The sequence below is a fragment of the Scyliorhinus canicula genome, chromosome 4 (genome assembly GCF_902713615.1).
Source record: "Scyliorhinus canicula chromosome 4, sScyCan1.1, whole genome shotgun sequence".
Lineage (NCBI taxonomy): Eukaryota > Metazoa > Chordata > Chondrichthyes > Carcharhiniformes > Scyliorhinidae > Scyliorhinus > Scyliorhinus canicula.
Genome location: NC_052149.1, coordinates 22732375 through 22804463, shown reverse-complemented (window position 1 = coordinate 22804463; position 72089 = coordinate 22732375). Strand labels below are relative to the sequence as shown.

The 72089-nt window shown below is 46.7% G+C and overlaps 1 protein-coding gene across 1 annotated transcript; it reads right to left on the bottom strand.

The window, feature by feature from the left end:
• Positions 1 to 13889: 13889 nt before the first annotated feature.
• On the bottom strand, positions 13890 to 69453 carry LOC119964414 (adseverin-like). The gene is made up of 17 exons (XM_038793854.1): positions 69317 to 69453; positions 59857 to 60040; positions 59592 to 59746; positions 55009 to 55170; positions 52174 to 52323; positions 48254 to 48343; positions 47963 to 48095; positions 39301 to 39389; positions 34768 to 34983; positions 34533 to 34666; positions 34191 to 34281; positions 31076 to 31246; positions 26628 to 26802; positions 25386 to 25507; positions 25185 to 25262; positions 24516 to 24576; positions 13890 to 15194 (listed from the first exon to the last, which is right to left on the bottom strand). The coding sequence occupies exons 2-17, from the start codon at positions 60035 to 60037 to the stop codon at positions 15025 to 15027; spliced, it is 2178 nt and encodes a 725-aa protein (XP_038649782.1). The 5' UTR covers positions 60038 to 60040; positions 69317 to 69453; the 3' UTR covers positions 13890 to 15024.
• Positions 69454 to 72089: the final 2636 nt, after the last annotated feature.

Below are 72089 nucleotides of genomic sequence, written 5' to 3'. Positions count from 1 at the left end.
AATTTTGCCAAAAATTCCAGATGTCCTTTGAGACAGGGAATGCTAGAGACATCTCTGATGGAATCAAAAGGTTTCAATAATAATCTTTATTAGTGCCACAAGTAGGCTTACATTAACACTGCAATGAAGTTACTGTGAAAATCCCCTCGTTGCCACATTCCGGTGCCTGTTCGGGTACACTGGAGGAGAATTGAGAATGTCCAATTCACCTAACAATCATGTCTTTTGCGACTTGTGGGAGGAAACTGGAGCACCTGGAGGAAACCCACGCAGACACGGGGAGAATGTACAGACTCCGCACATGCAGTGACCCAAATCGGGAATCGAACCTGGGACCCTGGTGTTGTGAAGCAACAGTGTTTCAGGCCCAACAGCGAAGAAAACAACTCCATTGAAGGCGATAATCGACTGCAATATAAAGTTATAAAGCGAGGTGGAAAACTACTTTGAGTTGTACATGGGCAGAACACTGTCATCGAGAAAGCTCCAGGCACCATAGACACCTGTCATGGCAGAGCTAGATATTGAACCCACTTTGGAGGAGCCATTGCCTCATTTGCCATTGGCAAAGTTCAAGGTGATGATGCGATATTGCCTCAAGCATAGAAAACTGATGCTCCTGCAGCATCTGTATAAACTTCCCTCCCTCTGCTGGAGGTAAGGGGCAGGTTATGTGTGTGATACATAGATTGTGCCTCTGTACAAGAACAAGAATGACCAACAATGATTGCAGCAACAATCATAAATCCTCTGTGCTGAGAATTGTAAGAAAGGTATTTGTCAGTTTTACTCTTGTCAGCTGCAGGTTCTGGATAAACGTGTCTACCCCGAATCCCAATGTGGTTTCAGGACTGGAAAATCTATAATTGTCATGTTTTCTCAATCCAGCAGCTGTAAGAGAAATGCCCTGAACATAGGTTCATTATACTAACTATATATGGCCGCATCAAAGCATGTGAGCATTATCGGCCTATTTAAACTGCTGAAGAAGATTGGCTGCTACTGAAGCTGCTTTCTGTAATCTCCTCTCTTGTGACAACATAATGATAAGTTCAACAATGATGGACCCAACATCAGAACCCTTTGAAATCCGCACTGGAGTCAAACAGGGTTGCATTCTGGTGCTGACACACTTTTGCCTTTTCTTCTTTTTGCCTCTGTCACTTGGAACTCCCTCCCTAACAGCACTGTGGATGTACCTAAACCACGCGGACAGTGAGCCAGATGGTGATGGCTTGGTTGGCAATCTCCGTGCCCTGAATTTTCTTTAAAAATCTACAGAATGTGTATAATTACAAACCAGGACTGGCAGAAGGCTGTTCAGTTTTGCCTGCCTAAGATGCAAGATTCAAGTGAACCAAGTCATTATCAGAACGTTGCTCCACACTGATAATGCTGCATTAGTATTTCATACTGAGGAATACTATTAGCGACAAGTGGAGAGACTCTCTCATGCTTGACCAGGAATCAGCATCAGGAGGTTAAATGTCAAGGTCCAGGATATTGCCATAGCATTGACAGTGGCTTCACATATCTAGGCTCCACAACCACCAGCAATCTGCCGCGATGCTGAAATCAACACACACATAACAAAAGCTGCAGTTGTTACGCCCAAGCTGAGTGAGAGAGGTTGGAACAACATCAACCTGCCTGAGACCGCCAAATGCTGAATGGTCCAAGCTATGTCCTCAGTGCACACCTCAACAGTGTTGAGACCTGGACAACATGTACCAGAGCAGAAAAGGCTGAACAGTTTCCACCTTCGCTGTCTCATACTTATCCTCGGCATCTCTTGGCAGGACCAGGTCACCGATTCAGAGATCTTGGAGCATGCTAATTCTATCAGCATACATTAATTACTAAACCAACAACATCTACTCTGGCTTGGCCACATTCATCGCAAGGATGATGGCTATATCCCCAAAGACCTTCTGTATGGTAATTGAATGCTGGATTATGACTTGCTGGGCGTCCATACCTCCATGACACGGGAACCTGCAAGTGAGATATAAAGATGGTGAACATTGACGCTGCCAACTGGGAGACGCCCATGGCTGTGACTTCTAGAGGCTGATTGCTTGGACAGAAGTTGGAAGAGGCAAGCAGAAACAAAAAGCTCAGCTGGCCGAGAAGAGGGCCCAGAAAAAACTAAGAAAAAACTGTGCACCATTTCAGCCAGTGTCTTCCTCTACAGTAACCGCAGCAGAATCTGCCATGTCAAAGTGAGCTTCCTGTATACCAGGGTGGGTTTAAAATAGAGTTGACCACCAAACCGCAAACAATTGTCTCATGAGATGGAAGGTTGCCAAAGAATGAATAGCAACATTTTCCATTGCACACTCACATACTGTATTTACCAACATTTAAAAAGCAGGCACTGTCTAATATTCTGTTCAAGGAGACTTTTTCAAATGCCTAGGATTGAAAGATAAATGCTGTCCTTGTATACTCACTGTGGTTCATTTGCAGAATATTTTATTGAATTAAAAGCACAGAAATAAACCATTCAGCCCATGTTTCTGTCTAAATTCCTCACAAACCTCCTCCTGCATCTCTGCATCAAGCCCCATTAACATATCCTTCTTTCTCTCTCCTGAGCTTTAATCCTTCCTCTTCAACACATCGATTTTATTCACTTCGATAGCTTTATTCGCTTCCTTGTTCCTGATGGACCTGAGCCATGTGGATAATGAAGGCTAATTGACCAGGACGACACTGGGGCTTCTGTGAATGGCCTGAGTAGCCCAGCTCCAAGGGAAGGGGTGAGAATCACCCAGAGCTCAGGCAACTGATTATTTATTCAGGAACTCCAAATCGAAGATGCACATCAGTGGGTCGCACCTGAGTACAGGACATTTCTTGTGATTGTGTTCCCCTGATTGAATAGTTTGTTAGGGCCCACGGTTCAGGCTCAAATATGAAGAGTAGCCAATCTGGTGGGGTACTGGCAGCACGGTAGCACAGTGGTTAGCAATGTTGCTTCACAGCCCCAGGGTCCCAGGTTTCATTCCCGGCGTGGGTCACTGTCTGTGCGAAGTCTGCACTTTCTCCCTGTGTTTGCGTGGGTTTCCTCCGGGTGCTCCGGTTTCCTCCCATATGTCCCGAAAGACGCGCTGTTAGGTAATTTGGACATTCTGAATTCTCCCTCCTTGTACCCAAACAGGCGCCGGAATGTGGCGACTAGGGGATTTTCACAGTAACTTCATTGCTGTGTTAATGTAAGCCTACTTGTGACAATAAAGATTATTATTATACTGAAGGATGCCTGATCCCTGTGGAATGGTACCCATTGTCCATCAGTACCTTCACAGGGGTGGGGGTGCGAGAATAGGCAATTGCTTCCACCCCTCCTCTCCTTCCCTCCTGTAATCCTCAGACATCTAAATTCAAAAGCAGGGACCATTTCCTCCATCCAACTGGCACTTGAAGAATGGCCCAAATGGATTTCCAGGCCCTGGATTTTACAGATCATAGAATCATAGAATCCCTACAGTGCAGAAGGAGGCCATTCGGCCCCTCGGGTGCATACGACCCTCTGAAAGAGCACCCTACCTCGGCCCACTCCCCCTCCTTATCCCCGTATCCCGACCCAACCTGTGGGCACTAAGGGGCAACTTAGCATGTCCAATCTACCTAACCTGCACATCTTTGGAATGTGGGAGGAAACCAGAACACCCGGAGGAACCCACGCAGGTACAGGGAGAACGTGCAAACTCACACAGTCATCCGTGGCCGGAATTGACCCAGACCCCTGGCATTCTGAGGCAGCAGTGCTAACCATTCTGCCACTGTGCTGCCCCCTGGAAAGTAGCCCTATAGGATGCCAGCTGGGCTGGAATGAAAGCATTGTTCAAGAGCCAAAGGCAGAAGCTGTCAAAATGGAATTTTGTATCAGTAGGAAGAGGACCAGGGACCATGGAGAGAATGCAGGGAACCCTGGTGGGTACGTGACTGCTGAAGAAGAGTGTGAAATGGTTGGTGACTTTGTTGATCTTTGAAACATTGAAAATAGAGGCAGGAGGAAGCCATTCGGCCCTTCAAGTCTGCTCCACCATTCGTTATGATTATGGCTGATCATCAAGTTCAATACCCTGATTATGCTTTCCCCCAATATCCGTTGATCCCTGTAGCCCCAACAACTATATCTATTCCTTCTTGAAATTACACAACGTTTTGGCCTCAATTACTTTCTGTGGTAGCGAATTCCACAGATTCACCACTCTCTGGGTGAAGAAATATCTCCTCACCTCAGTCCCAAAAGGTTTACCCCTTACCCTCAAACTGTGACTCTTAGTTCTGGATTCCCCCACCATCGGGAACGTTCTTTCCGAATCTATCCTGTCTAATCCTGTTAGAATTTTGAAAGTTTCTATGAGATCCCCTCTTCTATCCTAACCGACTTAATCTCTCCTCATGTGACAGTCCAGCCATCCCAGGAATCAGCCTGGTAAACCTTCGCTGCACTCCCTCCACAGCAAGAATATCCTTCCTCAGATAAGGACACCAAAACTGCACACAATACTCAAGCTGCGGCCTCAGCAATGCCCTATTGCAATATAACATCCCTATTCCTGTACTCCAGTTTTCTCGATATGAAGGTCAACGTACCATTTACCTTCTTTACTGCCTGCTGTACCGGCACGCTTACTTTCAGCCACTGATGCTTGAGGACACCAAGATCTCGCTGAGTATCCACCTCTCTCAATTTGCACCCTTTCAAATAATAATCTGCCGTTCTACTTTTGTTACCTATTTTGAACAATCATGTATGTGAAAGGCTATCTCACTCGAGAAGTGAAGAAAAAATTGCCAATGACAGTGTGTCATTTTCTTGTTTGTCAAACATCTAGAAGAACATAGAACATAGAACGATACAGCGCAGTACAGGCCCTTCGGCCCACGATGTTGCACCGACATGGGAAGTCAAAAACTAAAGGCCATCTAACCTACACTATGCCATTATCATCCATATGCTTATCCAATAAGCTTTTAAATGCCCTCAATGTTGGCGAGTTCACTACTGTTGCAGGTAGGGCATTCCACGGCCTCACCACTCTTTGCGTAAAAAACCTACCTCTGACGTCTGTCCTGGTTTAGAAGGGGCTGGCGAGCTAAATCGCTGGCTTTTAAAGCAGACCAAGCAGGCCAGCAGCACGGTTTGATTCCCGTACCAGCCTCCCCGGACAGGCGCCGGAATGTGGCGACTAGGGGCTTTTCACAGTAACTTCATTGAAGCCTACTCGTGACAATAAGCGATTTTCATTTCATTTTCATTCATATCTATTACCCCTCAATTTAAGGCTATGTCCCCTCGTGCTAGCCACATCCATCCGCGGGAGAAGGCTCTCACTGTCCACCCTATCTAACCCTCTGATCATTTTGTATGCCTCTATTAAGTCACCTCTTAACCTTCTTCTCTCTAACGAAAACAACCTCAAGTCCATCAGCCTTTCCTCATAAGATTTTCCCTCCATACCAGGCAACATCCTGGTAAATCTCCTCTGCACCCGTTCCAAAGCTTCCACGTCCTTCCTATAATCAGATCGCCGAACGGTTGTCCTCCCCACACTAATGTATAATGTATGGAATATGTCAGATGGTTCTGTCTGAACAAGAGCCTGAAGGCATTTCAATAGCTTTGGTTAGATAAAATGTAAGAGTTCATTAGAGAGATTGTATAACTGATGAGGAAGTGTTAAACCATGAGCCAGCTGATGGGTTGGTTAAATCATCAGGTAGCCACATGGCGGAAGCACAGATTATGTCCTAGACTGCATTCCAACTGGAGGAGAGAGAAGGTGTGGAGGACACAGGAACATGAGAAATCGGAGCAGGAGTGGACCACACTGCCCATGGAGCCTGGTCCTCCTTTCAACATGATTATGGCTGATCTTGGCATTCAACTCCATTTTCCCACCACACCCCATATTCCTTGATTTCCTTAGAAACCAAAAATCTGTCTTTTTAAAAATTCATTTTTACAGGATGTAGGCTTTGCTGGCTAGGCCAGCATTTGTTGCCCATCCCATCTGCCCTTGAGAAGGTGATGATGAGCTGTCTTCTTGAACAGCTGCAGTCCATGTGGTGTAGGTACACCCACTGTGCGATTAGGGATGGAATTTTGACCCGGCAGCAGTGAAGAAGCATCACCAGTGGTGGTGTTCCCATATATCTGCTGGTTATGGGGTTGGAAGGTGCTGCCTAAGGAGCCTTGGGGAGTTCCTGCAGTCCATCTTGTAGATGTTATACACTGCTGCTACTGTGTGTGAGAGGTGGAGATAGCTAATGTTTGTGGAAGGAGTGTTATTCAAGAGAATTGCTTTGTACTGGATGGTGTCGAGCTTCTTGAGTATTGTTGGAGCTGCACTCATCCAGGCAAATGGGAAGTATTCCATCTCACTCCTGACTTGTGCCTTGTAGGTGTGGACAGGCTTTGCTGGGGGGGTGGGGGGCAGGAGGTGAGTTACTCACCACAGGATTCCTAGCCTCTGACCGGTTCTTATAGCCACAATATTTCCATGGCTATCCCAGTTCAGTTTCTGGTCAATAATAAGCCACAGGATGTTGATAGTGGGGGATTCAGTGATGGTAATGCCATTGAATGCAAGGTGCGATGGTTTGATTCTCTCTCAGCCTCCACTGCCCTCTGGGGTAGAGAATTTCTAAGATTCGCAACCCTTTGAGTGAAGTAATTTCCCCTCATCTCAGTCCTAGATGATCAGCCCCTTATCCTGAAACCATATTGCCCCAATCCACTCTGGGATAAGTAAAAAGGATGTCACCAGCAGGAAGAGTAGATATGATGGATGCGAATACATTGCTCTGGATAAACAACAGGGGAGGAAATGGCTTGCTTCACGTCCCATTGGACACATATAAACTTGTGATTGTGCCGCACTCTATCCCTCGCCTCACCCTAACAAACACAGCTTGACCAGTTCGCCATGGAAACAGATTTTCAGTCTCTTTAGCTAGAGAGCTGCAGTGGGATATCTGTTTACCGTAGCTCACTGGATTTACACTTGAATGTAGCTGGACCCCAATATGACATGGGCCAGTATGGTGGGCAGCACGGTGGCACAGTGGTTAGCACTATTGCTTCACACCTCCAGGGTTCGATTCCCGGCTTGAGTCACTGTCTGTGCGGAGTCAGCACGTTCTCCCCGTGTCTGCGTGGGTTTCCTCCGGGTGCTCTGGTTTACTCCCACAGTCCAAAGATGTGCGGGTTAGGTGGATTGGCCACGCTAAATTGCCCCTAGTGTCCAAAAAAGGTTAGGTGGAGTTATGGGGACGTATTGGGATAGGGTGGAGGTGCGGCCTTAGGTAGGATGCTCTTTCCAAGGTCTGGTGCAGACTTGATGGGCCAAATGGCCTCCTTCTGCACTGTAAATTCAATGATTCTGTGATGCGGACGGATAATGTGGCTGCTCTGACAACTTTGCTCTTGTTTCAGGTGGAAGTCAAACCCCCCCCCCAACGCCCATCCGCCAACCTCTCTGCCCCCATCGATGTATTTAACAAATGAATTAAATGGAGTTAAAGTTTCCTGCCATTGTTTCCCTGATGTTTCTGCCTCATTTGCACCCACATTATGGTGAAAAATCAGGAGAGCCCCTACACACATTCCAGGCAAATGTAAATGAACAAACCATGCTTAATAGGTTCCACGCTTCAGTCAGACAAAAGCCTCCCAATCACTGCAGTACCAGGTTTTTGATATTGTCACCTACATTTGGACAACCAAGTAATCAGTACCCCTTTACACTTAACAACAATTCACCATGACAGATGCATAATACAGAAAACTATGGGTTGGGACTCTTGTTTTACCTTCTAATAAGAGTCGATTGTCCGGTTGATTGGAGGTGTCGAAAATACAACTTTATTGCTAATTATCCACTTTAATACACTCACATAAGAATTGAATCCAAACTTAGAAATGAAATATCAAACAATATAGAAACGGGTCAAAAACATGGCAAAAAAAGCATTAAACATAAAAGCATAAAGGAATCACTTTAAAACAAACAAATGGATAGATGATTCAAAAATTCAGGAAGGCAGAAATTCAGGAACGTGACCTTGACCACGAGGTCCTCCTTTTAAGGGAATCCTCATCTACGGTCTAATCCCTCGTTTACTCTCATTGGTTTCTAATTCTCAGCTGACGCCTCTTGGTTTCTTCAAATGGATGTCTGTTACTTAGAGGATGGTTTATTCATCAAACATTGGCCATCACTTAAGATTGACTGGTGTCCAACAAAGCGTCTACGGGCACAGTCTCAGGAAAATAGGTTTCTCATGCCACCGCTGGCCGTAGAATTGCTGTGACTAATTAGTTGTTACATTCTTATTGCTGAATACACTGAAATTCATTATATGACACATTCACTAAAACAATGTCTAAATTTCCACAGTCAAGACGTTAGAGTTCAATAGTGAATTCACTATCTGAAACAATGACTGTATTCTCACAGTCAAGACACTTAATAATTTCACTCTTTAGTGAATAATCAATAATCTATCATATGGGCTGAGTTTAACCCTCAATGCCTGGTTAAAGCTGGACAGTTAATCAAATAGGTTATTTCCAGTACAAAACTCAAACTTTTCATTCCATAGTTAAGCTGCAAAGAGCTGTGTGGGCAGTGAATTTGCAGCGGCCTAAAGCAGACAGACATATCATGGGTTAATGCCAATTGGGGTTCTGTTACGTCAAGAGATTGCATTGTAGCTGAGGCTTCATCCCATCACACTGAAGCAGGTCTATAGCTGGTCCACAGATAAGTCCCTTCTTTGTGGAGAGGAAAACATTTGCAGGGTTATGGGGAAAGAGCAGAGCGGTGAGGCTCACTATATGCTCTCACAGTGGGGGTGATTTTGAGCGCACGTTAGTGGTATATGGGATCTCCGATGTGGGCAGAAATGGAGAGAATCAGGGAACTTGGGTGGCATTTTATCAGCGGGAGCCAAATAAGAGCAGTCCTCGATGAGCAGAAGGCATTTTTTGATTTTCATGGGGCTGTGATTGGAGGGGTGAATACCCCAGTGGCAGTGTCATAAGCCAGTCAGGACATCCGTGGACCATGGCATCTCCATAAAGGAGAGGCTCTGCCTCCAGCAACCTACTGAGAGGCCTTCAGGGTTGGCCTAGTGGTCTCTCAACATCGCGTTAGCCCCTCCCGACACCAGTATAATGGTGGAAAGATTTTCCATGTCCCTCGCCGGTGACATCACGGAACCACATTTTAATGGTTTTACATGCATTTTTATTTAATTACCCTGCACCCCCACTACATTATCCCCCCCCCCCCTCATAGAATATTCAAACCAGTTTGCAACAGGTTTTGTAAAATGAGATTCAGTTGAGAGGTAAGTATATCCCCCAGGGGGAAGGGGCATGCAACATAGGTTGGCACTGCCAAGTTGGCATGGTTTCTCCCAGGCTGCGGGGAGGGAGGCCTTGTCGAGGGAGGCATCAGGAGAAGGAGCCCCACGGAATATAACCAGCAGCAGAAACCGCAGTGGCTGGAGGGAGGCAGCCAATTAATTGACCGATTATCCTACCTGGCCACATTAAATCAGAGACAACTGACTCAACAAACCGAAGAGACACCTGCGTCATTTCATCAAAACAATGATTGACTGATCTGTTGGGATCATGCGAAACTTGTCAATTGACTCTAAATACTAACCTATTAACCCAAATGATTAACAGACTCATCGACACATCAGAAAATCAAGAAAAACTTCCAGATAGTTAGCCACAGGAGGGCTGAACTGGAGATACAAGTGATTTTTTATAATAATAAATTGCTTATTGTCATGAGTAGGCTTCAATGAAGTTACTGTGAAAAGCCCCTAGTCACCACATTCCGGCGCCTGTCCGGGGAGGCTGGTACGGGAATCGAACCGTGCTGCTGGCCTGCTTGGTCTGCTTTAAAAGCCAGTGATTTAGCCTTGTGAGCTAAACCAGCCCCTTTGGGATCTCAAGGGATTTATTTCCTTCACATTTAGCAAAGTCAACTGTTCTTTTCGATACAGATGGATTCTCTTCTGAAAAGCAAGGTCATGTATGTAAACTACATCAAGAGACTACGTTGTGAGAAATTGTGCAGTAGCGAACACTGAACCATTAGGAAATGGTTAAACAAAATACAGTTCCAATTTGTTGAACTTGTACGTGGTAGTATGCCAAAGATCACTTTTTAAAAAGCGGAATAAGTCCTTGCCATTCTAAGAACAAACCCAAATTGGTGACAGAATATAAGAGCCAAATACTTCCTCAAAGTGAATCATAAAATGAACCACTTCCAGTATTCAACTCAACAGCTTTCTGAAATTAAATGAAATGAAAATCGCTTATTGTCACAGGTAGGCTTCAAATGAAGTTACTGTGAAAAGCCCCTAGTCGCCACATTCCAGCGCCTGTTCGGGGAGGCTGGTACGGGATTCTATTCTGAAGCAGGGATCCTTCAGGTCACCAAGGTATAGGCTTCCTAATCGACATTGCAAGATATTTGAGATAGTATGGACAGAATCGCTAGGAATCAAGTATAGAGAATTAAAACTTAAGGCAGAAACAGGGGGTGGCACTTACTGGTCACACCCACCCTGAGATTGAAATAACCCACCCAGGCCGATAGGCGACTGTGGTCCGTCAAATTGTCCATCCCGCCCGTGACGATTGTTGCAGCAGGTGGCACCAGAAGATTTATCCCAGTGTAGACGGTGTAAGCGAAGGATCTTATCCCAGGTGGTAATTGAGGGATTTTAAATCCAGCCCATGTGGGAGTATGTTCGACACAATGAGGTTTATGGTTAATCTCACACACCATTTTCCTTCTTCCCTCCCCTGGACCCAATTATAGTCAGAATCATTGAATGTTGAACTAATTTTAATGTCCCATTAACTTATGATGGGAAACAGAAATATGACTTCAATGTTGACCCTTGATTTTATGCTTGGTTAGTTTAATAACAGCTGTGTTGAAATGAATAAATCCAAATCATTGAACAAACATTGCAGCAATGAATACTGACTATCTGTTTTATTAAAATTGTTTCATAATATCTGAATTAAAGACAAACTGGAGGCCCTGATGAACCAGAACCAAATAGAATTTTTACACTTCCAAAGCTTTTAGAAATGAATGGTTTCTAGTTGTGAGGCTGTTGTTAGTGAGTTTCACACTCAGAGCAACATCAGCAAAAACATTGCCGCCCATTATTCCGTTGTGGTATTTTTCAGATTCTTTTTCAGATTTATGGGCTGTGCCAGATTCTTCAAAGTTGTGTGTCAGCTTTTCAGAGTTTTGCAGTCTGGCAGACAAGAAAAAAAAAAGGGCAAATGACTCTGAAACGAGTTATAAAACCCTTTCACACTGGAGAAGACCATTCAGCCCATCCTGCCAGGTATAGCTCTTTGAAACAACAGTCTTGCTTTTTCACATCCAAGCCTTTGTCCGTAACCCTGTAAGTTCTTCAACTTAAAGTCCCTTTTCAAAGGCCAGCACGGTGGTGCAGTGGTTAGCACAGCTGCCTTACAGCGCCAAGGTCCCAGGTTCGATCCCGGCTCTGGGTCACTGCCCGTGTGGAGTTTGCACATTCTCCCCGTGTTTGCGTGGGTTTCGCCCCTCACAACCCAAGGATGTGCAGGTTAGGTGGACTGGCCAAGCTAAATTGCCCCTTAATTGGAAAAAATTAATTGGGTACTCTAAATTTAAAAAAAAGTCCCTGTTCAAATCCCTTTAAAAATGATTTATGGAGTCAGCTTCCATCACCTTTTCAGGTAGGACGTTTCAGATCCTGATAAATCTCGGAGTGAAAACTTTCCTCCTCAACTCCCCTCTATTGGAGCTAGTCACGTCCAGAGCAGTGAGTCAGTTCAGTAGAATGTACGGACTGGTTGATTCCAGTCCTTTTGCCAAATGGATGTTTTATTAATTGGCTGCTGCAAATGTAGGAAAATAACCCGTAATTGTTTTCCTCCCAACTGTGGGAAGACTTAAAATTTCACCGAATGTGCTGCCAATGGCCCAAAGCGCAAACACATAAACCGGTTAGCAGTTCAGTGAATGGGTGATATATTGAAATGTCTGCCTGAATCATCTTCCATTCCTGGCTGAGTGACTGCTAATTCACCACTCACTTTCTTACACACATTTGAATTGTTTGCATGTGGCTGATGAAGGTGAACAGGTGTGAAAGGACTCCTCAATTATTTCCGGTATTTCCAATAGTTCAAAAAATAATAATTGCAGCTGGCTATTGTGGCCATCACGCAGGAAAGATTCAAACGTATTAGTAAAGGGGTGCTTCAGGACTCTGCCAGGAATGAGAAACTTCAGGTTCGAAAAGTGCCTCCTTGTTCTCCTCAGAACAGAAAAAGTTAATAGCTGACACAATGGGAGTTTCCAAGGTGACGCGAGATTCCGAATGAGAGAGAAAAACTATTCCCTGCAGTGAGTGGATCATAATCAGAGGCCATGGATTTAAAATCATTGGCAAAAGAGCGATAGGGGAGGCGAGGGTCAAACTTTATCACCCAGGGAGTGTTTGAATATTGGCCCGAATTTCCAGTCCTGTTGTGTCAGGACCCACCGCGGTTGACCTTCGGTGGGACTGGACAATCCGGGGGTGGCCGGGGCTGGAAAATCCCACCCACCATATCTGAAATAGCTGGACGTTGATTCCATAAATAATTTAAAAAGGGAATTGAACATTCGCTTGAATATGATGAACATCCAGCGTTACAGACAAGAAACAAGAGTGTGGGATTAAGCAGGACTGCACTTTGAAAGAGCTAGTACGGGCTTGCCAGACTGAATGGCTTCCCTCTGTGCTGAAAGTTTCTATGATTATTCCATCTCCACAACTATACGTTTAATGGATGGTCTCAATTGAATTTATATAGTTTTGAAAAAGTGTTGAAACGCTCATCCTAAACAGTAATCTTTTCAGGGCGTCTTGGAGAGGGAAATCCAGTTAACATCTCAAGTCCATTTATCCTTATGTAGTTCTATAGAAGGGTCAATGGACTTGGTCAACTCTGTCTCCATCTGCACAGATACTGCCCAGCCCGCTGGGTTTATTCGCCACTTTCTGTTTTCCTTTCTGATTTCCAGCATTTGCAGTATTTTGCTTTTATCATAATCAGTTATCTATATTTGAAGCAGTTGGAATAAACCACCTAGGTAGCATAATTATTTTATTCTAAGCATCCAGGATAAAGGGACCTGTGACTCCTCTCAATCCCTGAGCTTCATATTGCCTTCAGAATCTGTGAGGTGGTAAAATTTATATTTTGTTATCCTGCTCTCCTCCCCTTCCGTGCCATAGGGCAGACTTCTAAAAAATGGCCGGTGTCAGGTTCCGATTGAAAACCAGTGTGTTTCTCCCCAGAAGCACAGCCAAGTTTTCACCTTCTGACACTTTGTAAAAAAAAACAGGAGCGTGTTTTGCGCTGTCGTTCCAGCGGGGCGAGGCCTGATGCAGCTGGCAAGCCCTGCTCCATTAAAGGGGCAGCCCAATCTCAAAGTGAAAGTGGCCCAACCCCCCCCCCCCCCCCACCCCCCACCCCCAACCATCTCCGCTCCTCTCCTCCCCACATAATGGGAACCTGCCCAATTGGGTTCCCTAGAGCAGGCACTGTCAAACTCGGGGGCGTGACCCGCGGGTGGGTCACGGGCGGGTGTCGGGAGGGTCGCGGAGCCATCTGTCGTGGCGCTTCCAATCGCGCAAATCTGTGGGCAACAGCCGCAGCAGCCGGCTGTTAATAACGCTGGCTGCAAGCGGCCTTAAAGTGACAATTACAAAAATATGATTTTTTGAGGCCTTACAGTCACATTAAAGTGCAGACTGACAGTGAGAGAAAACAACTGAAACAGTTTTGTAAATATCAAGACTTTATTAAGACATCAACATAGGAATAAACCATGAATACACTTATTATAAGTCTTTTCTTGAGCCAAGCAATTTAGCAGAAGCTTTGCTACTTTCACACCTAAAATTCTCCCGCCTTTTGCATAAAATATGAAAATGCAGCAAAACCTGAAAAGCCAGTTTCACAATCATGATCGCAGTGATGCCCTGTCACCCAGAAAAGCCAATATTGGCTGAGCATGCCCACGCACAAGTGGTCGGAGCCAGTGGCAGAAATTCAGCTCAGACACGTGTGAAGCTACAAAGGGTCCGAAAACCTCCTCAACATCTTGTGATGCAGTGCAAAGTGATATTTCTGGAAAATGAAACTACTTTTCGGTCTGGCATATTTTCTAATGCTCCCCTCTCACCACCTCCCCCTGCCAGCCCAGCAATCCCCCCCACCCCCCGCAAACTATGAAATTTAATATGCTACCAGCCACCTTCAAACCTTCACCTGACCTTGGTACGAAGCACTTGGGAATATTTGAGTCACTTCCAGCGTTAAATTGGTCCTAAATGGTAAGTGAGCATTGTCCGCCTGTGTCTTCTCTATTCAAGTTGTAAACATTCAATGCGCAAGCCTCTTGTAACATCTGTGACACGTGACCACGGGAACATCACACAGATTCCCTTCTGATATCTCCTATTTGCCACTTGATTTAGTTCAAGTCACATTCTTACCTATACGAGTGATCAAAACCCCTTCAAATAACATTATTGTGTTTGACGGTGACTTGGGAGTCTAAACCAAGTGTCAAATCTGAGCTCAGGTTTTCCATGACTCCACCCCATCAACCACAACCCCGATTTGCAGGGAAAGATCACAAGTTAAACTTTGGGTCAGTAGCTGGCTCACGATTCATAGTTTTCAGAGTTTGAACCAACATGGGCAGAGGCAACATTGAATCCATTACTATTCCCAATATAAATGATGAAATGTCAAGCATCCTTGAGCACACATTTATTCACTCAGTTTTCCTTCAACGGTGAAAGATGTTGCTGAATTTCTACTGGCACTATAATACCCAGCTCTTCAGCGCTTTACAGCTAGGGCATGCAGATAAAGGAAAGGGTGGCTTGTGTGATCTCTTCTTAGCACTACACCCTGAGGCTGGCCAAATATTTTTCCAGGGGGCTCATATCCCACATTTTGGGGTCCCAAGCTAAGAACCACCCTGTGAATGTTGGAAGTTCTTTTCCTTGCTTCATGATGGTAATAGGAGTCCCCATGTCTCTTCCAGTTGGGTCAGCTGCCAAGTATTGTTTTGCTGGAAGATGAAAAATAAATATATTAGTTTGTAAAATGTATACAAGAGGTGACACAAACTTCACATTCACTTTTACAGACGTTTAGAATGATTTTACAGTCAGGGGGTTAAGACCTTTTTTTTACCTATCGAATTTGATTGAGGTTTGATGTCTGCCTGAAAAACCATAAGATTATATCAGGGAAGAATATTAGTTATTTTTCCCTTCTTTTTAAAACTTCTTTTCTTGTTAATTTTTTTTGCACAGTGTTGAAGAGATAAATGGTTCTGGTCCTCACACATATGATTGGCTTCGCAAGCAGTCCAAAAAGCCATGATATTTCATAAGGCAACAGATTGCATTATCTGTACATGACATTATGACCATCGAGCCAATTCCTGAACAGGTGAGGATCTCTTTAAAGGTGCTAACCAACACATTGCGAACAGCTTCATGCAGGAGACTCTTTCAAATATGGACTATTCTCTGACGAAAGAAAACATTTTTAGTCTTGCCTGAGGTTTGTTCACTTTATGCTAATGCCCCTCATTCAGAGTCCGAGTAAAATAATTTATTAATATTATCCATTCATCTTGGAATTTTAAGACACAAAATTGATTCCGACTAAGCACCTTTTCTCCATAGTGAACAAAGGTTTCTCCCTATTTCAAGTTCCAAGACCTCGAACATTCCCTGCCATTTTTCTCTTCACAAATGTTAATAATGCTCTCCACTTGCCTGGATGAATGCAGCTCTAATAACACTCAAGAAGCTCGACACCATCCAGAGCAAAGCAGCCCACTTGATTGGTACCACATCCACCACCTTCAACATTCACTTCCTCTACCACCCATGCACGGTGGCAGCAGTGTGTACCACCCACAAGATGGAGCAGCAACACACCAGGGCTCCTTCAACAGCACCATCCAAACCCACGACCACTACCATCTAGAAGGACAGGGGCAGCAGACTTATGGCAACACCATCGCCTGCAAGCCACCCTTCAAGTCACTCATCATCTTAACTAGGAAATCTGTCCTGTCACTGCTGTGGGACAAAAATCCTGGAACTCCCACCCTAACAGCACTGTGGGTGTACCTACACCACATGGACTGCAGTGGTTCAAGAAGGCAGCTCACCATCAGCTTCTCAATGGCAATTAGGAACAGGGAATAAAGAGGGGCAGCACGGTAGTGCAATGGTTAGCACTGCTGCCTCATGACGCCAAGGACTCGGGTTCGATCCCAGCCCCGGGTCACTGTCCGTGTGGAGCTTGCACATTCTCTGTGTGGGTCTCACCCCCACAAACCAAAAAGATGTGCACAGGGTAGGTGGATTGGCCACGCTAAATTGCCCCTTAATTGGAAAAAAAAGAATTGGGTACTCTAAATTTTAAAAAAAGGAACAGCTAATAAATGCTGGCATTGTCATCAATGCCTACGCCCCATGAATGAATAATAAATAAGTTCATTTGAAGATAGGATGCCTAAATCCATACAAAATACTGGAGGCATAACTTCACCAGTAAGTCAAGATTGTTTTAATATCCATGAGGTCCATCCGAGTGCAGGATTAATCCTGACCGTTTACCTTCAGTAAATGGTCAATAATTAATCAAGTCTCTTTAATACTTTAGAATTTTAGACTGTACAGTTTTCTAACCAATTTGGATTTTGGTTTATTGTATAACTGGGTTCCTGATGTCAGATATGAAAACGTCTAATTGATGCAAAGCTTCCCTTTATCCAGCCATTCCAAAAACGGAAAGAAAATTAACTAAGAAGGTGAATTGTTAGATCATGGGCGGGAGGGATTCTCCAATAATGGGGCTATGTCCCCACTGCGGCGTGAAAACCAGCGCCAACCACTCCGGCGTCTAAAGGATAATATGGCGGAGCCCTACAGGGGCCTAGCGTGGAGGAACCAGCCCGCCCGGCCGCCGATCGGTCGGGCCCAATGAGCCCCCCCCCGCCCCCGGTGTCGGATCCACCCCGCCACCCCCAGGACGGCCTCTGCACACTTACCTACTAGGACCCGCCGTGTGTGAGGTGAGTAATCCGTGCCGGCGGGACTGAGCAAAGACTTGTCGGCCACTCAGCCCATCGGAGCCAGAGAATCGCTGGGGGGGGGGGGGGTGCTGTCAACGGCCCCCAACTGGCGTGGAGGGAATCCCGCCGGGGGCCGGAAAATCCCATCCCTAATCTTTCCACTATATAACAACATGGGTGGTATCCTCCGCTCCCGGGTCTAAGTGCCCTCGCCATCGTGAACGCAGTTGCGTTTCACGACGGCGCAAACAGGTCCCAGACACAACGTATTCTGGCCCCGCGCTGGAGTGGTTCACGCCACTCCAGCGTCCCTACGCGGCGCAATGGGCGCCGCGCCAACCCGCGCATGCACAGTTGGGGCAGCTCAATCCTGCGCATGCGCGGGGAACTTCTTACGCGCGCCGGCCCCTCACCAACATGGCACCGGTGTTCTGGGGCCGGCTGCGGAAGGAAGGATTCTCCGAGCGGCCCGGCGCAATTCGCGCGGTGCTGGTTTCAGGGGGGGGTGGGTGCGGGGGTCAGGGCGGCGTGGTATGATTCGCGTGGCGTCCCGGCGATTCTCCCACCCGCCGTCGGGGGGGGGGAGAGTACCGCCCCATATGTGTAAGTATGTGAGGCCTGGGGTCGGCTTACTGCCCTATCCTGCTGACCAGAACGGCGACTGGTATCAGAACCTTCAAAACAAAGAATAATTCGCCAAATGGGGGGGGAGCTGCTGGCATTCTCAAACTTTAGTAATTATTACTGGGCAGCGAATATAGCCATGATTAGGAAGTGGATGATGGGGAGGGGGGGGGGGGGGGAGCGAGTAGAGGTGGCATCTTGTAAGGGCTCTACTTTGGGGGCATTTGTAATGGCGTCCCTGCCGTTCCCGCCGGCGTGGGAACAGAGGGAGCATTGGTCTGGTTCCCAATTTGCAATAATCACCTGTTTGCCCCGGGGAGGTTAGGTGGAGGGTTTCGGAGTTGGCAGAGAGGGGAGCCTGAGGGAGTTGGAGGTGAAATTTGAACTGATGGGAGGGAATGAGTTTAGGTACCTGCTGGCGCGAGATGTTCTACGCAGGCACGTCTCAACATTCCCGCTCCTACCATCAAGGGGATACAGGATAGGGTAGTTTTCAGAGTGTGGGTGGGAGATGGGAGGCTTTTGGACATTTATAAGGAGCTTATGGGGTCAGAGGAAACACAGACTGAGGAGCTGAAACTCAAATGCGAAGAGGAGTTAGGAGGAGAGTTAGAGGATGGTCTGGGCGGATGCGTTGAATAAGGTCAACGCGTCCACAACATGTGCCAGGCTCAGCCTTATACAATTCAAGGTCGTTCACCGGGCCCACATGACAGTGGCACGGATGAGCAGGTTCTTTGGGTTGGAAGACAGGTGTGCAAGGTGTGCGGGAGGACCAGCGAACCACGTTCATATGTTCAGGGCATGTCCGAAGCTTAGGGGATTCTGGCAGTGGTTTGCGGATGTCGTGTCCAATGTATTGAAAACAAAGGTGGCGCCGAGTCCAGAGGTGGCAATTTTCGGGGTGTCGCAAGATCCGGGAATCCAGGAGGAGGAAGAGGCAGATGTTCTGGCCTTTGCTTCCCTGGTAGCCCGGAGACGGATGTTATTAGTTTGGAGGGACTCAAAGCCCCCGAAGTCGGAGACCTGGCTATCAGACATGGCTAGCTTTCTCTGTCTGGAGAAAATCAAGTTCACCCTGAGAGGGTCAATGTTAGGGTTTGTCCAGAGGTGGCTGCCATTTGTTGACTTCTTTAGGGAAAATTAACAGTGAGCAGAAGGGGGGAGGGGGGTGGTTGCTGTGGGGGTAGTTTAGTGTCGAGTAGGAGGCTGGAAAAGGTGGGACCTGTGAGAGAGGAAGACGGCTTTTGCATTATGTTTATATTTGTATGTACACTGTTATTGTTGTAAAACCATAAATACCTCAATAAAATGTTTGTTTAAAAAAAAGGAAATGTGGGCTTAAATGGGGTACTCTTTCCAAAGCCGGTGCAGACTCGATGGGCTGAATGGCCTCTTCCTGCACCGTAAATTCTATGATTCTATGATATAAACTAGTGGGAGAGAATGAGCAAGCGTTCGGGAGGGACTTCAGGGATATAAACCGGCAGGAGAGAGTGAGAATTCAGGGGAGACTTTGGGGATATAAACCGTAGGAGAGAGAAAGCGAGAATTGGAGGATATTTTAGGGATAGAGACCTGCGGGACAGAGAGAGAGAGAGAGAGAGATCAGAGGAGATTTAGTTGTATAGCCCATGGGGAGAGAGTGAGTGAGAGATCAGAGGAGATTTAGTTGTATAGTGAGTGAGAGATCAGAGGGGGTTTGGGGAATATAACCCAGTGGGAGAGAATAAGGGAGAGTTTGGAGGAAATTTCAGGGATATAAACCAGTGAGAGAGAGAGCAGAGACTTCTGGGCTTTAATATGGTGGAAGATAGAGCGTTTGAAGCGGTACAGAATACTGGGAGCGATAGCGAGCACTAGAATAAAATCGTCGACCTCGATTTAGGTGTTGGAGTCGATTCTCCACCTGATTGCCGATTACGATAGTGGCGTCGGGCCACAGAGAATCCAGCCCAGAATGAATGAAGCTGGAGCCAAAGAACAATGAAGATGTAATTACATTGCTTATTGTAGTCTATAGACCTCCAAATAATGGGAAAGATGCAGAGGAACAGATTTGCAAGGAAATTATAGAGACGTGCAAAAATTATAGAGTAGTTATAATATGAACTTTTAATTATCTGAATATAGATTAGGATAATGGTATTGAAAAGGGCAGCGCGGGTCAGGGTTCCTACGATGAATTCAGGAACATTTTCTCCAGTAGCATGTTACCAGTCCAATGAGAAAGGAGGTACTCCAAGCCTGGATCTTGGGAATGAGGCAGGCCAAGTGGAACGAGCATCGGTAGGCGGACATTTGTTGTGTCATAAGGTTTAGGCTGGCTATGGAGAAGGACAAAGGGCAATGAAACCACCGTTGATTATCGTAATAACCCAGCTGGTCCATTAGTATCCTATAGGGAAGGGACGTTGCTTGTCTGTCCGACATGTAACTCCAACCTCACCAGGTCTGGCCTACATGCGACTCCAGACCCACAGCAATGTGGTTGATTCTTAAATGCCCTCTCAAATGGCCTAACAAGCCATTCAGTTCAGTCCAAGGGCAATTAGGGAATAAATGTTTGCCAAGCCAGTGATGCTCACATCCCATGAATGAATAAAAATGAATCCAAAGTATGAACAGTTAAGTCAGGGAAGCCAACTTTAACGATCTGGGCTGAATAAACTAGAGTCAAAGGTTGGCAGAAAAAAATGGGAGCTGAACAGGGATCTATCTTCAAAGAGAAGATAGCTCAGGCACAGTCAAGGCATATTTCCTCGAAAGGGAAAGGTACAGAAAACCAAGCCAGAGTTCCCTGGATGACAAAAGGGATAGAAATGAAGATAAAGAAGAAAAAGTGTGCTTATGACAGATGCCTGGTGGAAGATATGTTTGAGAACTAGGCTGAATTTAGAAGATTCAGAGGGGAGGAGGAAAGAAAGCAAATGAGAGGCACAAAGAAAGAGTATGAAAATAAATTGTCAACCAACATAAAAGGGAGTCCTAAAGTCTTCTGTGGGTATATAAATGGTAAAAGGAGGAGTGACATCTATCAATTAAGGACCAAATAGGGGACTTATACACAAAAGCAGAGACCGTAGCTGAACTATTAAATGAATAGTTTATATTTGTCTTTACCAAGAAAGAAGATGCTACTCAGGACATTTGGTGAGGGCCATGAAGAATCCAGCATGAGTTTATAGAACAGAAAGAAACATTTATTTATACACACACACACTCCCTAAGGATTGTGGGATTGCCATTAGTACCCAGCCAGTGGTAAGCAGGCAGGTTATAACAGGACAATTGAACAAAGAGACACTAAAAGGGTTTGAAATTTATAAGGAGAGGATATTGGATAGGTTATCTGTACGATTCTAAAGTGGGTGCAAGAGCAGGAAAAGAGAAGACTGATGGGTGACCTGATGGAAATCTTTCAGATTATGAAGGGATTCAATAATCCAATAGGAATTTCAATAGAAACCTCTTTACCCAGCGAGTGGTGAGAATGTTGAACTCGTTACCACAGCGAGTAGTTGAGATGAACAGCATGAATACATTGAACGTAAAGCTAGATACATACATGAGGGAGAAAGGAATAGAAGGAGATGCTGATGGGGGGCGATGTAGAGGGGTGGGTGGAGGCTCATGTAGAGCATAAATACTGACACAGACCATGGCTAACCTCAGCCGGTATGGGAATTTAAAAAAAAAATAAATTTAGATTACCCAATTATTTTTTCCAATTAAGGGGCAATTTAGCATGGCCAATCCACCTACTCTGCACATTTTTGGGTTGTGGGGGCGAAACCCACGCAGACACGGGGAGAATGTGCAAACTCCACACGGACAGTGACCCAAAGCCAGGATCGAACCTGGGACCTCAGCGCCGTGAGGCGGTTGTGCTAACCACTAGGCCACCGTGCTGCCCTGGGTATGGGAATTTAACCTGTGCTGTTGGTGTCACTGAGCACGAACCAGCCATGCAGCCAACTGAGCTAACCGATCCCCGTGTAAATCTGTAATAATTCCTTAAATATTACTGATTGCCTGTCTCCCACCATACTATTTAATGGAGTTTCCCAGTGCACCTCAGAAATCTTGCCACTCATACCCTTATAGTTATCTTCTGTGAGCACCAAAATAAATTAAACAAAAGAACCATGTAACCACCATAGCCCACCTTCATGGCAACGTGGCATGATTTTTGGGGTTCCCAAACAGAAATGGTAATAAAACATCTTCTAACCTCCAAACACCCTTTCACTCTTTGATCCTTGTGATAAGTCATTGAGGTTGACAGGTCAGGTTGAGAGTGCAGTTAATGAAGCATACAGTATCCTAGATGTTATTAATAGCGACATGGAACACATAGAACAAGGAAGTTATGTTGAAATTCTAGAAGACACTAGTTCAGCCTCAGTTAGAGTATTGCTAGCAGTTCTGGCAACCGCACTTCAGGAAGGGAGTGAAGCCATTCGGGAAGATGCAGGAAAGATTCCCGAGAAAGATTATAGGGATAGGAACACCAGTTATGATGATAGATTGGAGAAGTTAGGACTGTTTTCCGTGGAGAAAAGTAGGCTGAGAGTAGATTTGTTACAGGTATTCAAAATCATGAGGGGTCTGGACAGAGTAGACAGGGAGAAACTGTTCCCACTCGTAGAAGGATCAAGAACGAGAGGGCACAGATTGACAAGAGAAGTAAAAGCGACATGAAGAGAAACTTTTGCACCCAGCGAGTGGTTGAGGTCTAGAATGCACTGCCTGAGAGTGTGGAGGAGGCAGGTTCAATCGAAGCATTCAAAAGGGAATTAGACTGTTGTATCTTAAAGGAACGATGTGCAGGGTTATGGTAACTCACCTGATGAAGGAGCTGCGCTCCGAAAGCTAGTGATTCCAAATAAACCCGTTGGACTGATTTTGTAAGACCTCTTACTGTGCCCAACCCAGTCCAACGCCGGCATCTCCACATCAGGGTGATGGAGAAAAGGCAGGAGAATGGCACTAAGTAAACTGCTCATTCGAAGAGCCAGACATGATGGACCAAATGGCCTCTCTCTGCACTGTAACAATTCCACCATTCTAATTCTGGATAATTTAAATATAGAACATAGAACAGTACAGCCCTTCGGCCCTCGATGCTGTGCGGAGCCTTGTCTGAAACCAGGATCAAGCTATCCCACTCCCTGTCATTCTGGTGAGCTCCATGTGCCTATCCAATAACCGCTTGAAAGTTCCTAAAGTGTCCGACTCCACTATCACAGCAGGCAGTCCATTCCACACCCCAACCACTCTCTGAGTAAAGAACCTACCTCAGACATCCCTCCTATATCTCCCACCCTGAACCTTACAGTTATGCCTCCTTGTAACAGCTACATCCACCCGAGGAAATAGTCTCTAAACGTCCACTCTATCCCCCTCATCATCTTGTAAACCTCTATTAAGTCGCTTCTCATCCTCCTCCGCTCCAAAGAGAAAAGCCCTAGCTCCCTCAGCCTTTCCTCATAAGACCTATCCTCCAAACAAGGCAGCATCCTGGTAAATCCCCATTGCACCCTTTCCAATGCTTCCACATCCTTCCTATAGTGAGGTAACCAGAACTGCACACAATACTCCAAATGTGGTCTAACCAGGGTCATGTACAGTTGCAGCATAACCCCACAGCTCTTAAACTCAAGCCCCCTGTTAATAAACGCAAACACACTATAGGTCTTCTTCATGGCTCTATCCACTTGAGTGGCAACCTTCAGAGATCTGTGGACATGACCCCAAGATCTTGCTGTTCCTCCACATTCCTCAGAACCCTGCCGTTGACCCTGTAATCCGCATTCAAATTTTTCTTACCAAAATGAATCAGGGTTAAACTCCATCTGCCATTTTTCAGCCCAGCTCTGCATCCTATCAATATCTCTTTGCAGCCTACAACAGCCCTCTACCTCATCCACTACTCCACCAATCATGGTGTCATCAGCAAATTTACTGACCCACACTTCGGCCCCCTCCTCCAAGTCATTGATAAAAATCACAAATAGCAGAGGACCCAGCACTGATCCCCGTGGTACACTGCTGAAAATTTGATAGGATGTTCTTGCACAATACATGATACTTATTCTTGCTCCTCCTACAAATAGCACTGTTTTTTTTGTTTCTTTTTACAAATTTAGAGTACCCAATTGATTTTTTCCAATTAAGGAATGATTTTGCGTGGCCAATCCACTTACCCTGCACATCTTTGAATTGTAGGGGCGAAACCCACGCAAACACAGGGAGAATGTGCAAACTCCACACAGTGACCCAAGGCTGGGATCGAACCTGGGACCTCGGCGCCGTGAGGCAGCAGTGCTACCACTGTGCCACCTTGCTGCCCCACTGGTGCTTCACCGCACCAGGGTCCCAGGTTCGATTCCGGCTTGGGTCACTGTCTGTGTGGAGTCTGCACGCTCTCCCCGTGTCTGTGTGGGTTTCCTCCGGGTGCTCCAGTTTGCTCCCACAAGTCCCAAAAGACGTGCTTGTTAGATGAATTGGGCATTCTAAGTTCTCCCTCAGTGTACACGAACAGGCACCGGAGTGTGGCGACTGGGGGATTTTCTCAGTATCTTCATTGCAGTGTTGATGTAAGCCAGCTTGTGACAATAATAAAGGTTATTGTGATTAAAATTGATGCCTTTTCTAGTTACTCACCGCATTTCACTGATTCCGACTTCTCCACTTCATTTGCAGAACTGCCAATCCAAAGAAAGATCTACAAAGTTGTGAATAAATAAAATGTCAATTCTTGACCTTATACTGGTCATAAATCCTTTTTGTTACTTGTAGTTTCAGCACATTTCTCGCAGCCCCCCCCCCCCCCCCCACCCCCCCCCCCCCCGACCACCCACCCACCGCAATCTTTCCTCCTGAAGCCATTGGGGCCTAAATTCACTGGCGCTCAAAATCGGGAGTGATTCAAACCACCAGGCCTGAATTTGGAGGACCGAGGGCCACCCTGAATTTTTTCTTGGGCCTATGGTTATTAGAATTCAGGCTAGCTGTTCCATGGTCCTGAAACAGTTTACCTACCCCGGTATCTGGCACCGAGGGCCGAGTGGTGGAGGGGTGGGTGCTCAGTGCAAGAGGGAGTTGCTTTGTGAAGTCAGGAGGAGGACAGCAAAACTGGGTCTGATTCAGTCCTGACGACGAAACTCGTGCACAGACCTCTTTGAGCTGTTGTCTGCCACTCGTTAACATCCCAGGAGCAGCAATCATCAGGAACCAAAGCTGGGACCTTCAAGTCTGCTTTTCATGCTGCACCAATGCCGATAGAAAATATCCACGTTAACACACAGCAAGTTAATCGAGCCAGAACTTTACCTGATCCCCAGTATCTAAAAGCATCACATCATCGACTGCCAAGTCACCCTGCGTGAAGTCACCCGGAACTTCCTCAATCTACGTGGAAAAAAATTGGACATTAACTTCGTTCAACAATCAAAGCAGTAATGCTTTAGAAATGAAATTAGTCTCGACGAGAAACAATTTCAATGTTCCAGGATTCCCAGCGCATCCACTCACAATAAATGTTCCTGTTTTGTTTGAGCAGCCAAACAAACGAATTGGGTGGGTTGCAACTTCCTCCTTCAGGCCTTTGGAACTCTGATATGGCTTCTTACCACCAAGATCCTTCCAGAATGAATCTATAGTTGGGAGGAAGCAGAGAGTGAATTGCAACGATGGGGCACGGTTTTACACAGCTATTTTCCGCCAATCTCCCACTTGGCGGAAATCCCAGTGGAGCGGGGGCAGCGGCTGTTCGCGCCATCTCTTTGGGAAGGTCCGCGAAAGATACGACGGGAGATTGGGAAGACCCACTGCCGGAACTGCAGGTGAGGGCGTTTACCTGATGCTTTGCAACTATTTACAGGATGTGCTTGATGGCCGGCACAGATACAATGGGCTGAAGGGCCTCTTTCTGTGCTGCATGGCTCTATGTCAGTATTATCCTAAGATAAGTTGTGATTTGGTAGTTCAGAGGACACCAATTACATTTCAGATTTGAATGGTGTGGATGGTGGGCAAGTTGGACACAGTTATAGTTCAGAAATGGACCATTGATATCTGAATCCAGGCCTGTCCCTGCATATACTGCACAGAAAGCTGCAAGAGCAAACATCCAGGGTTAGGGGGAATAAGCAAGGGGAGAGGGATTAATTTTCTAGCTTTACCAAAAAGCTAACAGGGGCTAATGATGAGCTAAATGGCCTCCTTCTGTGCTCTTTAATTCTACTTGAGTCTACAGCACAGGCCATTCAGTTCAACAGCTTTATATTGAACTTCCTGCCCCTCCCACCCTACTTCACCCAACCCCATTACCATTTGTGGTAGTATGACTCGAGGTACCTGTGAGTGTGAGCTACCATTGGTGGAGAAGGCGCGCTGCTCATTGGCCCAAGTGTTTGCATTTCATTGGTTGGAACGTAAGGTAGCTCCGCCCAGTGAGGCGGGGTATAAGAACCCGTGTTTCCCAGCAGCTGGCCTCTTTCTGTAGTCGAGCTGCTGGGGAAACATCTTGTTGATTAAATTGATGCGCAATCAATAACTACTGAAACGAGGTTTAAAGCCTTCAATTTGGACTACATCCTCATTTCAGTAGTTATTGACTGCGCATCACCATTCTATTCCTGTCTCTTGTGTGTTTAGTGAGTTTCTCCTCAGTTGTTCTCCACGCAAATTATTTCCACATTCTGACATATCTCTGGTAAAAGCGGTTTCTCGAGAATTCTTTATTGGATTTAAATGAAGAAGTGAAAATTCTACCTGGCTCATTTCCTTCTTGGATCTCTGTTACACTTCCTCTAAGGACACTAGCCACGTACTTTGCAGTCTTTAATTCAGCAGCACTGGCACCTACGCCCTTCCAAATGGAATTCCCTTGAGGTGTTTTCAAAACAAATGTGTCGTTGCTGTTTAGTGAGCTCGAGTCAACATTCACCTGGAAAGCGGACAAACATACTGTGAGCAACCGCAGGTCATTTTGAAACCTTAGAAAACTGAGAAGTTGTAATGATTCATCATTTTTTTTGAAGTTGAATAGATCGGACTTCTTAAAAAAAAGGGGAATTCATGCTTTGCAACTTAAAGTGATGGCAACTGAGGCGTTGCTCCCTCGCTGATCTGACTATGTCGAGGCAGCGACCAATCTCTCATGTCGTTTTGGAAAAGGCATTGTAATAATAGTCGCTTATTGTCACAAGTAGGCTTCAATGAAGTTACTGTGAAAAGCCCCTAGTCACCACATTCCGGCACCTGGTCGGGGAGGCCGATATGGGAATTGAACCCGCCCTGCTTGTCTTGTTCCGCATTACGAGCCAGCTGTTTAGCCCACTGTGCTAAACCAGCCCCAGACACAAACCTACAGCCACAGCAAGCAGCAAACTTGACTGCTAACGTCCTTACAGTGGGGCAAATAGGCTGGGATTTCGAGGGAAGCTTGACATTCCCGCTCCCAAAAAACTGACAGAAGGAGAAATGGGTAGTAAAAATGCCAATCACCATTCCCTTTACTCCCCCTCGTTAATATGTATCAGAACAGCCAGAACAAGCCATGTCTTAAATATTCCCAATTGCAACCTCTTTCTCCCACCTACCCTACTGAATCACTTCAACTTATAAGTTTAGGTCTTCACTAAAATTGCATTTTAGTTAGGCAAGGGAATCAACAGTTATTGGGGGTGGATGGGAATGGGAATGTTTAACATGAAACTCAATCTGTTCAGACATGATCTTATCAAAAGACAGAGCAGGCTCAAAGGGCCAATCGGCCTACTTCTCTTCCTGTTTCTCATGTCTGTATGTTTGTATTGTTTATGTGAAGTGAAGTGGAATGAGACAGTGTCCTCCGGGGAAACTCACTTCATGAGGAAAGAACATCAGTGCAAAATGGAAACCGGTCACATCAGCGTGTTGTCACGGTGGTTAGCACTGCTGCCTCACAGTGCCAGGAACCCAGGGCGGTATTCTCCCCTACCCGGTGGGGCGGGGGGTCCTGGTGTAGCGGAGTGGCGGCAACCACTCCGGCGTCGGACCTCCCCACAGAGGTGCTACGCCCGCGCCGGAGTGGCTACCGCTCCGCCGACTGCCGCCAACGGCCTTTGGCACCACGCCTGCCGGCATTGGGGCTGGCCAAAAGGCCTTCGGCAGTCGGCGTGAGTCCGTGCATGCGGTGGAGCGTCAGTGGCCGCTGACGTCACCCCGGCGCATGCGCGGTGGAGGGGGTCTCTTCCGCCTCCGCCATGGTGGAGGCCGTGGCGGCGGCGGAAGAAAAAGAGTGCCCCCACGGCACAGGCCCGCCCACCGATTGGTGGGCCCCAATCGCGGGCCGGGCCACCGTGGGGGCACCCCCCCCGGGGTCAGATCCCCAGGACCCCGCTCGCGCCGCCTGCTCCCGCCGGCACAGAGGTGGTTTAAACCACGTCAGCGGGAGAGGCCTGACAGCGGCCGGACTTCGGCCCATCGCGGGCCGGAGAATCGCCGGAGGGGGCCCGCCGACCGGCGCAGCGCAATTCCCGCCCCCGCCGATTCCCGGGTGGTGGAGAATTCCGGCAAATCCCACCCCCAGTTTCGATTCCAGCCTCGGGTGACTGTGCGGAATTTGCACTTTCTCCCGTGTTTGCGTGGGTTTCCTCCGGAGTTCCGGTTTCCGTCCAGAATCCAAAGATGTGCAGGTTAGGCAGATTGACAGGCTGACATGGATAAGGCAGGAGGAAGTGGGCTTAGCTAAGGTGCGTTTTTGGAGGGTCGTTGCAGACCCGATGGGCCATAAGGCCTCCTTCAGCACAGTGGGGATTCTATTTTTAAAATCTACAGTTGTACTGTAAATGGGGGAAAGGCTGGATTCCCCCCCCCCCCCCCCCCCCCACACACACACACACACACAGGCTGGGTCCTCCGTTCCTGCTGAAGTTAACGGGGATTTAAATGGATCTGCTGTGGGCAAAGGCACCGCAGCGTGGCCGGAAAGACAGGGAGAACGTCTTTACAATGCAATAATGACATAGTCAAGGCAATGTGCGGCACGGTAACAAAGAACAAAGAAGCACAGTGGTTAGCACAGGTCCAATTTCCAACTTGGGTCACTGTCTGAACGGAGTCTGCACATTCACCCCGTGTCTGCGTGGGTTTCCTCTGGGTGCTCCGGTTTCCTCCCACAAGTCCCGAAAGACATGCTGTTAGGTAATTTGGACATTCTGAATTCTCCCTCGATGTACCCGAACAGGCGCCGGAGTGTGGCGACTAGGGGATTTTCACATTAACTTCATTGCAGTGGTAATGTAAGCCTACTTGTGACACTATTTTGGACATTACAATATAGGACATGTATCAAGACCTTGAACAGTGTACAAAGGAGACTTACTAAAGTGGTACCGAGAATAGGGGATTACATTTTCATGAAACAACTAGAGAAACTGTGCTTGTTCTCCTTAGAGCAGAGATGGTTATGAGTTGCTCAAGTAAAAGCAAAATACTGCGGATGCTGGAAATCCATGTGACTATTTCAGTTCACCATCTGTGGAAAGGGAAACAGAGGTAATGTTTCAATTCCGGACGACTCTTTAGCTCGGAAGAAGAGTAATACGGACTTGGAATGTTAACTCTGTTGCCCTCTCCACAGGTCCTGCCGGATCGACCGGGTTTATCCAGCATTTTACGTGTTTATTCCACATTTGAAAAAAGTTTTTAAAACCGTAAAGGATTTTGGTGGACAAAATAAGGAGATACTGTTCCAAGTGGCAAGGGGCTGTTTAGCACACAGCTAAATCGCTGGCTTTGAAAGCAGACCAAGCAGGCCAGCAGCACCATTCAATTCCCGTGTCGGCCTCCCTGAACAGGCGCCGGAATGTGGCGACTAGGGGCTTTTCACAGTAACTTCATTTGAAGCCTACTCGTGACAATAAGCGATTTTCATTTCATTTCAAAGGTCAGTGCCTGAGGACATGGATTTAAGATAATTGGAAAACGAATCCGAGGAGCGATGAGGAGGATTCTTTTTAAAGAAGCAAGCTGTTATGACACGGAATGTGTTCGCTAAAAATGGCAGTGGAAGCAAAATCAATACTAATTTAATGAAGGAAATACTTAGAAGGGAAAAATTGGGAGGGCTATGTGCAAAGGGAAAGGGAGTGGGATTAATGAAAAACCATGTGGTACTGTCAAAGTGGCAGCACCAGTACAATGGACTGTATGGCCCCCTTCTGCACTAATCATTTTATGGGCAGCATTGTCCGGTCACGCCCATCCCAAGACTCCTGGAATATCCCGCCTGAGGTCAACGGGCCTCTAAATGGTCCGCCATATTTTCCATCCCGTTCACTACAATTCCCGTGACTGGCAGAACCAGAGAATTTACCCCTATGATTTGACATCTCATCTTTATCTTCAAAGTGTCAGACAGGAAGCAAACTGCCTGACTCTGAATTGTTGATTGAGCTCCTGCCTGAATGTCTGATTATGGAAAGTATCCTAAATATAAATGTCCTAATAAATGTGACTGGGAGCAGCACGGTGGCCCAGTGGTTAGCACTGCTGCCTCACAGCGCCGAGGACCTGTGTTCGATCCCGGTCCCGGGTCACTGTCTGCGTGGAGTTTGATGTGGAGATGCCGGCGTTGGACTGGGGTGAGCGCAGTAAGAAGTCTTACGACACCAGGTTAAAGTCCAACATGTTTGTTTCAAACACTAGCTTTCGGAGCACTGCTCCTTCCGAGGAAGGAGCAGTGCTCCGAAGGCTAGTGTTTGAAACAAACATGTTGGACTTTAACGTGGTGTTGTAAGACTTCTTACTGTGTGGAATTTGCACATTCTCCCAGTGTCTGCATGGGCCTCACCCTCACAACCCACAAAGTTGTGCAGGGTAGGTGAATTGGCCGCGCTAAATTGCCCTTTAATTTGAAAAAAAAAGAATTGGGTACTCTAAAATTATTTGAAAAATATAAATGTGACTGAAATTAATGCCAAAACGTATCAGTCACAAATTATATCGAAGTACCACAGAACTTATTTAAACTAAAACCAGAATCTGTCTCCTCATCCTTCCGTCATTTTCTTATTCCATATTTTTAATCAGAGGTGAAAAGGCTACTAAAAATGTAATTATAATCAGAGGTCTATTGTAATGACAGTAAGATATAGCAGACACTCCCTTTAATCAAAGTAGACATTAATCAAACATTTCCTTTGGTGTAGTAAAGATTGAGTTGAATGACTCGCCTCAACAGCTCTAGTTGCTCCCGTTGAGCTTTTCCGAATATGGAAAAGTCGAACTGCTGCAGCAGCACTCTGGCCATCCTTCCGGGAGGTCCCTCCAAGGTATACAATGACCGGCTTATCTTTGAACAGACTCAGCAGGTGAGGAGGCTCCTGACCCTGTGTCACTCGTACCTAGAAAGCAGACAACAACCCTCTTACAATATTGAAGTAAAAATGAATGCTTAAATCAGAACCACGGTGACCAGAAAGATAAAAAGAAAATGAAGTGAAGTTGAGGTTATAGAACATAGAACAGTACAGCACAGAACAGGCCCTTCGGCCCTCAATGTTGTGCCGAGCCATGATCACCCTACTCAAACCCACGTATCCACCCTATACCCATAACCCAACAACCCCCCCCCTTAACCTTACATTTATTAGGACACTACGGGCAATTTAGCATGGCCAATCCACCTAACTCGCACATCTTTGGACTGTGGGAGGAAACCGGAGCACCCGGAGGAAACCCACGCACACAGGGGGAGGACGTGCAGACTCCACACAGACAGTGACCCAGCCGAGAATCGAACCTGGGACCCTGGAGCTGTGAAGCATTTATGCTAACCACCATGCTACCCTGCTGCCCATGATGAGAAAGTAACAATGGCGAGCTTGGCTTATTAAAAAGTTTAATGATTACCAGATGAAAGCAAATCTGATGGAAGGCCAAAGTTCTGAGGTTTTGTGACCCTGCGAGAAATGAGTTAGAGAAGGAAGTTGGATACTGAGTCTTAGACATGGAATATCCTCGGAACAGATGCTACTCCACCTCATCGGAGGTGCAGTAGAGCTGAAGCAGATCTGAGGAAATCCATGTCTTCAGGGATACCTGTCCCTGTCTACCGGGCGGCACAGTAGCACAGTGGTTAGCACTGTTACTTCAAAGCGGCAGGGTCCCAGGTTCGCTTCCCGGCTTGGGTTACTGTCTGTGCGGAGCCTGCACGTTCTCCCCGTGCCTGCGTGGGTTTCCTCCGGGTGCTCCGGTTTCCTCCCACAAGTCCCGAAAGACGTGCTTGTTAGGTAAACTGGACATTCTGAATTCTCCCTCTGTGTACCCGAACAGGCGCCGGAGTGTGGTGACTAGGGGCTTTTCACAGTAACTTCATTGAAGTGTTAATGGAAGCCTACTTGTGACAATAATGAAGATTATTATGATTATTTCACTGCAGTGGGAATATATGGGAGGATGAACTGTACATGATATTGGTTTTGGAGTTTAGAAGGGGGAACAGTAAACCTAGTGGTATTGGATGATAGATAAAGGGGAGAAAGTGATGACATTCCTTATTCCATTCTCCGTTATATTCTCTTGCATATTCCTCCCAACTGAACAAACCAAGGCACAGTCCTCAAGAAATAGAGATGAATGTTCAAAAAAAATATTTAAAAAAATATCTGAGGCTGAGTTTTACTTCAGGCTTTGAGGCCCCAATGTCAGGACTAAATTGGTTCTCCAACCCGTAAATTGCCGGCAGTGAGACCTGCTTATCGTTGATGCCCGAGATACTCATCTAATTGGCAGGATCTAGATCTGGCTCGGCCAATCACAGAGGTTTAAAAAAAATTTAGAGTACCCAATTCACTTTTTCCAATTAAGGGGCAATTTAGCGTGGCCAATCCACCTACCCTGCACATCTTTGGGTTGTGGGGGTGAAACCCACGTAAACACGGGGAGAATGCGCAAACTCCACACGGACAGTGACCCAGAACCGGGATCGAACCTACGACCTCAGCACCGTGAGGCAGCAATGCTAACCACTGCGCCACCGTGCTGCCCGCCAATCACAGAGTTGGCAGCTTCATCGAGCGAGGCAGGTGCTGCTTAGCTAGGGTGAGGGGCCGCCTCAAAGTGGAGACACCCACAAAGGGGAAATTGTAGCTTAATGTTCCGGGTGGTCCTTGGGAAGGCCTCCAAATGTAGCATTAGGGCCACAGGGGATGCCTTTTCTCTCTTTGGGGCCTCCAGCTTCAATGCTCTCCCAGCCCCACAAACTGAACTGGACCAGCCATATAAACACTGTGGCTACAAGAGAAGCTCAAGGGTCCTGAGGTGTGTAACTCACCTCCTGACTCTACAAAGCCTGCCCACCATCTACAAGGTACAAGTCAGGATTGTAATGGAACACTTTCCATATGCCTGAATGAGTGCAGCTCCACCAACACTCAAAAAGCTTGACACCGTCCAGAACAAAGCAGCCTGCTTGATTGGCATTCTATCCACAAACATTCACTCCCTCCACTACCAAGTACAGCAGCAACGGTCTGTACCATCTATGACATGGGCACATTAAGAAGTCTTACAACACCAGGTTAAAGTCCAAGAGGTTTGTTTCGAATCACTAGCTTTCGGAGCACCTGAGGAAGGAGCAGTGCTCCAAAAGCTAGTGATTCGATACAAACCTGCTGGACTTTAACCCGGTGTTGCAAGACTTCTTACTGTGCCCAGCCCAGTCCAACGCCGCCATCTCCACATCACGTCCATGACATGCACTGCAGCAACTCACCAAGTCTCCCGAGATAGTATCTTCCAAACCCACAACCACTACCACTCAGAAGGACAAGGGTAGCAGACACATGGGAACACCACCACCTAGACGTTCCCCCTCCAAGCCACACACCATGCCAACTTGGAAATATATTACTGTTCCTTTACAGTCATTGGGTCAAAATCCTAGAACCCCTGTCCTAACAGCACTGTGGGTGTTCTTACACCACATGGATGCAGTGGTTGAAGAAGGTAGCTCACCACCAACTTCTCATGTGCAATTAGGGATGGACAATAAATGCTCTCCTAAGGACACCCCGTGAATGATTTTAAAAAATCAGCCTAGGAGGGTGGGCATGGGTTGGCCTTTTCAGAATCAACTGGTGCAGTCTGTGGTCATTGTGAGTGGTGGGCCGTCTCTGTCGTTGCTGTCCCAAATATCTGTAATAATTAAGAACTGATAGCCACACGACTCTGTGCCTGTAGGTGGCACTGTGATGCCTACATCATGTGGTTCACAGAGGTTAATGCTATCTCCCAGGAAACTCAAGGCTCTTTAACAGAAACCCCTCTAGAGACAGTAACACATACCTGGACAGGCAGACCACTCATCTGATCATCAAGTTCAATCGTGAGGACAGCTGATGTTCCCAGCTCATCTTTTGTTGCGTTGGTGCCTTGCCTTAAAAAGTAAACAAAAGTAAAATATCCTTGTTGGCTTTTCCGTCCTTGGGGAGTCAGCAAATCAGACAGTTGAACTTCTCCGGGTCCTCTCTCTCTCTGTCGGACAGTTCCTATCTGCCCAACCATGCATACAACATGGCTGTCAGCCCCGTAGTTAGCGAGGGAGCTCACACCCCTCGAGCCACACAGAGAAAACAATCGATCCCACCTCAGTTGTCCTGTGCAAGTTATTACTTAGAAGAGGCTTACCAAGTATAAATGAGGTGCTGGTCTCTGTTGTTCAATTTGTAAGAGTAGAGAATAATGTAACAGTCTCCGCCATAGAACTGGCCGTACAATGAAGGGTCAACGGGCTCTTTCTTGAAGCCTTCGATCCGCCAGATCTGCAGAGAAACATTGAATACATTTTCATGCACATTACTGACCCTCGGTCCCTGGGCTTCAACAAGGTCAAAACATACAGCGAGAGCTGTGGACTTGTTACCTGGACTTTGCCTGATCCATCATCCACCATGTTGTGTTGTGCAGCCATGGCGGTTGATGTGTAAAGCTTTGTGACATCAAAGGGAACGGATTTGATTTTGGCAATACTGCCAATAGTGTACACTCTTCCAAGCCCTTCACTCTGGTCTTTAACCTTCCAGTCTGAAAAGAATTGGATGAACAGCGGTGTCTCACCATGCTCTGGAAGTATTTCTATCTATAAAATAAAGCAAGACTTAGGTTTCTGTCCTTCACCTCATTCCCATATGCCACCCATATCGCCATCCACCACCCGATAAATGAGAAAAAGAGTTCTGTAAGTACGTAACTGCTATCAGGGAATGTAAAAATTCATCTGTAATTGTTCTCCTCATGACCTACAGAATTGTACATCGCTTGGACCCTGTCACGCTAGAGCAGGCATTGTCAAACTCGGGAGCTGTCACGGGCGGGTGTCGGGAGGATCGCGGAGCCATCCGTCATGGCGCTCCCGATCGTGCAAATCTGCGCTGCAAGCGACCTTCAGAATGGCCGTGAACATATAAAAAAAAATGCGGCCGCACTGCGCATGTGCGCCGATGATCGGGCACGCATGCGCAGTGCGGCCGAAGTACGGGGGGGCTTTATTCATTTATTTCATTCATTTAATTTTTATTTTTTTCATTTATTTTATTCATTTTATTTTTATTTTTTTTACAAGTTTGGGGGGGTTTTATTTAATCAAATTTTACAGGAAAAAAAATGCAGATCTTTGGACAGTTGGAGACTGTCCGACTGACACCGGAAGGCTTCACCTTCATCCAACAGGTTCCATTGGAGGAGTGTGTATCGAGGGCCAAAGGGACCCAAAACCATTTCCTCCATTTTTGTCAGCAGCAAACAAGGTAAGAGAAAATGGTGGGTCGCACAGGTCGGCCGGCGTGGGTCGCGAAGGTCGGCCGGGTTGGGTTCCGAAGGTCGGCCGGGTTGGGTCCCGAAGGTTGGCTGGTAAAAATGGGTCCCCAGAAAAAAAGTTTGAAGAACACTGTGCTAGAGAGAGGTGTGCATGGATGGTATCATTGTCTTTTTAAAAATTATTAAACAAGAACTGGGTCAAGATCTGGGTTGTAGGGCAGCACGGTGGCGCAGTGGGTTAGCACTGCTGCCTCACGGGGCCGAGGTCCCAGGTTCGATCCCGGCTCTGGGTCACTGTCCGTGTGGAGTTTGCACATTCCCCCCCGTGTTTGCGTGGGTTTCGCTCCCACAACCCAAAGATGTACAGTGTAGGCACTAAAAAAAGATCTGGTTGTACTTGTGGCATTTGGTTGTGTACCATAATGGTAAGGTGCAAGGCTCTCGTATATTGGGTCTCAGGCTTTGCCATAATCGAGCCAATCAGCCAAGACTAGAGAAAATTCAGACCTCTGCGACCATTTGTGGCAGCATTGTCTGTCTCAGGGAATACCCAGGGCATCAAAACATTCATGAGGCCCCTTATTTGCATTTACAAATCATCTAACATCTGCTTCAATTTGGAGGAAAGGGCAGCTCTTCTTTGTCTACTTTCTAATCCTTTGTTTGCAGGCCTGCCCAAGGAGTCGCTGAACATTAAAGGTCTGATTCATCAATGATGGAGAAAACTATCAACGGCTTGTGCATCCTGCCCATGTTCATCCAATATCAGATAATCACTTATCCCATTAGATCATCTCAGAAACACAGTGATCATTTATCAGTTAATCTACAGCACAGACTGTACTGTACTCTCCTTTGAAAGAGGATGTGTGTTCTTCACACAGGAAGAAATATATAGAGAAACATGCACTTCCTCAATAAATTGAACAAAAATGATGGCACTGTTTGCTACAGACATATATTTTTTTAAATTACCCGATTTCGGAACTAAACAATGACCACAATACGGATAAGGATGTGATACCATGCAAAGTGGAGGTTAAAACCCCTCTTAAACTTGAATCTTGCAAATAGTATTTTATCTTAATTAGAAGCTAAGGAACTAGCACAGGCCTCCTGTTACCTGCCTATTCGGAATCACCTAAAGATTTAAGAGGTGAATTCAGTACCTTCCATGCTTTGCCCCTCCCCATCTCTATAATCTCCTCCACCCCCACAACCTTGCGCACTCATTTAATTCCAACCATTTGATTTTAATGGCTTAGTAATTGGTGGCGGTGGCTTCAGTGGCCTTGGACCCAGTCTCTGGAATTTCCTTCCTTCATCGTCCATCTCTCAACCTAATTCTCCTCCATTAAAGGCACTTTTTAAAACCAAGCCTTTGGCCTTCTGTTGTAATATCTCCTTATGTGTTTCGATTTGTTTTATAATGTCCCTATGAAGTGCCTTGGTGTGTTTTATTACTTACAAAGGAACACTATAAACAAGAGATTGTTGCTATTGAATTTCCTCAGAGTTATCCTGATCAGCTACCCGACCTTTGGTGGGAATCTTGGCCAAATGACACTCATATTTTTTTCCCCTTGAAATCGCACTGCTCTGAAGTGCAGTCGAGTGGGGATATTTCTTAGGAGGTTCACCCTATAGTATTTCCTACTGCTGTGTCCTATTAGACTTGTACATTTTATATTGGCAAAGGTGCAATTTCACAGACTTTATTAGAAACTCAAAAGGATTTATTAACAAGACGAATTGTACAGCAGCCATACAGCAGCACCTAATCCCTTACATATCTCCTGCTTAAGAGAGGGCTCCATCTCCCTGGGGTGATTACCCAGTCTGAGTCCTAATTGGCCACACAGGTCATGTGACCCAAACGCTAGATACACGAACTGGACAATAATAAGTCAAGTCTTTGAGGGGTTTAACTGTTTTTTTGTAGGGCGGCATAATTCTGTAGTCTGTTCCGCAGGATTGACATACAACAGGAACTGTAATAAAATGGGTACCTCTTCTGGCACAGGCAATTCATCACTACATGTTTCCACGGAGATATCAGTTATGTCTATAAACATGTCGGATCAGCTACTTTGGTGCTTATGGGTTTGAAAATGTTTCTTGATGGCTACACTAATTACTGGAGCATCTCTCCACTCCTCAAGTGATCCAAATGTTAATGAACAATCCGTCCCAAGTCTTGAAAGACGTGCTTGTTAGGTGAATTGGACATTCTGAATTCTCCCTGTGGACCCGAACAGGCGCCGGAAAGTGGTGACTCGGGGCTTTCCACAGTAGCTTCATTGCAGTGTTAGTGTAAGCCTACTTGTGACAATAAAGATTGTTATTATGTTAATTGACCGTTCAGAATTTTCAGAAATACTGATGACATCTCGCAAATTCTTATTTTAAACATAAGAGAAGTAGCCCAACCTTGGATAGTTCCTGATTAGTTTACAAGACAGACGACTGGCCATCAAAGACCATGTTAATTTGAAGTGTACGTTACCACACCTTTTTAAATATTGTGGTGAATCTCCCTTTAAAGGCAATACAGTAGAGTAAGGGTCACATGGCCTATGCGTCCATTTGGGACTCTGAGTGGGAAATCACAGCAGTGGTGGAGTCCTCACTTAAGCAGGAGACTTAGCTGTGTGGCTACTGCGATACAATTTTCCTTCTAAATAAATCCTTTTGTGTTTCTAATGAAGTCTGTGAAAGTGCATCATTGCACTTGGTGACGAGGATGGGATTATCATGACACTGCCCCTGTAGGTGAAGCGGGCCAGGAGGCTCAGTGCATTTGAGACCCTGAGGGGAAGACGCAGAACAAACTTGAGTTGGCGATACAGTCAAAAGTTTAGAAACGTATAGAGATAAAAAAAATCAAGAGAAAATTATCCTGCAAAGCAGGAGCTGTGGCTTTAACTTTAAAAAAAAATAAAACTTGAGTGAAGAAAAACAATGTTACTGATGTTTTTTTTTTACAAAGAGCACAGAAAACAGTGCTTTAAGTTAAAATAAAAAATGGCCCAAGTGAGCTGCAGCGAGGTGTCCTGATTCCAGGGAAAATCAAGGCGCTTGAAACTGACAATCTCCCGATGTGGAGGATGGGAGCAGAGCTGTGAGGGTTCCATGGCAACAATTGCTGCACTGATGGGCTTCAAGCAGAGAAGTTTTAAAAAGAAGTTAGCAAGTTTTAAAAAACAACGGCCCCCTTGGCTCTCAAGTGGCTCGGTCTCCGAGTGAAATTGACAAAAAAAAACCCCAGCACCTTAAAAAAAAAGAACGAAAGAAAAAATAGACTTTCCAAATGGTCAGAAGAGACAAAATCTCAAAAGATCGCTGAAAGAGCTCGCCATCAGTAAAAGTGGAAATTTAAAAAATTCAAAAATGAGCAGCCAGGTTCACAGCAAAACTCCAAAAATGCGGGAAAAGCCGAGCGGAGAAAGCCGACAAGCTGCTGACTGTTGAGGGGAAAAGATGGGAGTCTTAAAGTGGAAATGCATTCAAAGTGGTAATGCATTGAAATTCGCACTGTAACATGGGTTACAGTTCAAGTGGCTCCCGGGCACCCACTAGTTTTCCCATCCAAATGACTGTTGTGAGCTTAGACAGTGAATGTTGGAAAATTGTTGATTACCTTAGTATTTTTGGAATAACCTTTGGAATTTATGAAGAACTCGCATGTCTCAAATCCGGCCTTCCGTTCTCTCGTGCTGGATTCCTTTCCTGAAAAAAAGAGTGGTCTGTATATGAACATTGGAGTCGTTAATCTGACATCAGTTAGCCTAGTTGGCTGGATGGCTGGTTCATGATGCGGAGAGACGTGGGTTCAATTCCCAGACCGGCTGAGGTAATTCATGAAGGCTCACCGACTTAACCTTGCCCATCACCTGAGGTTTGATAACCCTCAGGTTGAATCACCACCAGTCATTTCTCAAAGGAGAGAGCAGTCCTGTGGGTCTGTGGCAATATTTACATTCCTAACGTAGCTCGTTCTCATGCTCAGAAGCTCAGTGGTTAGCATTGTTGCTTCACAGTGCCAGGGTCCCAGGTTCGATTCGCAGCTTGGGTCACTCTTGGGTCACCAGGGGCTGGTTTAGCTCATTGGGCTAAATCGCTGGCTTTTAAAGCAGACCAAGCAGGCCAGCAGCACGGTTCGATTCCCGTACCAGCCTCCCCGGACAGGCGCCGGAATGTGGCGACTAGGGGCTTTTCACAGTAACTTCATTGAAGCCTACTCGTGACAATAAGCGATTTTCATTTTCATTTGATTTTCTCTGTGCGGAGTCTGCACATTCTCCCTGTGTCTGTGTGGGTTTCCTCCGGGTGCTCTGGTTTCCTCCCACAAGTCCCGAACGATGTGCTTGTTAGGTGAATTGGACATTCTGAAATCTCCCTCTGTGTACCCGAACAGGCACCGGAGTGTGGCGCCTAGGGAATTATCACAGTAACTTCATTGCAGTGTTAATGTAAGCCTACTTGTGACAATAAAGATTATTATTACGAGTACAGGCCTCTTATCACCGCTACGTCTCCATTTTCCCACTGCTCTTGTGTCTCCCTTTATAAATTGAATGGAAAAGATCAGCAGGAACACCAGAGAGAACTTTGTGGCACACATCAGGAATTGGACATGGAATGCATTGGGCTTTGAAGGAACCTCCCAGCCATTTGGCTAGGGCACACAGTTGGTGCAATTTCAATTTTTATACTTCATAGAAAATGCAGAAATTAGACCAAACATGTGTTCTAGAACATGTTAAAAACATGTCAAATTTGCAATTTCCACCCGAGACCAGGAGATTCCCTGAGGAAATTAATGGAGTTAATATTCCCCATTGCTGTACAGAAACGTTAATGGTGTCACAGGGCTATTTACGGCACAGGAAGAGGTCACTTGGACAATCAGGCCCATGCTGGCTCTCTGATGGACAGTCCAGTCCCATTCCCCATAGCCCTCCAAGGTATCTGCGCCCATCTAACTCCAACCACTTGAGCAACCCCCATTGTAATCTATCTCCACAGCCTTGCACTCCCCTTTTCCCTTCAAGTGCCCACACAACTTCCCGGTGGGCAGTGAGATCGGTGTCAGTACCACTTGCTGCGTACATTGCCCTGCACATCGCTCGAAATTCTTTACAAAATGACTAAATTGATTTTGAATCACTGGAAACGAGAGTTGGCTAAACTAATCGAAGTAAAAGGATTTGGTTTCTTTGGGAGATTTAACAACACTTTGTGGTAAGCAAAGTACACGAGTACACGCACAGGAGAAAATAAAGATGCCCATGATGAAGCACAGTCAAGTGATTGTGGACGACGTGCAATTAAAAGGGTTTGGCTTCTTTGGCAGATTTAACACTTTGTTGTAAGAAAGTCTCGAAACAGGTGCCATTATTAATCACTGTCAGGGGAAAAGGAACCTGATCAACTCAGGGGAGACTTTGATCTGGACTTGATGTGCGAATATTTACAGAATGTGGTCGTTGTTTGTCTTTTAACTAATCTCATAAACTGCGATACAAAGCATGCAATTGCTCTTGATTACATTTAGCTGTACCCGAAAATCACTGGTGTGTTGCCCACCATTTCCTATCAAGCTCTGATTGGCATCAACCGACAGCACAAAGCTGCCCCCAATCCTCAAGAGATTCCCCCCCTGCAGTATCCACTTCCACTTGTACTTCAGAGGTAAACAAAAGGCCTTTTGTGTCTTATCACGTTCATCAAAACAAACAGAGAACCTTTCTCTTTCACTGCACCTGGTGAAAGACTTCTCAACAAAGAGCTCTCACAGAATTTGAGCCTTTCTGAGTGCATTGCAGATAAACAAATTGAGGATAAAGGCTGCTTTTTGTCAGCTGTGCAGCATTTAACACAGGAGATTAAAAGCTTTCTCTGTGATAGTCACAAGAGACACACTGAACGGCTGCGAAGGACATTGCGCACGAGTGGTATGATGCAAACAGTTACCATCGCCTCGGTGAAGCAGATATCCTGAACGGAAAGGTCACATGCTTGAGCTAACCAAACATGCCATTTGCAGCCATTTGCTGCTTGGTTTCCAACTTCACCTAATTGATGGACCTTACTCATCAAACGAAAGAGACAGCAGAGGCCAGTTGAACAATATAAGCCTGAGAGTATGTCTATCCCAGGGACTGGGAAATTAATAATAGTGTTGAGATAGACTTTACAAGGTAGCACTCTCACCTCTGAACATCAGACAGTAAAGTAACATGCAGGCCATCAGAAGGCATAGGGTAGCAGTCGAAGGGTGTTTTTCTGAATGGAAGGTTGTGACTAATGGGGCACGATTCTCCGAGCCCCGCGCCAGGCCGGAGAAACGCCGCGACCGCGCTCCGACGCTGGCGCCCGATTCTCCGAGGTGCGGAGAATCGGCGCCATTTGTGCCAGCGCATTTGGCGAGGCGCCGGCTGCGCATGCGCGGGTTGGCGCGGCGCCCATTTGGCGCCAGGAAGGGAGGCTGGAGCGGCGTGAACCACTCCAGCACCGTGCTGGCCCCCTGCGGTGGCCAGAATCTGTCGTCCCCGTGCCCGTTTCGTGCCATCGTGAAACGCGACGGCATTCACGACGGCGCGAACACTTGGGCTCCATTTTGGAGAATCGCCCCCATGGTGTTCCACAGGGATCTGTGCTGGGGCCTCTGTTGTTTGTAGTATACATAAACAGTTTAGAGGAAAATGTCTAAGGTCTGATTAGTGAGTTCGCGGATGGCACCAAGGTTGGTGGAGTGGCAGATAGTGTTGAGGATTGTCAGAGGATACAGCAGACATAGATAGGTTGGAGGCTTGGGCAGAAAAATGGCAAATGGAGTTTATCCAGACAAATGTGAGGTGATGGTAGGTCTAACATAGAGGGGAAATATACCGTAAATGGCAAAACTATTTGGAATATAGAAAGTCAGAGAGATCTGGGTGCGCAAGTCCACAGATCTTTGAAAGTGGCAACACAAGAGGACAAGGTAGTCAAGAAAGCATTTGGAATGCTTGCCTTCAGCACGGCAGCACAGTGAGGACAGCACGGTAGCACAGTGGTTAGCACAGTTACTTCACAGCTTCAGGGCCCCAGGTTCGATTCATAGCATGGGTCACTGTCTGTGCAGAATCAGCACGTTCTCCCCAGGTCTGCGTGGGTTTCCTCCGGGTGCTCCAGTTTCCTCCCACAGTCCAAAGCTGTCCAAGTCATTGACCATGATAAATTGCCCTTCGTGTCCAAAAAGCGTAGGTAGGGTTACTGGGGTACGGGGATAGTGTGAAGGCGTGGGCTTAAGTGGCGCGCTCTTTCCAAGAGCTGGTTCAGACTCGATGGGCCGATTGGCCTCCTTATTTACCATAGAATTTACAGTGCAGAAGGGGGCCATTCGGCCCATCGAGTCTGCACCGGCTCTTGGAAAGAGCACCCTACCCAAGGTCAACACCTCCACCCTATCCCCATAACCCAGTAACCCCACCCAATACTAAGGGCAATTTTGGACACTAAGGGCAATTTCTCATGGCCAATCCACCTAACCTGGACTGTGGGAGGAAACCGGAGCACCCGGAGGAAACCCACACACGGGGAGGATGTGCAGACTCTGCACAGACAGTGACCCAAGCCGGAATCAAACCTGGGACCCTGGAGCTGTGAAGCAATTGTGCTATCCACAATGCTACCGTGCTGCCTTATGCACTGTAAATTCTATGATTCTACGATTGGACGGGGCATCGATTATAAAAACTGGCAAGGCATGCTACAGCTATATAGAACCTTGGTAAAGCCGCACTTGGAATATTGCGCACAATTCTGGTCCCACATTACCAGAAGGATGTGGAGGTTTTGGAGAGGGTGCAGAGGAGGTTCACCAGGATGTTATCTGGTCTGGAAGGTGTTAGATATGCGGAGAGGCTGAATAGACTCGGACTGTTTTCATTAGAACGGAGGGTGAGGGGTGAGCTGATAGAGGTCTACAAGATTATGAAGGGCCTGGATAGAGTGGATGGGCAGGCACTCTTTCCCAGGGTGGAGGGGTCAGTCACCAGGGGATATAGGTTTAAGGTCTGTGGGCCAAAGATAGAGGAGATGTGCGAGGCAGGTTTTTTACACAGAGGGTGGCGAGTGCCTGGAACTCGTTGCCAGGGGAGGTTGTGGAAGCCGATACATTAACGGCGTTCAAAAGGCGTCTTGACAAATACATGGATAGGCTGGGGAGAGGGATACGGCACAAGGAAGTGCAGAGAGTTTTGGCCAAGGTTGGTATCATGATCGGTACAGGCGTGGAGGGCCGAAGGGCCTGTTCCTGTGCTGTATTGTTCTTTGGACCCCAATCTACTCCTGTCTTCAGAGTTATATAATGGGCACATTCTGATGGAGTCTTAGAGTCATAGAGCTTTACAGCACAGAAAGAGACCCTTCGGCCCATCATGTCTGCGCTAGCCATCAAGCACCTTTCTATTCTAATCCCATTTTCCATCACTTGGTCTGTAGCCTTGTATGCTGTGTCATTTCAAATGCTCATCTGTGCAGAACATTGACAAACAAAACACTTTGGTCAATGTCAGTTGCGGACTGTTGTCCTAGGTGAAATGAGGTACTTATTATGAGACAATGGGCCCGATTCTCCCCTAAAATCTCAAAGTTAATTTGTGGCGGGTTTTTCAGGGAGCTTCCCGCCGGCTCTACCAGCAAGTGTGGGCTAAACTGGTGAGAAACTCCCCAGGGCCCAAAAAAGTGACTAAGTGTCATTGAATAGCGACGGGGAGCTCTCCACGTTGGATTCTACAGTTAAGTTGCGATTTGTTTCCATGATTTTAGATCTGTTGAGTTTGTTTTATATCTGTATTAACCACTTTGATGAATGAACAGACCGTATTGTAGCCAAATTCGCTAAGGATACAAGGACAGGTAGGAAAGCACGTTGTGAGGCGGATACAAAGCTTCTGCAAAGGTATACAGTTTGGTTAAGTGACTGAGCAAAAATGGCAGATGGTGTACAATGTAGGAAAATGTGAGGTTTTCCACTTTGGCAGGAAGACTAGAAAAACAAAATATTATTTAAATGGAGAAAGACGACAAAACGCTGCAGTACAGAGGGATCTGGGTGACCTGGTACATAAATCACAGAAAGTTAGCATGCAGGTACAGCAAGTAATTAGGAAGGCAAGTGGGGTGGAGTATAAACTGTACAGGGCATTGGTGAGATTCCATGTGGAATACTGTGTGCAGTTTTGATTGCCTTATTTAAGGATTGTAGAAAATCATAAAAAATCCCTACAGTGCAGAAGGAGGCCATTTAGCCCATCAAGTCTGCACCGACCCTTCGAAAGAACACCTTACCCCGGCCCAATCCTCAGCCCTAACCCCGCAACTCCAGCTAACCTTTGGACGCTTAGGGGCAATTTAGCATGGCTAAGCCACCTAACCTGCACATCTTTGAACTGTTGGAGGAGACCGGAGCACCCGGAGGAAACCCACGCAGACACTGGGAGAGATATTGGAACCACTTATGAGAAGGTTCACTGGCCTGGTTCCTGAAGGAATTATCTTATGAGGAAAGGTTGAGCAGGTTGTGTCAATACTCATTGGAGTTTACGAGAATGCGAGATGATGTTATGGAAAAATAAGATCCTCAGGGGATTCGACAAGATTGATGCTGAGAGGATGTTTCCTCTTGTGGGGAAATCTAGATCCATGGGACACAGTTTCAAAATAAGAGGGATCTCATTTAAGATAGAGGTGAGGAGGAATTTCTTCTCTCAGAGGGCCATAGCCACAGAGGGCAGTGGAGGCCGGGTCATTGATTATATTCAAGGCCAAGTGAGACAGAATTTTGATCGACAAGGGAGTCGAGGGGGCAGACACGAAAGTGGAGTTAAGGCCATAATCAGCCCAGGCCCTGGGGAGGCCACATTCGGGGTGTCGGACCAGCCAGGGTTGGAAACGGGTGCGGAGGCAGATGTTGTAGCCTTCGCCTCGTTGATCACCCATAGGCAGATCTTGCTGGGATGGAGAGCAACCTCTCCACCCTGTGCCCTGGCGTGGGGGGGGGGGGGGGGGGGGGGGGGGGGAAACCTGCTGGAATTCTTGACTCTTGAGAAGGTTAAGTTTGAACTGAGGCGAAGGATGGAGGGGTTCTACAATTCCTGGGCGTTATTCATTATGCACTTTCAAGAATTGGATCACATCGAACATTAGGGGGGGCTGGGAGGGTTGCGGGGAGGGGGACTGTATGTGTTAATGGTGACTATGGGTGATTCCTGATTCCTTTTTGTCATTTGTTTATGTTAACATGCGGGCCAATGTTTGGGGTTTGGTGGGAAGATGGGATCGTTGTTATTGATTTGGGGCTTGACATTATATTCGTTACTGATTATTGTTTATTTGGGAGAAAATGTGAAAAAGGAGAATAAAAATATTTTAAAAAGAACTGTTGAATGGCAGCAGATGAAGGATCTTCTGCTCTTTGACATGTTTTTAAGCATTTACTCGTTTTTGACAAAGGTTTGCTCTGTTTTTAGTTCTTACGGTTTTACGGATTTTATAAACACACACATTTTAATTTTTAAAATAACTCAACAAAAAGGCCATAATCAGATTCGATATGATGTTAGCAAACAGCAGAGCAGGCTTGATGGGCTGAATGGCCTACTCCTGCTCCTATTGCTTACGATCTTATGATCAGCGCGAAATTCTGTAAATTGCCTTAACACCCAATCTAATAATAATAATAATAATCATTTATTGTCACAAGTAGGCTTCAAATGAAGTTACTGTGAAAAGCCCCTAGTCGCCACATTACGGCGCCTGTTCGGGGAGGCTGGTACGGGAATCTGCTGATGGAGTTAGTGCAGGGACTTGGAGAAGTGATGTGGAATTCCTCCTTTCGTGTATAGACTGAAGTGCGGTCTTGGATCATAGTTTATAGAATCTCTATAGTCCAGAAAGAGGCCATTCGGCCCATTGAGTCTGCACCGACCCTCTGAAAGAACACCCTACCGAGGCCCACTCCCCTGCAACCCCACCTAACCGTTGGACACTAAAGGGGCAATTTAGAGTAGGCAATTCACCTCACCTCCCCATCTTTGGACTGCGGGAGGAGACTGGTCAAAGCATAAACAAGACGGAAAAGGCAGTGTGGTTTTGGAAAAGAAGGCACAAACTGTCTTGGTACGGATGTTGTGGGGCTGGAGTTTCCCAATCCAGTGGGAATGCTGCTTGTTCAATGGCAGCGCAGGTTTTATACACGGACCACACCAGCTATTCTGGAGACACTTACATTTATTAGGGAGGCAAAGACTTTTCATGCGCAACTGGGTCACAAGCCGTTGGTATTGGGAGGGAGAAACCACTGTGTTTGCTGTAAGTGGCATGACTAATGATAAATGTGGACACTTCTCCCATCCCTGTATCTCTAGCCCAAATACAATGCTCAGAAATCCACTGCACTTGTCCAGAGCCTCCCTGCATCTCTGGGATCCTACCAATGGCTCTCAGCAGCATGGCGGTGTGTCTGACAACCAGTGTTGCCAATGCATGAATGACAAGGAACGCATTGGACGTTGTATTCCTACCATCCGCGCGAACCTGCCCCAACATCAGTGGGCACCCTGAATGTTCCGCCTCACTTTCAATGGGACGTCCCATAAGCGGTGGCTGAAGCATGGGAGCCACCTGAACGGATTCTCGCTGCATTTCCCATTCCCAATCCAGGGCAGCACGGTAGCATTGTGGATAGCACAATCGCTTCACAGCTCCAGGGTCCCAGGTTCGATTCCGGCTTGGGTCACTGTCTGTGCGGAGTCTGCACATCCTCCCCGTGCGTGCTCCGGTTTCCTCCCAGAGTCCAAAGATGTGCAGGTTAGGTGGATTGGCCATGATACATTGCCCTTTGTGTCCAAAATTGCCCTTAGTGTTGGGTGGGGTTACTGGGTTATGGGGATAGGGTGGAGGTGTTAAGCTTGGGTAGGGTGCTCTTTCCAAGAGCCGGTGCAGACTCGATGGGCCGAATGGCCTCCTTCTGCACTGTAAATTCTATGTAAAAATATTCTGAGACTGCTCAAGAACGGTCAGATTTGAACCTTCCAAACCTCAAAAATTGCTGGAACAAAATCGTTTGAAGGTACATCTGAAAATACTGAAAATCCTACGCCACAGGGAATCATTAAAGCACAGTCATTTTTAATAAATTGCAATCATTATAATCACACAAATAAATTAACTTTTTTTAAATAAGAGAACTGAACTGCAAACCTAGTAACATTCACGATGTATTAAAGGCACAGGTACCTAGACTTTCCTACCTTTCCACATAAATATGTGGCCGTTAGCCCCATTGTCAAGAATATAACATTCCTTGGTTGAAAGCATCGCCATGCGGAACGGGTTGGTCGAGGCCACTTCTGTTAAAGACAACTGTCCACTGGCATCAGAAATCTGAAAGAGACGGCAGGTATGTTGGTATCCGGTGCGACGTTTCTTGCATTGTATTCTATTAAAGTATTTCTGCTGATCAGGAAATCTGCAGCACTGATCTTTGGGAGTGAAGTGATACATTAACAGAGAGCGTCTTTTAAAAATAAAAGTCTAGTTACCATGTGGAGTTTGGCTTTCTGTCTGCTGGATTTTTCTGCTGCAGCATCTTCGACAAGCGCATCGGGAATCGATGGTTTGGGGCCCAGCAACTGCCATTTTTGTAAAATAAAGAGGAAAGTTTAACTTTGCGGCATCCCTCACACCTTTTTCTTTGCAAAAATAGGTGTTATTCAAACAATATCTGAAAGAACATTGAGAAACATTTCAAAATGGCAGGGATGTTCAAATTTTCCACGTGACACCCTGAGGCGCTTCGATACAATTGTGATACATGTGATGCTCACTGTATCCATTCGATGTGAGTCATACAGCCCAAGGGATTCAATACAATTCCCAGCCCCTCGGTGCAGTGTGGACCAAAGGTCTGAAGACAGTGACCATTCCACATGGCACCTCTACAGCGGCTGTCCCAAGCATTACTGCAGTCCTGGACTTTAGAGTGTGCCAGTCTGATCGATTGGGGACAGCTCTTTGCATTGGAAGACCAACAGGTTTTGGACAGACCAAAGAGCTTCTTTCACTGGGTTAATGATCCTCCAGATCACAATTGTCTTGGTGAGGGTCCTTTGGAACAGTCCATTGAGCAGAGTCCTGCGTCACAGAGCCGCTTGGGTTGAACTTTGACTGCATCTCTCCACAGACCTTCTTTGCCAAGACACATTCCACAAGGATGTGGACAGCTGTCCCTTCACCACCACAACCACCTTGAGGGCAACATGCGGACAGGGTGAGACTCTGGGCTTAGAGGAAGGATTCTATGGGGAGGCTCTTTCTCAGCTCCAGCCAATCTATGTCTTGGTGCTTGTTTGAAAGCTCCTGTGATGATGCATCCTGTCAATCGACTTTGACAGTCTGCTCAGGGAATCATCCGACAGGATCCATCATCTGCTGTTCCCGTAGGGCCTCGAGGACAGTACGTTCAAACCACTGCCTCATGGGCATCGGGGCCATCCCCTCAAAAGTGTCATGTCTCTCTCTCTCTCTCTCTCTCTCTCTCCCCCCCCCATTTGAACATTGATCACCGGGATGATCTCCTGCTTCCCACTACCATGAACATTGGGTGCCAGCATCGGGGCCCTGCCAATGGGTCGCCATTCACGCCCTGCCCCTTCATACCCTGCCCCTTCACGCCCTGCCCCTTCACGCCCTTCCCCTTCACGCCCTGCCCCTTCACACCCTGCCCCTTCACGCCCTGCCCCTTCACACCCTGCCCCTTCACGCCCTTCCCCTTCACGCCCTGCCCCTTCACGCCATGCCCCTTCACGCCCTGCCCCTTCACACCATGCCCCTTCACGCCCTGCCCCGCCCTGCCCCTTCATGCCCTGCCCCTTCACGCCCTGCCCCTTCACGCCCTGCCCCTTCACGCCCTGCCCCTTCACGCCCTGCCCCTCCACGCCCTGCCCCTTCACGCCCTGCCCCTTCACGCCCTGCCCCTTCACACCCTGCCCCTTCACACCCTGCCCCTTCACGCCCTGCCCCGCCCTGCCCCTTCACGCCCTGCCCCTTCACGCCCTGCCCCTTCACGCCCTGCCCCTTCACGCCCTGCCCCTTCAACCCCTGCCCCTTCACCCCCTGCCCCTTCACCCCCTGCCCCTTCACACCCTGTCCCTTCACGCCCTGCCCCGCCCTGCCCCTTCATGCCCTGCCCCTTCACACCCTGCCCCTTCACACCCTGCCCCTTCACACCCTGCCCCTTCACGCCCTGCCCCTTCACGCCCTGCCCCTTCACCCCCTGCCCCTTCACCCCCTGCCCCTTCACGCCCTGCCCCTTCACGTCCTGCCCCTTCACGCCCTGCCCCTTCACGCCCTGCCCCTTCACGCCATGCCCCTTCACGCCATGCCCCTTCACGCCCTGCCCCTTCACACCATGCCCCTTCACACCCTGCTCCTTCACACCATGCCCCTTCACGCCCTGCCCCTTCACGCCCTGCCCCTTCACGCCCTGCCCCTTCACGCCCTGCCCCTTCACACCCTGCCCCTTCACGCCCTGCCCCTTCACGCCCTGCCCCTTCACACACTGCCCCTTCACACCCTGACCCTTCACACCCTGACCCTCACACCCTGCCCCTTCACACCCTGCCCCTTCACACCCTGACCCTTCACACACTGCCCCTTCACGCCCTGCCTCTTCACGCCCTGCCCCTTCACGCCCTGCCCCTTCACACCCTGCCCCTTCACGCCCTGCCCCTTCACACCCTGTCCCTTCACGCCCTGCCCCGCCCTGCCCCTTCATGCCCTGCCCCTTCACACCCTGCCCCTTCACACCCTGCCCCTTCACGCCCTGCCCCTTCACGCCCTGCCCCTTCACCCCCTGCCCCTTCACCCCCTGCCCCTTCACCCCCTGCCCCTTCACGCCCTGCCCCTTCACGTCCTGCCCCTTCACGCCCTGCCCCTTCACGCCCTTCCCCTTCACGCCCTGCCCCTTCACACCCTGACCCTCACACCCTGCCCCTTCACACCCTGCCCCTTCACACCCTGACCCTTCACACACTGCCCCTTCACGCCCTGCCTCTTCACGCCCTGCCCCTTCACGCCCTGCCCCTTCACGCCCTGCCCCTTCACACCCTGCCCCTTCATGCCCTGCCCCTTCACGTCCTGCCCCTTCACGCCCTGCCCCTTCACGCCCTGCCCCTTCACGCCCTGCCCCTTCACGCCCTTCCCCTTCACACCCTCCCCCTTCACGCCCTGCCCCTTCACGCCCTGCCCCTTCAGGTCCTGTCCCTTTTGGTCTCGCCCCCTTCAGGCCCACCGCTGTGGCACTGCCAGGGTGCCGGCATGGCCTTGACCACCTGGCAGCTACAATAGCCTTCGGGTACCCCGTGTGGTCATGGAGAGCAGTAGTGACTCCCATTGGTGCAATGTCACACCGATGGGTGGGAACATATATTCCTGGAAGATTCGGCGTCAACTGACTTTGCATATTAAAATTCATTTAAATGCATGGTAATCACATTCACGCCCAGCGGATTATGTCTGCTGAGAGGGCCCAGGAACATAGTGGACAGTCAACACGGGGAATATAGTCAACATGGGGGATATAGTGAATGGAAAATTGCCCCCTTGGTGTTTGCATACCGAGGATCTGCACATCGCTTAATGCAGCCACACACAAAGGTGGTCATCAGGATGAGGGCGGTGTTGGGCACATTTTTTTCACCCTTTATCTGGAGGTTTGCATTTCACGTCCCTTTGAACACAGTCCATTTTATGACCCCCAGATAAAGTGGAGGATGGTTCAAGTAATCACCACGGCGCAGGGGTGAGGAATGGGTCAGTCCTGCACCACATACAGCGACATCCAGAGTGTGTCATACCTGATGGCCAGGTTCCTAGCCACAATGGAGAGGAGGTGTCACTGTCACATGCTCATGTTTTTTATTTACTATGGCTATTCATTCCTTTCAGTTCCTAATGTATATCCTGGTCCCTACAAACCATGTTTCAGGCAGTCTGACCTGACGGTGAAGGGGACAAGGACAAAGGATCGGTCAGCCAAGTTCCCAAAGAACATGGCCTTAATCTTGCCACGATCTACCCTGGAACCCAAGCCAGTTCAAACTGGTTGCAGATGAGCCTGTGGGTCCAAGCAGAAGACGCTGACATTGTCCATATGCGGGGAGACTTTGACTAGAGTATCTCCTCTGCTTGGGATCGGTAACCCCGTTTCACTAAAATCCTGCAGGTGGACTGAGCGTTTCTACACAACGCACGAGCAGGATAGGGGAGAGAGGGCAGCCCTGCTCCACTCCAGATTTGATTGGAAAGCTCCCTAACTCCCATCCATGGATTGAAACTGTGCTGTTGATGTCAGTGTGGGTCCGATCGCTCCAACCCCCATTTTGGAGAGTACATCCAGCATGCAGGTATGTGATACGCTCTTGTTTTACACTAAATTCCCACATGTTCCCCAGATACTCACGTCAATAACTTCTGCGGGCTCACTTCCTTCATCCACCACCTCTATCTTGGCACGACCCACCCTCTCGACATCACGGATATTGTTAGCAAGTTGAGCGCACTTCAGTCGCTCATACATGTTGCTCTTTGATCCATTCCACTGATATATCTTCTGCAAGTGCAACATTTAACTGTGATTTCATATTCCATAAAATGTGTATTTGAGGCTAATTGAGTGCTTGCCAGTTTAATTATAATTCAGTATCTTTGAGTACCATGAATGTTTGCAAATTGTCTTTTGATCAATAGCTGAAACTTTAAAATATACAATAACCCAGCGTTGCTTCCCGAGCACCTAAACGGAGTCTGTTCCTTGCCTCTGACTTTTTTCACCCTCCCCCATTCTCATTGCTTTAGACCAAGATGGTCAAATAGCTCAAAGGTGCAGAACTGTTGTCTACACTGCTGAAGCTGGGTGGCATGGACCAGCAGGGCCAATGGGCTTGTTTCCATGCTGTAAACATCTATGACTCTATGAGGTAGTGGGGCGGGGGGCGGGGGGCGGGGGGGGGGGGGGGGGGGGGGGGGGGGGCATTGATTAGGGTGTTTCTGCTTTGAGTTGAGCCCACCAGGGTGTTATATGGATTAGTGAGGAAGCATAAATAATCTCGAGATTTTGCTTGGTCAAAGACTGAGCGGCATGGCGGCACAGTGGTTAGCACTGTTGCCTAACAGCTCCAGGGACCTGGGTTGAATTATGGCCTCAGTTGACTGTCTGTGTGGAGTTTGCACGTTCTCCCCGTGTCTGCGTGGTTTTCCTCCAGGTGCTCCAGTTTCCTCCTACAGTCCACAGAAGTGCAGGTTAGGTGGAGTGGCCATGCTAAATTGCCCCTTAGTGTCCAGAAGGTTAGGTGGGGTTACAGGGTTACAGGGATACAGTGGAGGTGTGGGCTTAGGTAGGGTGCTCTTTCCAAGGGCCGGTGCAGACTTGATGGGCCGAATGACCTCCGTCTGCACTGTAAATTCTATGACTCTATGATTCCATGATCCAAAGGGTATTCAGCCAGGACATTACTTCAGGACTTTAAATACACTGTGAATCAATGATAGGCTACTGTCTACGGGCTGTGGGGAAAAAAAACTTGCTGTGCTCAATGGGCATTCTTGTTCTGTGTTTTCTGTTTACCATAGAAGTAGATGTGCTACCAACTGATCGGCAGTAATATTCTATGTTCCCTTTTAATGCAGAGCAGGAAATTCTAGTAATTCAGAGAAGTCCAAGGTGTTCAGCTGTGGTTTTTCAAATCCATGACTGACAGAGGGCCCTCATAAAACCAAAGGCTTGTATGCACCTAGAATTGTTACAGTATAGAAGGAAGCCATTTGGTCCATCCTTCCCATCCTAGCTCTCTGCAAGAGCAACTCAGCTGCTCCCTCTCCCCTGCCCTTACTCCATAGCCATATAAACCCTTCATTTCATTGCCGTCTCAAAAATCGCAATTGAATTTGCCTCCCCCACATTCTCAGGCAGTACATTCCAGGTCCTAGCCCCTTGCTGTGTAAAAATGCTTCTCCTCACGTCAATCGCCTTAAATCCTCTGTTTTTTGACTCTTCCCTCAGAGGGGGGGTGGGGGTCTCCGATGTGGCCTGGTCCGCGATCGGGGCCCATCGATCGGCGGGCCGGCCTCTCTGGCTGGGGGCCTCCTTCCTTCCGCGCCTGTAGCCCTGCGCCATGTTGCGTCGGGGCCGGCGCTTTGAAGGGAGCCACTGTGCATGTGCTGGCCCCGCGGCGCCCAGTTCACACCAAGATCAGCAGCTGCAGCGGCGTGGTCCGCTCCAGTGCCGTGCTGGTCAGAATTGCTGATCCTGAGGCCGTGTTGACGCTGTTGAGAAACGCGACAGCGTCCCCACTTAGCCTCAGGATCACAGAACCCCGCCCTACGATTCTAGTATCTCGTCTTTATCAATTTTTAGCCCATCCAGTGTATCAAATCTCTTCTCCACAGAGATATCTTTCTCCTTAGTAAATACAGGTGCAAAGAACTAATTTACTACCTCACCCATGCTCCTTGCTTCCATGTGTACACCCCCTCTTTGGTCTATAATTGGCCCACCCCTCCTCTTAGAACCAATTTATTAGTTTTCTATGGAAGACTTTTGGATTTCATTTTGTTTTTGCTTCCTTGCTCTTTTCATTCTCCCTCTTTTCCTCTCTTCTTTCCTTTTTCACTTTCCCTCTGAACTTTCTATAGTCAGCCTGTTCCTCAATTGTATGATCTACCTGATATCTGTCATGTGCACCCTTTTTGTGCTTCAGATGCTCTCTCGGTCTTTTGTTACGCAGGGAGCCCGGGCTTTGCCCTACCTTTCCCGAATCATTGGAATGTACCTCAACCACCCTCTCTTTAAAGGCAGTCCATTGTTCTGTCACAGTTTAGCCTGACAACCTTTGATTCCGATTTATCTCAGCCGGATCTGTTCACACCTCATTGAAATTGGCACTCATCCAATTCAGTATTTTTACTCCGGATTGCTTCCTGTCCTTTTCCACAGCTAATCTAAATCTCTCTGATGCTATGATCACTATTCCCCGACTTGACACTTGATCCACTTCATGCCACTTGGTTCATCAGAGAGAGACGGAGGAAGGAACTGCAGAAACTCAGGGGGCAGGTTAACTCGCGTTGTCACTACTCAGTGACGCCACTGAGCTGGACCTTCCCTATCATCATAACCTGGGATGATAGCCCAATGACCTTGGGTAAGATGGCGAGGGAGGGCTACGGAAAGGAATAGGGATCAAAGTGCGACTGAAATTGCCGCCATTTCTCTGAAACATTAACATGTTGCACTCACGGCTCCGACATCAATGATGAAGCAGTCTCCATTGTTAAAGCTGGACCACTTAAAAGCCACTTCGCTGGCTTTCACATTCCGTTTGCCTTTAACATGCAACAGCCTCTTTACATCGGCTTCATTAGTGACTACATGGTCAAACCCAGATGCCACACCTCCTTCCTACAAAGGAAAAAGCCAAAATTAAATGTCGCAGAACGTTATGTCAGTAACAATAAAGTGAGTTGTTTAAAGAAAAAGACCAACATATTTAATCAAATCCCACAGGTCCTTCCCCGGTCGCACAGTAGTTAGCACTGCTGCTTCACAGCTCCGGGGTCCCGGGTTCAATTCCAGCCTCGGGTGACTGTCTGTGTGGAGTCGGCACTTTCTCCTCATGTGTGCGTGGGTTTTCTCCGGGTGCTCCGGTTTCTTCCCACAGTCCAAAGACGTGCAGGTTAAGTGCATTGGCCAGGATAAATTGCCCTTAGTGTCCAAAAAAGGTTAGGTGGGGTTACGGGGATAGGGTGGAGGTGTGGGCTTGCCTAGGATGATCTTTCCAAAGGATGGTACAGACTTGATGGGCTGAATGGCCTCCTTCTGCACTGTAAATTCCAAAAACCAATAGGCGGCACGGTGGAACAGTGGTTAGCACTGCTGCCTCACAGCTCCAGGATCCCAGGTTCAATTCTGGTCTTGGGTGACTGTGTGGAGTTTGCGCTTTCTCCCCGTGTATGTGTGGGTTTCATCCGGGGACTCCGGTTTCCTCCCACAGACCAAAGATGTGCAGTTTAGGTGAATTGGCCATGCTAAATTGCCCAAACGTTAGGTGGGGTTATGGGCCTAGGAGTGGGGGATTGGGCCTAGGTAGGGTGCTCTATCGGAGCAAGGGCTAGTGCAGACCCGATGGGTCTAATGGCCTTCTTCTATGCTGTACGGATTCTATGATCCCTTGTGCTGTGGGTTTTCAACATTTCACCCAGGTTACACTGCAACCGTCTCCGATGGGAAATCTATTGATCGGAAATACCAGTTGTCCCGACCCAAGGATTCGCCCCATGATTGTTCAGCAGTATTTTGGGAATGAAAGCTAGAAAGTACAGTATTTGGATAAGTTAAAGAAAAGATTACTGCTTTATAATGTTTTATCATTGCTTTATGTTTCTGCCAAATATGTATTTCTATAGGGCAGCACGGTGGCCTAGTGGTTAGCACAACCGCCTCACGGCGCTGAGGTCCCAGGTTCGATCCCGGCTCTGGGTCACTGTCCGTGTGGAGTTTGCACATTCTCCCCGTGTCTGCGTGGGTTTCGCCCCCACAACCCAAGAAAATGTGCAGAGTAGGTGGATTGGCCATGCTAAATTGCCCCTTAATTGGAAAAAATAATTGGCTAATCTAAATTTATAAAAAAAAAAAAAAAATATGTATTTCTATGGTGTTTTCCAGTTCACACTCTTGTGGTCAGGCATTCTAACGTCGCTCTGTAATCCTGACAATTCCGAAATCCTGAAATAACTTGGTCCTAAAGCATTCCAGATTGGAGTGGTTACAATGTATTCTGGGCAGAAATGTCAAACAATGCACCACAATTAGTCCGAAGTAAATCTGTGCCTGACAAACTGTAGCCTGGGGTCTGCATTATATTCCAATTCAGATTGATTATTATAAGGCTTCCGAGGAAAAGGAATCTGGTTACTTTTATGCCAATTTCAAGGCGGCATATATAAAGCCAGTTATAATGTTTAGCAAACGGGAAATCTCACATAAATACACCAGCAGATCGATGGTATGGAATACAGAGATATTAAAGAGATAGAAAGAGTGCGTTAGCCTCAAAATAACTCATGCTTTTCATTCCCTGAATGTTTGACAATAACACCAGACACAAAAAGGAAAAACGGTTAATTCGCAGACAGTCATCTCTCGTTGTATGAGCATAACACTCACCCAAAACAAAAAAAAAACATGTGCATGAGGTTTTACAAATTACAGCTGACAAAGGAATGCAGGGGAACCATCAAAAGGACTTGAAGTATTAACTCGGCTCCTCTTCCCACAGATGCTGCCAGACCTGCTGAGATTTTCCAGCATTTTAATTTTAGTTTGGAGCAGCGCAGAGTGCCGCAGAATATTAGGCAAGGATGACTCTTCCAGCCCATGGCTTTCCCAATCTAATCAGAGGCCTGACATTCCAACTGGACATTCCCAATGGGAAAAGCCCTGCACTGGAAGCTTTAATTGATAGAGGTTATCCCTCACAGTGAAAGAAACCGCTCAAACATCCTGCCTACTTGCTCTCCTGCGTGTCTCCCTGTCAATAGTTTTGGGTCCGGCTACTGTATTTTACAAATGACAATGCTTCAGCAGATTTAATTCTCACCAATGGAGTATTTTTAAAAAGAGCATGATGTAATTTGGCTGTGGATTTTCCACTCTCTGTGTATAGCTGGGAAGAAAGTGAGTTATACCAGGCATACTGTCGGCTACATAAGGAACTCCCTTGGGATCCGAAAGACTGACTGTTCTCTGAACCCATTAAGCCCAAATTGTAATGAATTATTTAAACATTCAGAGAGAACAATGAAAAAAAAATCAATACTTATTCCAGTAAAGCTTCATGCGCCCTACATTTAAGGCAGAATCCAACTGAAAGAGGAGATAGATACAAATAAAAACAGAAAATGCTGGAAAAACTCAGCCGGTCTGGTAGGAGAGAAAAGAGCTAACGTTTCCAGTCCAGATGACCTTTTGTTAAAGCTAGAAGGTTTAGAAAGTGGGAGATATTTATACTGTAGGGCGAGGGAATGAAAGATGAGTCATAGGTTTTGGTTTAATCATGGTAGTTCCACTTAACCTGCTCATTTCACCCCCCATCTCAGGACGAGGTGTAAGCAAAAGAAGATCAGCAGGGATGACTGCCTCAGAGGATCTGGGCAAGGGCCGAGTGTGGCACTGTTCAGGGATTCCCAGCTGAGGAAGGCCACCTTGGCATCAAGTGCGAGTGGAAGGCCATCCAGCTCAATTCATGTCCTCCAGCCAGAAAACTTTACAGTCTCCCAATCACAGAATCCAATGATACTTCCATGATTGAGATTTTCACCTCTCCTACCAACCCACAAGCTTCAAAATCAGTCCTACCTCCTACCAGTTGTAGTTTGAATAAAGTCAACTTATCCAACTCTCCCTATTCGGCTAAATGTAGTTTCCCAGGTCTGCCTGATCTGTACTGCTGATTAACTTTGATACCTTTGGTGGGGCATTTCTCAATTGTTTTCCCTCGTATCCCAATGTCCGTGATGCTGAAAAGGATCTTCCCCACTCCTCTCTGATTCAACCTCCAAGTTTGGTGGTCAGGACGAGACAGGGTGCTCAAGGTGTGACCTCACCAGAGCAGCATATGGTTCAAACATCCCTGAGGTTTTATTTGTTCTGGTTGTACACTTCAATATCTGATTTGTTTTGTTAATTTTGTTTTGTTGATTGCTGCTCCCTTTAGCTTGTTGATTGCTAAAGCCTGTTAAATTGCCAAGTTTTCTTTCAACTTCACCCCATTGCCATTTCAGGACCACTCATGTTTCAACACTTACTACCCATTTTCTTCTTGTGTGCATTCAAGTTAATCTGTCACTGTTCTGCTCACTTGCACATTGTCCCCTCATCTCGCACTGTGTCCTCTGTTTCAATTGTCCAAGTTGGAAGGAATTAAGCAGGAGTAAAAAGCCAGAAAGAGGGCAAGTATCAAAGTAGGAAGAATCCCAAACCAAATATATTTTAAAAAACGCTTAGGAAAGTTTCATTGATACAATGGGCGACGTTATTTTTTTAAATCCCAGGCAGGGGTGGGGGGGGGGGGGGGGGGGGGAGAGGGAAATGCATAGAATGTCCGAGTAAATCAGCGAGCCATCATAACAACTCTTTACTTTATCTATTCATGCAATGTGGCCATGAACTGGGTGGCTTGTTAGGCCATTCCAGAGGGTATTTAAGAGTCAAACACATTCCTGTAGGCCAGGCCAGGTAAGGACAGCAGATTTCTTCCTTGAAAGGGGCATCAGTAAACCAAATTTTCTTTTAATGACAATCAATTAATAATCATCATTAGACTATTAATACCAGATTGTTATTGAATTCAAATTTCACCATTGGCTGTGGTGGGATTTGAACCTGGGTCCCCAGAGCATTACCCTGGGTCTTTGGATTACCAGTCCAGTGACAATACACTCTAGCCTCCCCTCCTTTCAAAGCCAGTTAGGCCCATTTCCAAGTAACTGCTGAAATTTCAATGCTTAGTCAGCTTAAATGTTTATAAACAGGCCAAAGTTAGCGGCTAAAACTGATTGAATATAGCACGGAGCAGAAATTTTAAAAATCCACTCGAAATAGCTACTATAGTCATTGGTGAATATGCAATCATTTTTAGACAACAAATAAAAATAGTTTCACGTACATCTAAAAACAGAGCAGCGATGCCTCCAGCACTATAGTGAGAGTTCACACAGAAGCGTTAGCGAAAACACACAAACATTAGACAGTTTAGGCTCTTGATATCTGCGTATTGAAAGTTTCCGAGCGCCTCAAAAGATGCTGTAGGTTGTCTACATTACCTTGTACACAAGTCCAGTTTTAAAGTAGCCCACGAACTTGCTTGACTCATTGCCTTGTGTTTCCCTATACTGCACAGCTTTGCCTCCGAGACTGTCATCCAGCTGAATGCATAAAATGGCCCCGGATCCAGATTCATCTGGACTGCACTGATTTCCTGGAAGACAGCATTTTATCAAAGATCAACCTGAAATAGTTTTTAAACAAACCTTTCGAGCGGTATTGCTTTATTGACGGTCTGAAAGCGTCACATGACCATGGACATACCTAGCCACAAGTGGGCACTGTATTTAAATTGTGCAGTTGTCTGGAGCACGATGTAGGCATCACCCATGTAAAAGTTCCCATGCAGGTTTTCAGGAACTAGAACCGGGTTCATTTTCACAATCCTCCAGACGGTCAGCCCAGGATTTTTGCCAACATTTTCAAACGCCTTGTGATAACTCATTATCTGTGGAGAGGAAAATAAAAGATGGGGATATGGATAACTGGAAATTGACACCAGCGATAAATGGAGCTAACAAATAAAATGCTGAGACACAGAGATTTTTTAGCCAGCAAACAGTGACAGTTTCAAAGGGAGGTCAATAATTATTAATATGCGGACAGATTAGCAACTCACCAAGTATCTGTGTAGCGTGGTAACTTTCCATATCCTCCATGTTTTACAATGGAGGGAAAATCAGATGCAGTTCAGGCATTCAGTAAAAGCCAATATTTTTTGCAACTTACTCACAGGGAGGAACTAACGAAGAATATATTTACCTTGATGGTAAATCAGAAATGTCTAACAGGAATTAGAACCTATTCCCCGTAACCCAGTAACCCCACCTAACCTTTTGGACACTAAGGGGCAATTTAGCATGACCAATCCACCTCACCTGCATATCTTTGGACTGTGGGAGGAAACCGGAGCACCCGGAGGAAACCCACGCAGACACGGGGAGAACGTGCAAACTCCACACAGTGACCAGAGGCCGGAATTGAAACTAGGACCCCAGTGCTGTGAAGCAGCAGTGCTAACCACTGAGCCACCATGCTGCCCGTATCTAGTGTTAATAAAACAATATCAAAATACTGCTCTGGGAAACAACTGCACCCATAATATTATTTAAATAGAGCACATAATTTGCATACCCTGTACAATTGCCCCACCAATGTCCTATTGGCAAATTTACAATTCTGGTTGGAAGTCTTGATTCAGTTCATTAATGCCTGAAAGTAAGGGACTGAGCACATATTGTCCAATAAATAAAGGGTGGCACGGTAGCACAGTGGATAGCACAGTTGCTTCACAGCTCCAAGGTCCCAGGTTCGATTCCCGGCTTGGGTCACTGTCTGTGCGGAGTCTGCATGTTCTCCCCGTGTCTGCGTGGGTTTCCTCCGGGAGCTCTGGTTTCCTCCCACAGTCCAAAGATGTGCAGATCAGGTTGATTGACCATGCTAAATTGTCCTTAGTGTCCAAAAATGATCAGATGGGGTTACTGGGTTACGAGGATAGGGTGGAGGTGTGGGCTTATGGAGGGTGATCTTTCCATGGGCTGGTGCAGACTCGATGGGCCGAATGGCCTCTTTCTGCACTGTTAATTCTATGCCTTCTATGACTTCTACTTTAATGCAGTACCACATTGGCACCAATTTGATTCAAAGCTGATCATGTAAATTGTTTCCTATCAGGACACAGCTAAGGCAAATTCTCAAGGTATCTCTGCAATGGAGACATGGAACCACATAATGGGTGAGTTCTGAATGTCTCCGTAAACTTCTTAAAAGCTGACTCTCTGAAGACCTCAACCTGTGCTTATCTCTTATGGTGGTGAGTTTCTCAGGAGCATTGAATGCTGGATATTAAAACAAAATGAAATAAAACTATTTGGCACTTTGACATGTTTGAGAATATAATCAATGGCAACATCTAAGGCTTCTTAACCATTATTTTTCTTACAATTATTTTGAATCGCTTTTTAAATTCTCTGAAGGTGGCCAGGCAAGTTGAAACAGTTGTTAAAAAGGCTTAGAGCATCCCTGGGTTTATAAATAGAAGCGTAGAGTTGAAAAGCCAGGAAGTGATGCTACACCTCTACAAATCATTGGTCAGACCACATTTGGAGTATTGTGTTCAGTTCTGGGCACCTTATTTAAGGAAGGATGTTAAAGCCCTAGAGAAAGAGCAGGCGAGAGTTATGAGAATGATACCAGGAATGAGGAATTTTAAATACAAGGAAAGATTGGATAAATTGGGCTTGTTCACCATGCAGCAGAAAAGATTAAGAGGCAACCTTATTGAAATTTTCAAAATTCTGAACAATTTTGACAGGGTAATGGAGGATATTCTGTTTCCACTGGTTGGTATGTCAGTGACTAGGGGTCACGATTTCAAGATGGCAGCAAGAGAGCTAGGAGTGCGATGCGGAGAAACTTCTTTACTCAGAGAATTGTTGGGGTATGGAATGCACTGCCTGGGAGACTGGTGGAGGTGCTTTCCATAGAGATCTGGATATATATTTGAAAATGGTTAATTTAGAGGGCTACGGAGATAGGGCTGGGGAATGGGACTAACTTGGTTGCTCAGTTGGGAGCAGGCACAATGTTGTGCACACACAATGGGCCGAATGGCTTCCTTCTTTGCTGTAAATAAAAATTACAGCAGCAAAAAATAACAAATTGACTTTGGAAATACGTCACATACAAAATCTGAAGAATGTATTCCTCCCAATCATTTTATCAACATTTTACATAAGCATCTGGGGTAAAAATAACCATTTTGCTGTAGAGCATGTGATGTGGATGCACAAGAAAATAAATTGTTTAACTCGTCTAATGATTCAGACCCCAGGGTACTAAGTAGACGCAATTGTAGGATATAGTAATTCACCTGACAGAGCCTTGTGGGACGTGTGGGAGTGTTCCTCTCAATTGAAACATATTTTTCAGAAGTAAGTTGAATTTTTGAAGCTGCTGAATAGGCAACTAATATATTAAGTCATTTCACAGAAACATTTTAAGAAGTACCCAACGTTCATATACTTAATTCAAAGAAAAGGTCACTCTATATTTCTTCAGTGAGCTGAAAACCTTTCAACAAATTTATTGATAAACTAGTGAGATTTTGAAAGTAATATCATTTGCACAGTAGTATCGGCAATGTACTGAAGACTTGTGCTCCAGAACTTGCCAGTTGCCTGGCCAAGTTGTCCCAGTACAGCTACAACATTGGCACCTACCCAGCAAGTTGGAAAATTGCCCAGGTTGTACAGGGGCTTTTTTACAGTAACTTCATTGAAGCCAACTCATGAGAATAAGCGATTATTATTATCAAAAGGCAGGACAAATCTAACTCAGCCAATTACTGCCCCATCAGTCTACTCTTGATCATCACGGCCCGGTAGTAGTGGTTAGCACTGTTGCTTCACAGCTCCAGGTTCAATTCCCGGCTTGGGTCACTGTCTTGTGGAGTCTGCACATTCTCCCAGTGTCTGCGTGGGTTTCCTCTGGATGCTCAGGTTTCCTCCCACAGTTCAAAGATGTGCAGGTCAGGTGTACTGGCCATGATCAATTGCCCTTAGTGTCCCAAAAAAAGGTTAGGTGGGGTCACGCGGATAGGGTGGAGGTGCAGGCTTGAGTCGGGTGCTCTTTCCAAGGGCCGATTCAGATTTGATGGGCCGAATGACCTCTTTCTGCACTGTAAATTCTATGATTCTATGATCAGCAAAATGATGGGAGGGGTCATCAACACAGCTATCAAGCGGCAGTTGCTTAGCAATAACCTGCTCATAGACGCTCAGTTTGGGTTCAGCCAAGGTCACTCGGCTTCTGACCTCAGTCGAACCTTGGTTCAAACATTGACAAAAGAGTTGAATTCCAGAGATGAGGTGAGAGTGACTGCTCTTGACATCAAGGCCACATTTGACCGAGTATGGCATCAAAGGAGCCCGAGCTAAACTGGAGTCAATGGGAATCAGGGTGAAAACTCTCCACTGGTTGGAGTGATGCCTGGCACAAAGAAAGATGGTCGTGGTGGTTGGAGGTCAGTTATGTCAGTTCCAGGACATCAGCTCCTCAGGGTGTGTCCTAGGCCCAACCATCCCCAGCTGCTTCATCAGTGACCTCCCTTCCACCAAAAAGTCAGAAGAGGGGATCTTTGTTGTTGATTGGACAATGTTCAGCACCATTCGCAACTCTTATTTAATAATAGAATCACTACAGTGCAGAAGGAGATCATTTGGCCCATCGAGTCCACACTGACCCTCTGAAAAGGCACCCTACTTAGGGTCAGACCCCCACCCTATCCCCTTAACCCAGTAACCCCACCTAACCTAACCTCTAACCTATTGGACACGAAGGGGCAATTGACCATGGCCATACCACCTAAACTGTATATCTTTGGGCTGTAGGAGGAAATCGGAGCACCTGGGGGAAACCCACGCTGGCATGAGGAGAATGTGCAGACACCGCACAGACACTCAACCGAGGCCGGAATTGAAGCCGGGTCCCTGGAGCTGTGATGCAGAAGAGCTAACCACTATGCCCATAGGCAGGCAGGGTTGTCAGATAGGTGGCAGATACAGATTAATGTGCAGTCACACATTTTGGCAGAATGGGGAAGAAAATAAATGCGAAATGGTAAAGTGTAAAGGACCAGAGGAACAGAGGGGCTGAATGGTCAGAAAGAAAAGGTGGCAGGGCAAGTAGAATGCAAAATTGAAAGGGGGAGGAGCAGGAAGGTGTGTTTTACAAGTTGAAAAGCATTAACTCTCCATGTCTGTGTGAGTTTCACCTCCACAACCCAAAGATGTGCAGGTTAGATGGATTGGCCACTCTAAATTGCCCGTTAATTGGAAAAAAAATAATTGGGTACTCTAAATTTATTTTTAAAATGCAAAAAAAAGCATTAAAGCAGTTGAGCAGTGGTCAATGTGTGTATTTTTGTGGCTTGTGCTTTGACATTCTGTGGGGCCAGGATGGGCGAGGTCAGGAGGGGCGTGACGTCATCGGGAGCCCCAGAAATGACAATGTGTGCGGGTCCCACCAAGTGTAAATCCCACTCTGCCCTGTGCCTATTGTTCAAATCAAGAGAAAAGTGAAGCGACACTGTATAAGCAGCTTTGGAACTGCTGGGTTCCCAGGCTTTACTGGTGAAAGCTTCAAACTCCCAAGTCTTTCAAACGTTTCACAATAGAAGCCAAAAACAGGAGTTGGCCCCATCAATAAGCCAGATGCTGTTGGGGAGCGAAGTGAACAATGTAGCGCTGGACAATGTAGCACAATATAGCACTGGGCAATATCACAATGTAGCCCTGGACAATTGCACAATACAGCGCTGGACAATATACAATACAGCGCTGGACAATATACAATACAGCCCTGGACAATATTACAATATGGCGCCGGACAATATCACAATACAGCGCTGGACAATATACAATACAGCCCTGGACAATATCACAATATGGCACTGGACAATATCACAATACAGCGCTGGACAATATACAATACAGCCCTGGACAATATTACAATATGGCGCTGGACAATATCACAATACAGCGCTGGACAATATACAATACAGCCCTGGACAATATCACAATATGGCACTGGACAATATCACAATACAGCGCTGGACAATATACAATACAGCCCTGGACAATATTACAATATGGCGCTGGACAATATCACAATACAGTGCTGGACAATATACAATACAGCCCTGGACAATATCACAATATGGCACTGGACAATATCACAATACAGCGCTGGACAACATACAATACAGCCCTGGACAAAATCACAATATGGCACTGGACAATATCACAATACAGCGCTGGACAATATACAATACAGCCCTGGACAATATTACAATACGGCGCTGGACAATATCACAATACAGCGCTGAACACTATCACAACGTAGCACTGGCCAATATCACAATGTAGCACTGGACAATATCACAATACAACGCTGGACACTATCACAATGTAGCCCTGGACGATATCACAATACAGCGCTGGACAATATCACAATACAGCGCTGAACACTATCACAATGTAGCCCTGGACAATATCACAATACAGCGCTGAACACTATCACAATGTAGCCCTGGACAATATTACAATACAGCGCTGGACAATATCACAATACAGCACTGGACAATATCACAATACAGCGCTGAACACTATCACAATGTAGCCCTGGACAATATTACAATACAGCGCTGGACAATATCACAATACAGCGCTGGACAATATCACAATACAGCGCTGGACAATATCACAATGCAGCCTTGGACAATATTACAATACGGTGCTGGACAATATCACAATACAGCGCTGAACAGTATCACAATGTAGCCCTGGGCAATATTACAATACGGTGCTGGACAATATTACAATACAGCGCTGGACAATATTACAATACAGCGCTGGACAATATTACAATACAGCCCTGGACAATATTACAATACAGCACTGGACTATATTACAATACAGCGCTGGACAATATTACAATACAGCGCTGGACAATATCACAATGTAGCCCTGGACAATATTACAATACAGCACTGGACAATATTACAATACAGCACTGGACTATATTACAATACAGCGCTGGACAATATTACAATACGGCACTGGACAATATTACAATGCAGCCCCTGCCAATGTCACAATACAGCACTGGACAATATTACAATACAGCGCTGGACAATATCACAATGCAGCCCTGGACAATATCACAATGTAGCCCTGGACAATATTACAATACAGCCTTGGACAATATTACAGTACTGCGCTGGACAATATCACAATGCAGCCCTGGACAATATTACAATACAGCCCTGGACAATATTACAATACAGCCCTGGACAATATTACAATACAGCCCTGGACAATATCACAATGCAGCCCTGGACAATATTACAATACAGCCCTGGACAATATCACAATGCAGCCCTGGACAATATTACAATACAGCCCTGGACAATATTACAATACAGCCCTGGACAATATTACAATACAGCACTGGACAATATCACAATGCAGCCCTGGACAATATTACAATACAGCCCTGGACAATATTACAATACAGCCCTGGACAATATCACAATGTAACCCTGGACAATATTACAATACAGCCCTGGACAATATTACAGTACAGCGCTGGACAATATCACAATGTAGCCCTGGACAATATCACAATGTAGCCCTGGACAATATTACAATACAGCCTTGGACAATATTACAGTACAGCGCTGGACAATATCACAATGTAGCCCTGGACAATATCACAATGTAGCCCTGGACAATATCACAATGTAGCCCTGGACAATATCACAATGTAACCCTGGACAATATTACAATACAGCCCTGGACAATATTACAGTACAGCCCTGGACAATATCACAATGTAGCCCTGGACAATATCACAATGTAGCCCTGGACAATATTACAATACAACCCTGGACAATATTACAGTACAGCGCTGGACAATATCACAATGTAGCCCTGGACAATATCACAATGTAACCCTGGACAATATTACAATACAGCCTTGGACAATATACAATACAGCCCTGGACAATATCACAATGTAACCCTGGACAATATTACAATACAGCCCTGGACAATATTACAATACAGTCCTGGACAATATCACAATGTAGCCCTGGACAATATCACAATGTAACCCTGGACAATATTACAATACAGCCCTGGACAATATTACAGTACAGCGCTGGACAATATCACAATGTAGCCCTGGACAATATTACAATACAGCCCTGGACAATATTACAGTACAGCGCTGGACAATATTACAATGTAGCCCTGGACAATATTACAATACAGCCCTGGACAATATTACAGTACAGCGCTGGACAATATCACAATGTAGCCCTGGACAATATCACAATGTAGCCCTGGACAATATTACAGTACAGCGCTGGACAATATCACAATGTAGCTCTGGACAATATCACAATGTAGCCCTGGACAATATTACAATACAGCCCTGGACAATATTACAATACAGCCCTGGACAATATTACAGTACAGCGCTGGACAATATCACAATGTAGCCCTGGACAATATCACAATGCAGTGTTGTGGCAATGTAGCGCTGTGGCAATGTAGCGCTGTGACAGGAAGCGAGAGGAGAGCGCTCTTTAAAAGCGAATGGACGGATCTGTGAAAGCGCAAGGAACGGAAGAGGTTCCCACCCGGAATCGACCCAGCCCACATCCTGATCAAATCGAACAGAGTAGAATTTATTCCTGAATGCTCAGCCATTCGGCTACAACACAAAGCTAGAACTAACCCAGCCAATCCAACTAACCCATCCAGTCTATGTCTAATCGCTCACACAAACTCAAATCTTAGGAACTTTTTTGGAAAAAAAAGTAAACTTCCATTTTTAAGAAAAATAAGTTGGATTTTTTTTCATTTCCAACAATATTGGCACGACAAATAAAACACTCTTAACTCTCAAATTGTGCTACAGTCCACTACAACCTACAACTGTGTTACAGCCCATTACGATCTGCAACTGTGTTACAGCCCATTACGATCTGCAGCTGTGTTACAGTCCATTACGACCCATAGCTGTGTTACAGTTCTTTACAATCTGCAACTGCGTTACAGACAATAACCCGGAATAGCTGTGTTACAGTCCATTACCATCTGCAGCTGTGTTACAGTCCATTACGACCCATAGCTGTGTTACAGTTCTTTACAATCTGCAACTGCGTTACAGACAATAACCCGGAATAGCTGTGTTACAGTCCATTCCAACCCATAGCTGTGTTACAGTCCTTTACAATCTGCAGCTGCGTTACAGACAATAACCCGTAGTAGGTGTGTCACAGTCCATTACGATCTGCAGCTGTGTTACAGTCCATTACAACCCGTAGCTGTGTTACAGTTCGTTACGATCTGCAGATGTGTTACAGCTCATTACAGTCCGGAGCTGTGTTACAGTCCGTTACGTTCTGTAGAAGTGTTACAGTCCGCTACAAGCTACACCAAGTTTGTTACAGCTCGCACTGGCATGGTCTGTGCCAGCCTGAACTGAGTTATATAGTCTGTTACAATCTGCAACCCCGAGTTATAGACTGTTAGAGTCTGCGCTAAATTACAATCTGTTCGGGTCTGCTCCGTTTCCTATCGGTAATCCGCCTCCGTTAAACAACCAGCACTAACTACCCTGCAAGCCAATAAACTCCAGAAAATTGCCAAGGTTTCCTGAAGCGCACAACTAAAATCCTTCAAAATGGAGAGGGGCGAAGTCCATTTCCTCGTGAGCTCTGCAGTCGATCGCATCTTTCCCCCAGATGCTCAGAATAAGGAGGGGCGAAGCATTCGACTTCTCAGACTCTCACTTTTTACGAACACAACGAACAGAGGGCTCGGGGGCCATTTTTACTCAATCGGGGCTGAATTTGTGAAGCCAGGGTGGGGTTTGCATTAACTGCAGCAGAGCAGTGAGCAAGGGGGCGATGCAAACTCCTTACCCCACCCACCCCACACGATTAAAATCGGAATGGTCACTGTATTCCGTGCAATTTCAGATCTATCCCCCAACCTTTGCAGATTCACCCAAAGCACTTCTACATTAAATTGATCCCACTTGGGAAACTGAGAGCTATCAGGAAACTGAGTGAAACTGACAAGACCTGTTTTCACGGGAGAAAGAGAGAGAAAGTCGACAGCGCTAGTAAAAGTGGTGAAAGTGTACCTACCAGAAAGCAAGCGAGAAGTCAATCTGATCCTTGCAGTGATATCAAAGTGCAGATGCTCAATTCTCCCTGGTTCGCTTCAACTCAAGACTTTATATCAAAAAAGGGTGTGGAAATCATAACTGCAATCCTATTGGCCAGCGTTTACCGAAATGACTGTGACATTTGAATATGTTAATTTCCAGCTCTTCCTCCAACTGGCATTTACCACCCATCAAAATAGAGATCAAATGTAAAAGAGACACAAAAAATATTTTAATCTCCTCACTGATCTCCCAAGAAGGGGAGTTTAGATCAGTTCAAGCCTGAACTGACACAGACTTAAAGTGATTTGCAACTTTAGCACGGTAGTACAGTGGGTAGCACTGTTGCTTCATAGCTCCAGGGTCCCAGGTTCGATTCCCCGCTGGGTCACTGTCTGTGCGGAGTCTGCACGTTCTCCCCGTGTCTGTGTGGGTTTCCTCCGGGTGCTCCGGTTTCCTCCTACAGTTCAAGGATGTGCAGGTTAGCTGAATTGGCCATGCTAAATTGTCCTTAGTGTCCAAAACAAAGGTTGGGTTGGGTGGGAATAGGGTGGGACTGTGGGCTTAGGTCTGTGCTCTTTCCAAGGGCCAGTGCAGACTCGATGGGCCGAATGGCCTCCTTCTGCACTGTAAATGTTATGACCTATGCAAAAGAAGCAAACGTGACTCTTAAGAGCAATTTGGGTCTGGAATACACTGCCTGGAAATGTGGTGGAGGCAGATTCAATCGGGGTGGGGCATTAGATTATTTTTTTTATTCGTTCATGAGACATGGCAGCATTTATTGCCCATTCCTCATTGCCCTTGAGGGGACAGTTCGGAGTCCAACCACGTTGCTGTGGGTCTGAAGTCATATGTAGACCAGACCAGGTAAGGACTGCAGATTTCTTTCCCCAAAGGACATTAGTGAACCAGATGGGTTTTTATGACGATCAACACTTTTTTTCATGGTCATCACTATTGAATTCAAATTTCACCATCTGCCATAGTGGGATTCGAACCTGGGTCCCCAGAGCCTTACTCTGGGTCTCTGGATTACAGGCGCCCCTATGATTACTTGAATAGAAGGAATGTGCAGGGGTACAGGGGAATGGCATTACGTCATGATGCTCATTGGAGAGCTGGTGCAGACACGATGGGCCAAATGGTCTCCTTCTGCAACGTCACTGGCAGACTTTCACTTTGCGGGGCTCCGCACTCACCTTCATTTCTCAGGCCCCCCAATGACATCATGTCCCCAATGGTGCCATGCCCCTCCCAACCCCACCCATCCTCACCCCACAGAATGCAAAGGCACAAGACACAAAAATACACAAATTGATTAGCTCCTTTTAACATGTAAAAACACACCTTCCTGTTTGCCCCTCTTCCTGTATGCCCCTCTTCCTATTTTCTCCTCTTCCTGTTTGCCCGTCTTCCTGTTTGCCCCTCTTCCTGTTTTGCCCCTCTTCCTGTTTGCCCCTCTTCCTGTTTTGCCCCTCTTCCTGTTTGCCCCTCTTCCTGTTTTGCCCCTCTTCCTGTTTTGCCCCTCTTCCAGTTTTGCCCTCTCTCCAGTTTTGCCCCACTTCCTGTTTTCCCCTCTTTCTGTTTGCCCCTTTCCTGTTTTGCCCCTCTTCCTGTTTTGCCCCCTCTAGTTTTGCCCCCTCCAGCTTTGCCACCTCTCCAGTTTTGCCCCACTCCAGGTTTCCCCTCTCCAGCTTTGCCACCCTTCATCTTTTTCCCTCTCTCCAGTTTTGCCCCCTCCCAATTTGGCCTCCCACAAATTCTGTCCTCTCTCTCCCAATATTATCTCCTCTCTCCCAATTTTATCCCCATCCTAGCTTTGCTCCCTATCCCAGCTTTGTCCCATCTCTCATCTTTACCCCTCTCCCAGATTTGTCCCCACACTCCCAGTTTTGTCCCCTCAGTCCCAGTTTTGGTCCCACACTCCCAGTTCTGCCCTCTCATACCAGTTTTATCCCCTCTCCCAATCTTGACTCCATCGCAGCTTTGTCCCTTCCCCCAATTTTGCCACCTCTCCTGCAATGTTGCCACCTTCAAATTTTGCCCCACCTTGCACCTCACCTCAATGACCTTGCCTCGCTGCTGGCTGCCTGGCTATTGCCTCTTCTGTCCAGCCCCCCTCAACCCTGGTCTAGGGGTCGAGTCGAGTCACCCCGCTGCTCCCCTCGATGACTAGCGCCTCACACCTCACCTCGCTCAGTGACCTCGCCTCGCTGCTGGCTGTCTGCCTGCCTTTGGCCTGGCTTCCTTCGCCTTGACTGCTGCCACCCTCCTCATCATCTCAATAACTTTGGATCAATGTTTTCCCGCTCTAGTGGGCCTCGAGCAATCAGAGTTTGATGTCGCTCTGCATTGCCTGCTGATAGTCTCATTTAGTATTTAGAGAGCCTATCAGCAAATAATAGTAATAATAGTAATAATAATCGCTTATTGTCACAAGTAGGCTTCAATGAAGTTACTGTGAAAAGCCCCTAGTCGCCACATTCTGGCGCCTGTTCGGGGAGGCCGGTACGGGAATTGAACCTGTGCTGCTGGTCTTGTTCTGCATTACATGTCAGCTGTTTAGCCCACTGTGCTAAACCACTATCAGGCTCTGAATGGTGCCCACGAACTGCCCACAGATACCGGCCAGCACAGGGCCGCCCCATTGATCAAGAATCTTTGCCCAGTCACGATGTATTTCATTCTAAGCCGTCTCTGCACTGATTCTACGACAAATATGGATTTAGAACAGGTCTCAGCTGGACTTT

Coding starts and splice junctions, on each gene's coding strand:
- LOC119964414 (XM_038793854.1), bottom strand. CDS start 60,037: ATGAGTTATCACAAGGCGTTTGAAAATGTTGGCAAAAATCCTGGGCTG. Junction 59,747..59,856: donor CAGTGCCCACTTGTGGCTAG/GTATGTCCATGG, acceptor GCTGTCTTCCAG/GAAATCAGTGCAGTCCAGAT. Junction 39,390..47,962: donor CCACATATTTATGTGGAAAG/GTAGGAAAGTCT, acceptor TCTTTTTTTCAG/GAAAGGAATCCAGCACGAGA.